Here is a 71,367-nt window from a genome sequence, read left to right on the forward strand (position 1 = left end):
ATAATCTTTTTCTTGTAATTGAGGGATGCAAATGTTATATGCGATGTGCACTAATTATAGTGGAATTCTATACTTAACGTAGCCCTAGAACCCTAATTTAAAGGGTGAATCGAAATAAAAATCTCGTGTCTCCAATTCCTTTTCTTGCCTTTACTTTCTACTTCCTTGTGATTGCGTGCTAACTCCTAGCAATGCGTTCCGTGATGAACCTCATCTCATTACAAGCATTCTCTTATCAGACCTATGCGGGCATAATACGTAATGGATGGTGGATGACTGAACAAGGTTGCGGGAACGCGATGCAAAGTGTGCGGTGGTGGGATGGTGGGTGGGTCCAAAACTCATCTGAACTTTGAAGGGCCTGCTGCTGATGAGTGACGATGGGCTCGCGGTCGTGGGGCCCGCAGCATTTCGGCAGCACTTGGGTCTTCCCTAGTCTTACTCGTCACTGTCACTGTCACTCGGGGAACAACGTCCCACGTGTACGCACGGTTGGACTCGTTGACGGCTGACGTGGCATCCTCAAACAAGGAAGCTCTCCCGATGCCGACAAAAGACGGGTGCGTCCTTGCCGCTTGTGCTGTTTTACTATAAACCAGGAAACAGTCATCGAAACCATAACCCAATCGCCAAGTTGTCGTCAACAGTCCGTGACGAAATCGATACCTTACTTCTTATGCATGGCGAAGGAAACCCATGTTCGTTAGAGGACGAGGAGTCAAGAAAGGACTCAACTTTATGATTCTCTCTCTCTCTCTGTCTGCCACAGTCAATTCGAAGATTCGGCTGTAAATGGCGGGATGAATGTCTCTAAAGGCAATCTGGGTGTCGTGGGAATCGACCCAAGAAATCAACATCGTACATCTAACGTTGGAGATCGCGTGCGATTTCATTCCGAAGTTGCCGGGGGGCCGCGCTTTTGGGGAATTGGGTTTGAATTGCGTTTAGATTCTTGGGGCGAGGATGGAGGAAGAGAAGTTAAAGGAGGAGGAAGAAGACGGGACGGGGTCACGTGACTTCGGGGTCGCCTCGCGGTCCTTCCGCGGCAAGTTCCTTCCTTGCAAAGCTATACCAAGCTGATATCAACTACAAGCACTCGCTTCGAACTCCTCCTCTATATATATGGAGACAAAAGAGCAATGCTGCTTGCTCTCATGCATTCTGATTTCCGAGTCTTTTCGCATTCCGTCGGCGAGCTTTTGCTTTGATCCCTGCCTTCTCCTTCTTCCCATCTCTTGAACTCAAGTGGGTTCCGCTGCAACTTTCTTGGTTCCTCTGATTCTGCATTCCCTGCTGATACTTCACGCTCGGGCGACGCGACCCTGAAGCAAAGCGTCGCCATTGTGCGCTCCTTCGCCGAGGTCAGTCGCGGATGGCTTCGGAATCTGGTGTCATGGACGTGCAGGCCGATGCGCAGCTCTCCGCCGATCCTCTTCCCTTCGCCAGATGGTCAGTTGCTTCTGCCTTGTCTTCTCTTGTTTTGACAATCCCAGTTGTCGCATGGTCATCATCCAATTGTACCGAGACTGTCCGTTTCTTGTTGCCCATTTTGGGGTTTGGTGATTTGGGTTGATGATGTTTTGGGCGTCGTTGATTGCCAAAAAAAAAAAAAAACAAACAGTTATCAGGTGGAGGCGTTAGAGAAGGCCATGAAGGAGAACACGATAGTGTACTTGGAGACAGGGTCGGGCAAGACTCTGATCGCCATCATGCTCCTCCGCTCCTACGCCTACCTCCTCCGCAAGCCCTCCCGTTTCATCGCCGTTTTCTTGGTCCCTCAAGTCGTCCTCGTGTCCCAGGTTTCTCCCCCCCCCCCCCCCCCCCTCTCTCTCTCTCTCTCCCACTCTTTTGAAGAAGCGTCCAACTGAAAATGTTTTCCTTCTTTTGTTTTTGGGTTTCTCTTTCTGCAACTCCTCCTCTCCTTGTATCATCGGTTATGTAAGCAAGCGAAGGCCATAAAGATGCACACAGACTTGAAGGTGCATACGTACTGTGGAGATATGAGAGTTGATTTCTGGGATGCCGCCATGTGGCAGCGACAACTTGATAGCTATGAGGTTTGATTTCTTTGTTCATCTTTGCTGCACTGTCCAACTGTTTCTCTAGTTGCTTCTCTTACATCGTTGCATCTTGTCAAGCTCTGTCTCTTTGCGTCATTGTGAATGTCATGTGGTTTCTTATTAGTTTTCTGTGGTGCATTCCTAATTAATTTGTTCTTAGCTATCATCTATAGCTATCCGTTGAAATTATACGTAGGTAATCCTGATAATTACCTTGATATATTTATATTTACTTCATCTCTTCTAAGGGAGAGCACTTTAATTTTGTAAGTATCAAGGGCGATCGTTGTAGTTTCGTCCTCCGTTGATCAGTGACTGGAGTCATCTTATTGAGTGGTGATCTTATGTCATGTTTATGCTCCCAGGTGCTTGTCATGACACCGGCTATCTTGCTCAACTGTTTGAGGCATAGCTTTTTCAAGCTTGACCTGATAAAGGTTCTCATCATGGATGAATGCCATCATGCAAGGGGTAAACATCCATATGCCTGCATTATGACGGTGAGTCGTGGATTTGTCTTCTTGAATTGAAATAAGATTCTATCTCCAACTATATCCACAATCTGTGTTCGAGAAATGGCTCCAATACGGTTGTTGTCTCATCATCAATTCACTTGTGTAATCTCACATGTCGTTAAACCTGTTGCCAATACATGTATCTTTCGAATTTTGGAGCGATTGCTGGTGAGTGGTTGGTTTTTTGCTTGTTGAATGAGATTTACACTTTCGTTTCTGTTGCATTGCACCTGCCTTTTCTGTTACCTAGAATGCAAAACATGCTTTCCCTCATAATGGAGGGATATGGATGCATCTACAGGAATTCTATCACCCTGGGTTACGTCGCAATAGGCAAGTCCCGAGGATATTTGGTATGACTGCTTCCCCAATTAAGTCCAAAGGTATGCAAGCTTCCGAATTTTAGTTTCGTGGCTTTGTAAACCAATCTATGCCAATGATACTTGACTAACTTTCCTAAAACCTAGGTGGGAACTCTGAAGTTCAATATTGGCAAAATATTAATGAACTTGAGACTGTCATGAACTCAAAGGTACCTCCTTGTGTTGTTGGATCCATGTGTCTCCATACGCTACACTGAATAAAATCAGATGGTGGTGCTTTCTTTCTCTAGTATGAAGTTACTTTTGTTGCTGCTGTTTGATTTTTTTATTTTTGCTTCAATTGCACTTTTAAAGGATTCGTATGGTGTCATTCTTTGCGTTGGACATGTCGATGCTTATGCAATGTTCATATACACGAGATTACTGCATGTCTTAAAATAATTTACGTTATGCACAGATTTGAGTTCCTGAAATTAATTGTGACTTTTACCTTTGGTTTTTGTATTTGAGATCTGATTTTGGTTTAATATCGAATACCTCAAATCTCTGAAACCAACTCCATATTGGTATTAATGGTCAAACCTATGTAGGACAAAATGAAAGTATTTTCGTTTTCCATTTTGGTGGGGAGTCAATAATTTAAAAGCTGCCCCTGGCACGACCCAAGAATTGTGATTAACACATCCACGGACGTCATTGTTTCTCTGGGCCTTGTGCTGGTTTGTACTAGTCACCCTAGTCTGTTTCCTTCTCGAAGTATGAGACGTTGCGCTGTTAATCCCTTTAGGCATTTGAATGTTTAGTGCTTCATGAATTTCTCTGTTGTCCTTGTTTGTTATACGATAAGCCATGTAGGTTCTGTTTTATCATTGAAATGGTGCAGCTGTGTCTTGACACTTTTCCTAATTTCTTCTCATGGTCATTTTTTCCTTCACTTGTTGTCTAAGGTCTACACCTGTGCCAGCGAATCTGTTCTTGCCGGATATATTCCATTTTCCACACCAAAGTTCAAGAGTTACGAACATAGGGAGATCCCTTTCGCTCTCTATCTCCATTTACTAGATCAACTGAAGGGTTTTGTGGAAAAGGTTGGTACCTTGTGTATGAACTTCACATGTGAAAATTAAGGACTATGACCACCTAAACTAAGTTAACAGGTCACAGATAATAGTGTCTTTTCTATCAAATATTAAATCTCAATTATGGGATCAACTTGGTCAGCAGATAGTGTTTATGCTTTGGAAAAATTGATAGTTTCGCTTCTCTAACGCGGTCTTCATTCAAATGAAGGGGCGAAAACAGAAATAGTGGAGAGTGAAAGATTTTGAGTATTGTGTTCTTTCGTCTCTTTCTTTATTACTGTTGCTGAAACTGTTGGATTGCTTAGTGTGGCTCTGGCTTTTAGCTTTCTTCTTTAGGTTTAAGATTTTGGTTTTTTAAACAAAAAAATTGTTTAATGTTTAACATCTCAGATCTTGTATAGATTATAAGCATTGATGTTTGAAGTCATAATCAGTAAAACACCAAGTTTTGTTTTAAATTGTCCTGAAAGCGTTATAGTTTTTTACTATCCCTGGGTTGTTAAAAAAAACACTTATTTGGGTTTATACAGTGCCTGAATCTTTTATCTGCACCTTGTTCTGATACTACACATGCTCATCATATTGAGCTACACTACGTGTCATGAAGATTTGCTCCCCTCCTTTGAATTTATGGTTCCCTGTTTACTTTGAGTGGCCTATCCTTGTCATAGAGCTTTATGATATTTTGTTTGTTGCTTTTCAGTATGAAGTGAAGCTAAAAAAGTTAGACATCGAGGAATTATCAGCTCAATCTACAGAGAAAAAAATTCGGAAGATCTTCTCAACGTTCATTTTCTGTTTGGATGATCTTGGGCTTTGGCTTGCGCTTAAGGTGCTATTCTCCTTTTTCTGTTTACTTCCGCTATCTTTCCATTAGACATTTTAATTAACTGAATATTCCAGTAATAGGCTGCCCGGTCAATATCATGTTGTGAAGTTAATGACTTATCTTGGGGGAACTTAGATGTGTTTGGTGAGACAATTGTGAAGGACTTTAGCCAAGATGTCCTCAATGCATTCTCGGCTTGCATTCCTTCAGGTAATTTGATGAATACTGCTTTGTAACTATCCAAAGTCTGATGCTCTGTTTGACATATTTCTCTCTCTCCATTTAAAGATCCAAACTGGTCGGTTGGTGATAATGTCCAAGGAGATGTGGATGCTGGGCTCATTACTTGTAAAGTTGGTTGTCTCATACATTCCTTACTTGAGTACAGGTAGGTATATGAATGCAAGATCTCTCTGTTTCAAGTTACATGTGAACCTGCATAACGGAATTATCCCTCTTTAATTCTTTGCAGGGATATTCATGCTATCAGATGTATAATCTTTGTAGAGAGGGTTATTACAGCTATTGTACTTCAGTCTTTGCTAAGTGAGGTGCTTCCGAAGTACTGTAACTGGAAGGCCAAATACATAGCAGGAAATAACTCTGGTTTGCTATCACAGACAAGGAAGCAGCAAAATGAAATTGTGGAGGAATTCCGTAATGGGAAGGTTCATTTTCTTGTTTCCCCTGTGTCACAGCTTTTGTTAACTCTTCTACACTGTAAACTGCTTAAGTATTTCCTTTGCCAGGTGAATGTCATTGTTGCAACGTCAATTCTTGAAGAGGGTCTAGATGTGCAGAGCTGTAACTTGGTCATTAGGTTTGACCCGTCCACCACAGTAAGCAGTTTTATTCAATCCCGAGGCCGTGCAAGAATGCAGAATTCGGACTATTTATTGATGGTGAAGAGGTGATATTTTTGCTCTTTTTTCATTGGCTGAACTGAGCTTATATAGTTTGGTGTCCCTCTTTATCTGTCACTGCTGAAAATTATATTGGATTCCAATAGGTTATTTTATCTTTTCCCATTGTCATTTGCATTTGTTAGTCTATTGTTTTTGTAACACCTTCTTTGTTATGATTTAGTGGGGATTCTTCGACGCATTCTCGTCTTGAAAAGTACCTCTCTAGCGGGGAGACAATGAGAAGGGAATCTCTACATCATGCTTCCCTTCCGTGTGAACCTCTTAATGGCAACTTGTATGATGAAGAACATTATCTGGTGGCAGGCACTGGAGCAATTGTTACTCTTTCTTCCAGTGTTGAATTGATATACTTTTATTGCTCTAGGCTTCCTTCTGATAGGTAAGTTACGTCGCATTTTTGTTTTTTCTGATGCTATATTTTTTTCAACCTTTGATTTCTGCAGCTAAATGCACGTCTCTCATGTTCTTCTATGTGCTTTATGGTGCTTTAAATTATACAGTTACTTCAAGCCTGCTCCTAGGTGTGTCATAAACGAGGAGATGAACACCTGCACTCTCTATCTACCAAAGAGTTGCCCCCTACAACCTGTTCGTGTCCAAGGCAATCTAAAGATGCTGAAGCAAATGGCATGTTTTGAAGCATGCAAACAACTTCACATGACTGGTGCTTTGACAGATAATCTTATCCCTGCTATTGTTGCGGAGGAAGCTAATGCCCCAGTAGTTGGTATTCCGTTATCTAGCTTCTAAAGTTCGGCATTTGCTTTTTCATACTTCTAATTTGTCTAGATGATCATGGCCTTAAGACCTAGAAATTTTTTCTTCCTAATTCTTTGGTCATAATTACATTTACTATACTTTTTTTGGCTTGTGTCTCTTGCTTGATAAAAGGCAACGAACCATATAAGGAAGACCAGCCCGCTTACTTCCCTCCTGAGCTGGTCAAACATCGTCCCAATGAGTCCAAGACACTGTATCATTGCTACGTGATTGAGTTGAGGCAGAACTTCAATTATGATGTAACAGTTCAGAATATTGTTCTTGCCACGAGGAGTAAACTGGAAGATGATATTTGTGGTATGTCTTTTGAGTTAGAAGTTCCCAGAGGATTCTTGTCGGTGAACGTGAGCTACGTGGAAGAGATTCATCTTGATGAGGAGCAGGTGAGCTGTTTTATTAGTCATTTAGTCGACGAGAATGATATTTTCGAACATTGTAACTGCCTGTGCTCTAGAAGGGTAGTTTGTAGTAAAATTTTTTGCTACCTAGTGGAGCTCTGAGCAAGTTCATTAAAATCTTGTGGTGGCTCTCAATTTGCCTCTTTCTTAAATAATGTCGCAGGTGCATCGCTGCAGGAAATTCCAGATAAATCTTCTTAGTGTCCTTTTATATTACAGCGAGACTAAACGGAGGGAAACATTAGATGGTTTAAATTTGGTGAAAGCTCCTGATGTTGATTATCTACTCCTACCACATGCTAGAGATTATTCAACACCAGGCATGATAGATTGGAGATCAGTCGTCTCTGAGTTATTTTCAAATGATGATCACATCTGCGGGAATGCCTCAAAGTGCCGTCCTCATCGTGTAACAACGAAAAAGGGCCCTGTATTTCGTTGTGTACTGGAGGGTTCCCTGATCTGTACACCTCATAATGATCAGATTTACTGCGTTACTGGATTTTTTGATGATATGAATGGAAATTCACCTTTAAGGATGAGAGATGGGTCAGTTACAACATATAAGAAGTACTACAAAGAAAGGTAAATAATTCTAATCGAAATTTTCATTAGACATTATACTTGAGCAGTTCTGTACCTTTCCACAGAGTGTCGTGGTCAGGTTCTCAGTATGTTATTATTGCAGGCATGGCATCGAGTTACGTTTTGAAGACGAGTTCCTTCTTAAGGGGAGGCACATATTTCACGTGCCAAATTGTCTTCAGCGGTGCAGGCAACAGAAGGAGAGAGGTTTTTATTTGCTCTTAATGTATTATTTTTGCTGGGATGAAAATTTTTTTATTTTTTTTTTCATCAGGAGGAAAATTAATAACTTTGTTGGTTTCTTCACCCGAAGTCTTATTTCACATAGTAAAACATGTCAAGAATGAGCTGAACCGTAAAGCTCTTAGTGAGTGTCCCCAATAATGGTTACTCTCTGCTTTATTTAAAGATGGTATTATAAAACTTTATGCTTCAATGTTAGACTAGATGATAGCCCTTCTGATAATCTCTGACACATTTTCATTTGTAAATGTGCAAACACAAATGCAAAAGGATGTTAAGATAGACCAACCTCTTTCATAGCTTAATGCATCGTTTACTCGTCTGTGAATGTTACATTTTGTTTATGCAGAACCCAGTAATGCTTCTGTGGAATTGCCTCCCGAGCTATGTTCTGTGATTTTGTCCCCAGTATCTGTAAATACATTGTATACCTTCACATTTGCTCCATCAGTTATGCACCAGCTTGAGGCTTTGCTTGTTGCTGCTAATCTGAAGAGGGTGCTTTCGGACAGTTGCCCTGAAATTGCCTCTATTCCTACTATGAAGGTCTTAGTTAATTTATATCGACACTTGATGCTCATAAATGTGTGACAAATATTTTTTTGTCCTTCGTTAATATTGGCCAAATTGTCTGCTTTTTATATGAGGTGACAATCATGCATCTGTGTGCAATCCTTTCATATGCATTGGTTAATTTTGGTTCTTGGGTTTGAAATTAGAAGGTCTCAGTGTAGCACTCGGTATGAAACTAGGAAAGGCCCTTTCTGTGGGTGATGGAATTCCCATCAGTCTGCTTTTATAGGTTAGATGGGGCATTTGATGCTGACACTTTGACTTCTGCTATGGGTGTCTCCTATGTCTTCTGATATTGTCAAATTGACTTTCGATAAAACGAATGTATAATGATAGGCAGGAGAGTGCTTATTCTCTGCAACGAAGGATGTAAGCCATAAGGCCTGCAGAGTTTCCTCACTCGGCCATATTCTTTTAAAAATAACTTGACCCCGCTTCTATCTTCCCTAAACTGCAGCGACACCCCTTGCATTTTCAATCTTGGAACAGCACATTCCATTAAAATGTGTCAGCCACATTCAAATAATAAAGTACATGGATGGGGGGCTTAAATAGGTTTCATAGTTTAGGCAAAACTAAAGGGATTTCGTATCAATTTACATCATTTTTTAAATTTTTTCTGGCCTTATTTTTTATTGATTGTAACCATGTTATTCCTTGACTCCTAAAATAGAGAGCTCGTGGGCTTTAGTTTTAATTAAATAATAAATGAGCTAATCTGATTAGAGCAGGAGGACCCCGAAATCTTGTAGTCTTGCTTGACTCTCAAAGGACTGGGTTTTCAGGTTAAACATAGTGGCAGTCTGTCTTTTAGTTGATGTCTTATGTGTTTTTGTTCTTTTAGATAGACAATGCATCTCTATGGGCCAAATATTCATTTACTGTTTTAGTTGTTTTTGTGTAATACTGGCGTCTTTCTGTTTGGCAAGTCAATCTTTATGAGAATAAGAAGGTAATATCATGATTAGTCATCTATAGCAGTTTAATCTGATCACATAAAGCAGCTGCTCGCCATGTATATCAAGAGAATGTTGGTTGACTGTCATTCTCTGTGTTGTAGGTCCTCGAAGCACTTACTACAAAGAGGTGCCAAGAGAGATACCATTTGGAATCTTTAGAAACTCTCGGAGACTCTTTCCTTAAGTATGCCGTTTGTCAACAATTATTCAAGACATACCAGAGTCATGATGAAGGCTTGTTAAGTGTCAAGAAAGAAAAACTGATTTCTAACAAGACACTTTGCAAGTTAGGGTGTGACCGCAAACTGCCGGTACTGTCTTCTGTATAATTTTGTCAGGTTCTTGTGATTATGGCTTCAAGAATTTGATGCATCTCATTTCTCTATGTGCTAAATTAATTTGTTTCTCTTTCATGTCTTTTCTCCAACATATTTCTTATTTTCCATATAAAGAAAGAAAAGCAGATTTGAATCAATTTATTTGGGTTGTATGAGTTGCTTGCTTTTCTGTTGACTGGGAGAAATATTCTAGGACCCCTAGACATTAGTTTGTAAGAGATCTTTATAGAGATAACTTCCTGGTATTATCATGACTGGTAGGATTCTGGAAAACTATTATTCAGGCCTTGTAGTCATTCTGCTTGTCCAAAGTAAGTTCGATGGTGCTATGATTTTATTATGGTGATCTTAGCTAATGAGCAATAGTATTTCTCAAGATACTGAGAGTGGAGTGTAAAAAATTACAAGAAATGCTTGATTTGGAAATAGGGAAAGAAAGAAATGACGATTTTTCTTTGCCCAAACTTTGTTTTGCTTCGTTTCCAGTGAGCTGGTTGAAAGCTCTAGAAACATACTTCTCTTCCAATGATTTTTCTCAAGATACCTTTCACGTCATTTTTTGGACAACAATTTATCTAGCTATTTCCCGTGCTAATTCTGCTCTGTTTAATATTTTTGAACATAGGGTTTTATTCGTAATGAACCCTTTGATCCTAAAACATGGATCAATCCTGGTGATATATCTGGAGGACTGTCCCTGTGTGAGGAGTTGCTCCCTAAAGCAAGAAAAATGTACACCCTGGGGACAAGAAAAATAGACGTAAAGACAGTTGCCGACGTTGTTGAGGCACTTCTAGGTGCATATGTCAGTGCTGGTGGTGAAAATTCTGGCTTGTTTTTTGTGCGTTGGCTGGGTATTGAAGTGGACTTTGGAATCAGACCGTACAGAAATTTTCTTGTAAATGCAGAGAAGCACATTAATATCAAGCATATAGAATCCCTTTTAAGCTACTCATTTCGTGACCCTTCTTTGCTGGTGGAGGCTCTGACTCATGGATCCTATATGTTTTCAGAGATCCCAACATGTTACCAGGTACTTTGAATGTTAACTTCTTTTTATCTATATATACTTGCACCTACCATTCGTTAAGGTAATGGGCTACTCACTTCTTGTGGGAATTCACAATTTTTAATCAGTGTATTTTTGGAAAATCTCTAGCATGCTCAAATAGTCTGGCAATGGTACGTGTTTTCCCTACTTGGATTCATATTGGTTCTGTACATTGGCATTAAGACTTTTAAGCAAAATGGCAGATGATGCAGCTACTTGTTCAATATTTTCAGTTAATTCATGTCAACATGAATTATCTTGAAAAAATCATTATTGTGAGATATGGGTGTGTTTTCTGGGAATTTTGCCCCTTCCATGGAGTCTTCTGCATATATTTGTCACATCTGCATTCATGATGCTCCTTTAGCTGTGAATTGCCTTGTATACAAGTTGTATTCAGTTCAGAGAGTTTGTACCGTGATTTATGGCCTCATCCTATCACTTGAATACCATTGCTGTCGATTGGTTCTCTCGGTCACCATTGCACATGTAAATATTCGTTGATATTGCTGATTAACTGGCATATTCGAAGATTTCTCATGTGGAAAGAAAGATTGTTTTGAATGCCCTTGGCAAAACCAATCATCCAGTGATCCTACATGCTTATTTATCTTCTGGCCTGAGTTCATTTTGAGCAGATCTTGACTGGTGAATATATCGAATAATATATTTGTTTTGTGCAGCGACTGGAATTCCTTGGAGACTCGGTTTTAGATTATCTGGTCACGATCCATTTATACAGAAAGCATCCTGGCTTGTCCCCGGGAATATTGACGGACTTGAGGTCTGCTTCTGTCAACAATGATTGCTACGCTCAGTCTGCAATGAAGGTTGGATTGCATAACCACATTCTCCATGCATCAACTGTGCTGCACAAGCACATTGCTGACACGGTCAACGACTTTGAAAAATTACCATCCGAGTTTACCTATGGATGGGAATCTGAAGCATTCTTCCCTAAGGTTAGTCTCGTCACTTGTGCTTCTATACCCGTGTGCACTTTTGTATCTCTCACTTACGTAGCGATTCCCGAGCTATGTGCTTTCTCTGAGATTGGTTTTCATGATTTCCCCCTCTTTATGATGGGGCATTGACACAATTTTCTGGAATGCGACAGGTTCTTGGAGATATAATAGAGTCCCTGGCAGGGGCAATCCTTGTGGATTCAGACTACGACAAGGAAAGAGTGTTCCAAAGTATTAGGCCTCTTTTAGAGCCATTGGTTTCGCCAGAGACGTTGAGGCCGCATCCTGTGAGAGAGCTGACCGAGCTTTGCCAGAAGGCGCATTTCATATTGAAAAAACCCGTTGTGTCTCGTGAGGATGGTGCGTCTTCCGTCACAATTGAGGTCGAAGCTGAAGGGGTAGTATACCATCACACGTCGAGAGCAGCTAATAAGAAGATGGCTACGAGGTTAGCTTCGAAGGAGGTCCTCAAGTCCTTGAAAGAAAACATCCGTGGATTATGAAGATCAATTCACAACATCTTGTGTCTGCAAATCAAAACATTAGACACAATGTTTTCTCGTATTCGAATCTTAGCCATTCAACCTCCAATTATTGTGGAGTGGCATTCTTGACTGCGTTTTTTAAGTTAATTGCCGTTGTCGCTATGGCTGTGGTCACGAGGGAGGGAGAGATCCGTTATGTTCAGGTACTGAATTTTGCCAATTCTGTGGTACATTGTGGTTAAGGCCGTGGTCGAACGCATAGTCAACTCTAAATAACAGAAAGTTTGGCCTAGTGCAGAAAATTTTTGCCGAAATGCGCCAGAATCAGCCAACTTGCGCCATGCTTGTATGAAATTACAGGATCGAAGATCGATTCACGAATGATTTGGAAATATTTTCTTAAAAAACGATCGCTTGTTTTGCTTACAACGCTTACAATATTTACAAAAATGAATTAACGGAAAATATTTTTATCATTCATATAATTTTTTATTGATGATGAAAATGTTTTTCGCTGGGAGAGCTTAATATTATCAAACTTGTTGGTGCCAGAGCTTCAGAGTGATGTCTGCGGGCTCCGACGCGAGTACGACAAGCTTGGGCCAAGAACAAGAGAGCAGTCCACGAGCCCGTTCTCTGCCTTCAAAGAAAGTCCTTGACGAATGCACGGGCAAATGCACCGGCAAAAGAGCCAGCAGAAACAATGGGACAGCATCACCGTCATCATCCAGACCCAGAATCTAGATAGATAGATAGATAAAAACCCAGAAGCAGAGACAGTGCCGAGTTTCGGTTTCGGTTGGGTTCGTGGGGTCGAAAGGACGGAGGGTCTGTCCCTGGTCCGACCCTTTTTGCGGGCTAAGGGCTTTCGACACTCTGCCAGTTTTTTCACCATCGTATCTTGCTCGGTCTCTTCCGGTCCGAGTCGACAATCAAAGACCCAGATATATTTTGGTATTGAAAATCTCTTATGTTCCATGATATGACCCTCATCTCCACTACAAGCATCCTCTCATCAGACCTATATACGGGCATTAATACGTAATGGATGGTGGATCGGTGAAGGTCCAGGTACGCGATGCAAACTGCGTGGTGGATGGTGGGTCCAAAACTCATCCGGAGGGCCTGCCGATAAGTAGTGACGATGGGCTCGTAGTCGTAGGCCCCGCAGCATTTCAGCAGCACGTCGGGTTGTTCATGCTGCTCATCACTTGGGATGATGTCAATGCGGATGCGAATGCACGTTGACTCGTTGACGACTGGCGTGGCATCCTTTAAGGAAGGAAATGTCCGATCCCGACGAAAGACGGGGGTGTTTTTGGCACTTCTGTTCTTAAATATGAACCAGGAAACAATCCCCAAAGCCCAATCGCGAAGTTATCATCGGAAGTCGTCACGGAATGGATACCTTCTATGCATAACGAAGGAACCCATGTTTGCTAAAGGACGATGAGTCAAGAAAGGACTCAAACTTTATAATTCTCTCTCTCTCTCTCTGTCTGCTATAATCAATTGGGAAGATTCGGCTGTAAATGGTGGAATGAATGTCCGTGAAGGCGCGGCGCCTTGCGGAAGAGGAACAGTCGCATATTGGGCAATCTGGGAGCCATGGGAAATGACCAAAAATCATCATCGTACATTAACGCTGTAGATCACGTGTGATTTCATCATCGTGCTGTTGGGGAATGGCTAGAATTCGTCAGATTCTCGAGGCGAGGGAGAGAAGTTAAAGGAAGAAGAAGAAGAAGAAGAGGAGACAGGGGCCGGGTGGCGTGACTTCGGGGCCGCCGGTTAGGTTGGTTTGGAGAAAAGATCACACTAAATTAAATTGTCGATTTTACATTCTTTAACTTAACAATCGTTATGAATTATTTAGTAGCATGATTTAAAAAAAATAATGAAAGAAATTTTCCTTCCCGTGCCGACGTGTCGTGCCTCGTTCACACGAGGCACGGGGCGGCACGGGATAAGCAATGCCCCGCCTCACGAAACAAGGACGGGGTAAGCAATGCCCCACCCGATGCCCATCCCTAGCTTCCATGATCACGTAAGGGTGAAAATGCCGCCGCGGAAATCATAGATGTTGTTAATATGTGCGTCCTAGACAGGCTACAGTGTTCTCTCCCCGCACGTGGGTTGGTTTATTTCTCCATGTATTGCATCCAACGAGAGGGTCAAGCAAAAATGTATCTGCTGCTATGTATGTATTAACTATCATTGCGCTGGCTAGCGCTTATCAAGACCATGGACTACTGACATCTTATTGATCTCGGTTTCTCGCCTGGATTAGCTCCTTTGATCCTAACTCCCTCGTTCAGGAAAGATTGGACGAAGCTACCATGACTCATTTGACAAGGCTTCATTCTGATCATCGCCATCTCCTTCTAGGGGTTGATCCATCGAATAGGGATGACCGTAAGAGGCCTTTTCGATTTGAGCCGATATGGACTAATCACGAGGAGTTCACTCTCTTGGTGCATGGTATTGGGAACTTAAATCACAGTAATCTCTTTTCTTCGATCGAGTTTTTTAAAGAGGAAGTTGAGAACCGGAACTAACGCCGGAGAAAGCACAGAGAAGTAGAAGGCAACACAAGTGAGAACTGAAATGGATAGGTCGCTCGCTACTCGTAGATAATTAACCTAAGATATAAGCAAAACTCGCCACCCAAGGGATAAGAGTAAAACAAGAATTCCTTCTTGTTATCAAGCTAAAAGCTCAAGTAGTTTCTATCAAAATATCTTTGCTTCTGTTATTCATCATAGCACGTCTATATAGAGCATGGAACAACCCTCCAAGCTTGAGTATTTACTAGGACTCTTTGGAAAGACAAGAAGACTCATAGGAAAGATAAACAACATTTACAACCATAAATAAATAAGGACTATAGAAACTTGAATGATATTAACTAGACCTTGAAAATAAGTGAGAATTAAATGTAACCGATTGGAGGTCTCCACGACTTTACCATTTCCAAAGTGGATAATTAATGGCCTTTGAAGGAATCGAACAGCCTTTGGTTCGTTGTGATCGAAGAGTTGACTTGGAATGAACAATATCGACAAGAGCCGACTTGGTACTGATAATATCGATAAGAGCTGACTTGGTACTGATAATATCAACAAGAACTCAACGTCTCAAAATGCTCCGGCATCAGACGCTTCTGCTACGCGTAAACTCGTCCCCGAGTTTTCTTAGTCTTCATCATCATGGTAGGGAGAGATCTGCAACATTGAACGTTGCAGAAACATCATACTCACTAGGAAGTTCAATTTTATAGGCAGTGTCACCAATCCTTTGCAACACCTTGAAAGGACCATTAGCCCTAGGCTTCAACTTCCCGTGTCGACCTTGAGGAAATCTTTCCTTTGTAAGATGTAGCCAGACCAAATCTCCTTCTTTAAATGTTGCAGGCTTTCAATGCTTGTTTGCTCTCGCTTGATACTTCGCATTGTGCTTTATTATCCGTTCCCGAATTTGCTCATGAAGTTTCTTTAGATAGTTGGCATGTTCCTCAGCACCCCCGCTAAAATGTTGAGAGATGGGAAGTGGAGCTAAGTCCATCAGACTAATAGGATTTTTGCCATACACAATCTCGAAAGGACTCTTCCCGGTTGTTTGGCTTGAAGACCGGTTGTAAGCAAATTCAACTTGAGCCAAAGTAAGGTCCCATTGACATAGGTTACTTCCAATTAAGCTTCTTAAAAGATTTCCCAAACTACGATTAACAACTTCAGTTTGCCCATCGGTTTGGGGATAATAAGAAGAGGTAAATTGAAGTGTGGTACCTAGCTTCTTCCAAAGTGTTCGCCAAAAATGACTAACAAATTTTGAGTCCCGATTAGAAGTCATCGTCTTCGGAATACCATGTAGCTTCACGATCTCTTGAAAGTAAATATTTGCCACATGAGTAGCATCCAAAGTCTTGTTACATGGTACATAATGCGCCATTTTTTAGAATTGATCAACGACCACCATGATTGAGTCTTTACCCCTTTGTGTTCAAGGTAAACCAACCACAAAATCTAGGCTCACATCTTCCCAAGGGGCTGTTGGTACTGGTAATGGAGTATACAAGCCAGTATTTTGCGAATGGCTTTTGGCAATGTGACAAGTTTGGCACCGCTCCTTGTCTCATAACATCTTTCTCCATTCGAGGCCAATAAAACTTTTCTTTGACAAGAGAGAGTGTCTTGTCTCTTCCGAAATGACCGGCTAAGCCGCCACCATGGGCTTCATTGATAATGGCTTCCCTTAGAGAACTTCTTGGTATGCACAAGCAATTATTTCTAAAAAGAAATCCATCTTGCAATAAAAATTTCTGAATTGGACCTCTCGAATAATCTTTCCAAATTTTCCCAAAGTCCGAGTCTTTTTCATAAAGTTCCTTGATCATGTCCAGGCCTATGACCTTCACTTTCATTGTGGATAGCAAGGAATGTCTACGGCTTAAGGCATCCGTCACTCGGTTGAGAGTTCCAGCTTTATGTTTAATAAGAAAAGTGAAAGCTTGAAGAAACTCTACCCACTTGGCGTGCCGATTGTTGAGCTTATGTTGAGTATTGACATACTTCAAGGCTTCATGATCCGAATAGAGAATAAACTCTTTAAATAATAGATAATGTTGCCAATGATCCAAAGCTCGAACAATAGCATAAAATTCCTTATCATAAATAGAGTAAGTCTTGTGGGAATTATTCAACTTTTCACTAAAGAATGCAATAGGTTTTCTTCCTTGGCTAAGAACCGCACCAATCCCTACATTGGAAGCATCACAATCAACTTCAAAGACTTTATTAAAATCTGGAAGTGCAAGAATAGGAGCCTCAGTCACCTTCTTTTTAAGGAGTTCGAAGCTTTGTTGCGCCTCTTTGGTCCACTTGAAACTTCCCCCTTTCAAGTATTCGGTGATAGGAGAAATAATGGTGCTGAAATGCTTGATAAAACGACGATAAAATGAAGCCAAACCATGGAAACTCCGAATGTCATGTATAGATATCGGAATAGGCCAGCTTATAATTGCTTCCACCTTGCTAGGATCCATCTTGATACCATCTTCAAAGACAATATAACCTAGAAAGACAAGGCTATTGGTAAAGAAGTGACACTTCTTCAAGTTGGCATATAACTTTTGCTCCCGAAGAACCTTGAAAACTTGGCGAAGATGCTCCAAGTGTTGTTCTTGAGTAGAACTATAAACAAGAATGTCATCAAAACAAACAACAACAAAGCTGCCGATAAATGGTTTGAAGACATGATTCATGAAGCGCATAAATGTACTAGGAGCATTAGAGAGACCGAAAGGCATAACCATCCATTCATAGAGGCCACCTCTTGTTTCGAAGGCAGTTTTCCACTCATCTCCGGTTCTCATTCGAATTTGATGATATCCACTTCGAAGATCGACCTTAGAAAAGATAGTAGGGCCATGAAGTTGATCGAGAAGATCATTGAGTCGAGGAATGGGAAAGCAGTATTTGATGGTAATCTTATTCACCGCTCTACTATCGACATACATATGCCCAGACCCATCCTTTTTTGGCTCGAGAAGAGCAGGGACAGCACATGGACTCATGCTTTCTCTCACCATTCCTTTAGCCAAGAGTTCATCTACTTGTCGTTGAATCTCTTCATGCTCCTTAGAACTCATTCGGTAAGCGGCTTTGTTTGGAATGATGGCTTTTGAAACAAAATTGATACAATGCCGAATGTCTCTGATAGGCGGAAGACCGGGTGGAATTTCTTTCGAAACAACATCCTTAAATTCTTGGAGAAGAGGTTCAACTTGAGAAGGAACAACAAAATGTTCTTCATTTTCTTCTAACACCACAAGAGCAAATGTCTCCAAGGAATCTTCTAAAGCCTTATCGAATTTAGATTTTGAGAGCAAATTATTTGCTTCCCCATTATATGGTTTAGGAGTACTCCCTGTTTTGGAAGGACCCAAGGTGATTTTGACTTCATTCTTTTTGAACATATAGGTATTTTTGAACCCATCATGCTTAGTTTTTCTATTGAATTGCCAATGCCTCCCAAGAAGTGAGTGGCAAGCATCCGTGGAAACAACATCGCACCATACTTCATCATTATATTTTTTTCCAATGGAGAATTGAATAAGGCATCATTTATCAACCCTTACCTCATTCCCTTTGCGAAGCCAAGAGAGCTTGTAAGGTTGTGGGTGTTTCTCCGTCTTGAGGTGCAATTTATCCACCATTATTGTAGCCACGACGTTCTCGCAGCTTCCACCATCGATAATAACATCACAAACCTTTCCATGAGAAGTACATGTGAAAAATGTTGTTGCGAAGCGACGTACCATCTTCACTAGGAATAACATTCAAGACCCGACGAAGAATTATAGACTCTCCTTGATCTCCATAGATAACTTCATCTTCCTTCTTCGATCCTTCATTGGAACTAGGGAAGTTTTCATGATTGTCTTCTTCATGCTCTTCTTATACTAGAGAGACAATCAGACGATTTGGACAATCAGAGGCAATATGTCCAAACCTTTGATACGTGAAACACCGAACAGAGTTAGGGCGCTTTGAACTTGATGCTCCTTTATTCTTAGGAGTGGACTTTGAAGCGGCTATTTTATTTTTAGTAGGAATACTTCCACTTTTGGAATAGCCCTCCTTGTCCCGATATCGAGAGCCACTACCACAAGCTTCTTTAATTTGCCGTTCCACCTTTAAAGCAAGTTGGCAAACATCATTATAAGTCCAGTAAGGTTGAAGTTGGACAACATTACCGATTTCTGAGCGAAGTGCACCAAGGTAGTGGGCAACAGTTTGCTCCTCGGGCTAAGAAATATCACAAATCATCATGAGGTGACCAAACTCCATTGTATATTCTTCCATGGACAGTTCCTTTTGTTTGAGGATGTGAAACTGGAGGAAGGTATCTTGCCGATAATTCGTTGGTAAGAACTTCTTCTTCAATTCTTTCCTCATCTTTTCCCAAGTTACGATTCGACTTCTTCCTTCACGAGCTTTTTGCTTCTTCAAGTGCTCCCACCAAATAGACGCATGTTTTTTTAGCTTGATGGCGACTAGCTTCACCTTCCAATCAGTTGGTATGTCTTTGTAATCAAAGACTCTTTCTACCACGTGTAGCCAATCCATGAATTCTTCCGGTTGCATCTTCTCTTCGAATTCAGGAATTTCAACCTTCACATATGAATCTTGTTGACTTTCATGGAACCTTCAATATTGACGTTGAGGAAGTCCCTCCTCACTCGAAGCATGACTTCGAGCACCAGCAAAAGGGTTAACATCCTCTTCATCAGAGAGGGCATCTTCTGAATCGTGACGCAAATCATCACGTTCCAGAAGTTTGAAGTGTTGCAAATGTTGCAAACACTCCTGCAGTTGCTGCACTTGTCTCCTTAAATCATCCACCTCCACGTCTCGTGGGTCCCTTTCTCGAGCTGTAGAAGACTCAACATTTGATCCACATCGATGACGACCAGCCATTGAACCGTGCTCTAATACCAATTTGACACCGGAGAAAACGTAGAGAAGTAGGAGGAAACACAAGTGAAATTGAAATGGATAGGTCGCTCGCCACTCGTAGGTAATTAACTGGGATAAGGACACCATGAGTACCTTAACTTTCGTACGGCGCTCACTTGAGAGCCGTAACTTTTTTTTTGGCTTACTTAAGTGCCACTTCCGGTAAAAAAAGATCACTTAAGTGTCACTTTCGACAAAAAAAGATCACTTGAGTGCCACTTCCGGCAAATCGTCCTAAGTGGCTTTTTTAATTAATTTTCCATCTGTCGTGGATTTTTTTAATGTTATTTTATTTTATTTTATTGATTTTTTTCGAATTTTTCTTTTTTTTTATATCTTTTTTATTTTTATTTTTCTTTCTTATTTTTCTTTTTTTTTTCAAGGTTGGTGAGGGTCGCCGGTGACTCTCGCAGGAGGCCTCGCCCTCGGCCAAACTGGGCGAGGGTCACCTCGCCATCGGCTGGTATGGCCGCGAAGGCCCTTGGCGAGGCCATTGCGGCCTCGCCGACTGCTGGTGAGGCGACGAATGCTCTCGCCAAATCTGGCGAGGCTGCCTCGCTCCTTTAGGCTCCTCTTCCTCCTCCTCCGTTCAAAGCCCTCCATTTTCTCTCCCCTCAGTAGGCTGAGGATGGTCATCGACCACCTCCCTTTGGCGCCAGGTTCCTGCAATATCACCACGAGTTTCTTCATCTTCATCTTTGTCTTCCTCCTCTTCTTCTTCTTCTTCTTCTTCTTCTTCTCTTAGTTCTTGTTCTTCTTATCCGGCAACAATGGCCAAGACTGGCTCCTGCCCAAACCCTTTAACTTATGTCGCCGCCAAGACCAAAAAGTCGACCCTCTTCTACCTCACCGTCACCTCCTTCCTCTGCACTCTCTCCTACCTTGGCGCCCTTTGGCGCCGCCCCGCCGACCTCATCTTGGCTCACACCCAGAAGCCCAAAGACATTGCGGCCTTGCCGGCAACGGGCGAGATGATGCCCGCAGCCGCAAAGGCTCTCGCCAGATCTGGCGAGGCTGTCTCACCCATGGCCGCCCAAATCTGGCAATGGCCTTTGCGGCCTTGCCCGCCGCCGATGGCCGATAGCACTTAAGTGATCTTTTTTTGCCGGAAATGACACTTAAATGAGCTAAAAAAAAGTTATGGCACTCAAGTGAGCGTCGTACGAAAGTTAAGATATTCCTGTTGTCCTTATCCCGTAATTAACGTAAGAGATAAGAGTAATACTCGCCACCCGTAGGAATCCACCTAAGGGATAAAAGTAAAACAAGAACTCCTTCTTGTTCTCAAGCTAAAAGCTCAATTAGTTTTTATCAAAATATCTCTGCTTCTGTTATTAATCATAGCACGTCTATATAGAGCATGGAACAACCCTCCAAGCTTGAGTATTTACTAATACTCTTTGGAAAGACAAGAAGACTCATAGGAAAGACAAACAACACTTACAACCATAAATAAATAAGGACTGTAGAAACTTGAACGACATTAACTAGACCTTGAAAATAAGCGAGAATTAAATGTAACCGATTGGAGGTCTCCATGACTTTACCATTTCCAAAGTGGATAATTAACGGCCTTTGAAGGAATCGAACACCCTTTGGTTCGTTGTGATCAAAGAGTTGACTTGGAATGAACAGTATCGACAAGAGCCGATTTGGTACCGATAATATCGACAAGAGCTGACTTGGTACCGATAATATCAACAAGAACTTGACGTCTCAAAATGCTCCAGCATCAGGAACATATGTAGATTTGGAGCTATTTTTCAAAGGATAAAATAGCTTTAAAGGAGACTTGACGGCATCCAAAAAGCTCGAGATTACCTACCTGGTTCTTACTTGAAAGGAAGTGTGGGAAATTGGATTATGAGGGACAAGGGGGAATTATCCAAAAAGTCCTAAACCTATTGCACTTTTGACAATTCAGTTCTAAACCTTTTAAATTTTTCAATTCAATCCTAAATCTTTTCACTTCTTGTCAATTGAATCCATCTGGCCAATTTTGGCCGGCCGGCGCTAACGTGGCCGTCGACTGGCGCCGACGTGGTCGCTAGCGGGTGCCGGCCATCCGGCCAACGTTGACATGGCAATTTTTAAATATATATTTATCTTTTTTTCCGCCCTTCTTCCCTCTGATCGGTTCGGCAACCGGCCAGAGACACAAGTCGGCGAGGTCTACCTTGCCGGCCTCTAGCGAAGCTCACCCCCACCTGCCACTGGCGAGGGCGAACCTTGCCCGCCGTTGCCCAGTCGACCTCGCCTAGCCAAGGCGAGGTCGACCTGCGACAGCACTGGCCAGCCTCACCTTGGCTGGGCGAGGTCGCCCAGATCGGGCGACCGGCCAGAGAGATGAAGGGCAAGAAAAAAAAAGAAAAAAAGATAAAAAATTTAGAAAAAAAAATTCAAAAATTCAAAAAAATATTTAAAAATTGCCATATCAGTGTTGGTCGGACAACCGGCGGCCACGTCAGCGTCAGCCGGCCAAAATTGGCCGTATGGACCCAATTGACAAGAAGTGAAAATGTTTAGGACTGAATTAGCAAGAAGTGAAAATGTTTAGGATTGAATTGACAAAAGTACAATAGGTTTAAGACTTTTTAGAAAATTTTCCCGAAGGCAAGGATATTGAGATTCATGTGCTCAATCTCTACAATGCAGATGTGAGGTCAATCCTTTGATTCCTGCTACTTGGGATAACGGGCTGTTTGATCAGGCATAGAGTGTTCTAAATGCATTTATCACTGGTGAGGAAATTAAAAGAGCCTTATAGGATCTCAAACCTAATTAAAGCGCCTTGTCCGGACAGACTTCATGCTCACTTCTTTCGATCCCAATGGGATGCAGTGGGTAGGTCTGTTTGTGATAATATGAGGACGATTTCTGAATCTCGCCGCATCCCTCCAGGTCTCGGTGATACTTTCCGAGGTGCTCGTTCCTAAATGCCAAGGTCCAGAGACCCCGAATAAATATTGTCCGATTAGCCCGTTGAATACAGTGTTCATAATCGTGTAAAAAAGTTCTGTGAAAGTACCTGAGTCCTTTCCTGGGTGATTCCCATCAGCCCTACTTAAGCAAACCAACCATGGGAGGCGGACGCGCTATAACAATGTCATTGTTAAGGAGCTTGTTCAAAAGATGGAAAATACTAAAGGGTGGAAGAGGTTCCCGCGCGATGAAAGTTGACCTAGAGAAGACCTATGATCGTCTCAAATGGAATTTCATTAGACGGGTTCGCGAGCTGTTCGGGTTTCCGGATTGGTAAGAAACTTCAGTCCAAGAGCTGGAAGGATCGACCGAAGATTTCTTGGAAAACCAACTTCCCCAACTCTCTCTCTCTCTGGCTGAGGCGAAACCAAAGCGTTCTTCATAACTTAAGGAAATTTCCAAAAGTAGGTGATGTTTTTTTGATGTAATGGGTTCGAAAGAAAAGCGGACGCGTCCAAGAAGAGCCCATACAAAGTGTTGTTTATAAAGAGGCCGCAATGATTTCTAGATTGCTGCTAGGAACTTTGGCTGCTCGAATGCTTGTGAAGCAGACACATGAGCTATTAAATTGTGTTCGTTTTATGAAAAAGAGCTTTCAAACTTTCATTGTTTGGTTAGCTGAAAGTGGATATTCAACCAAAAAGACTTTATGGCCAATCAATACAACCATACTTAAAATTGAGGAAAACGATTTCCCCATCCTAAAAAGAAGAAACTGTTTCCCCAGCTGTTTTTCCACACTCATGCTCACACGATGCTTCAATCTACTCCCTCTCTGTACTGGTGGGAAAAGAACAACAAAAAGTTATAAACCTACTGTATTGATACCAATTTAATCATAAACTTTTCAATTGGACCAATTTAGTCCTAAACCTTTTGCAATTGGTATCAATTCAGTTCATTCGACCAATTTATGTCGAAAATCGCTGATGTGGATGCTGGTCGTCCTACGTGGCATGACTGGCGCTGATGTGGACATTTCTAATAGTATTTTAATATTTTATAAATTTTTTTAAAAATAATTTTTTGAATTTTTTCTTTTATTTTCCCTTCTCTTTTCACTAGTGGCCAATCACCGGTCAATCAAAAAAGGAAAGGCAAAAAAATTCAAAAAAATTCAAAAATTCAAAAAATATTAAAATATTACGGAAAATGTCCACGTCAGCGTTGGCCGTTCTACATGACACGGTTGACATTCACGTCAGCGATTTCTAGTCAAAATTGGCCGGGTGGACTGAATTGGTCCAATTAAAAAGTTTAGAACTGAATTGATATCAATGTTTAAGACTTTTTAGGTACTTTTCCCCTGTACTGGTCTTTACTCTTCTTTGACACCTCCTCTTGGGACGCTTATTGTGGTATCATTTTTTGATTAATTTTTTGGAATGGAGAAGCATTCTCATGTGGTGTTTTATGACTATTGTGATATTAAGTTCATCAATTATTGCATTTTCTATTTTTTGGCATCTTTTTTCAGGGGAAAAGTGCCGAATAAGTCCTAAACCTTTTGGGGTAGTGCCAAATTAGTCATAAACCTATTTTTAGTGCCAATTGAGTCCTAAACCTTTTGATATAGTGCCAATTCAGTCCTTTTGGCCGGATTTTGCTGACGTGGACGTCGGCCGGCCGGCGACCGGTCACCGGAGCTGACGTGGACAAAATTTAATAATATTTTAATATTTTTTTGAATTTTTTTTTCTTCTTTTTTTTTTCTTCTCCCTCTTCCTCCAGTCGGTCGCCGGAGTGGCGACCGGCGGGAGGCCGGCACGGCCAGAGGGCGAGCCACGCCTGCCATCGGGCGATGCTCACCCTCGCCGGTGACTCGGGCGAAGGTGAGCCTCACCATGGCCGGGCGAGGCTCGACCTCGCCGGATTTGGCAAGGTTGAGCCTCGCCGGCGGCTGGGCGAGGCCCGACCTCGCCGGATCTGGCGAGGTTGACCCTCGCCCGGCCATGGTGAGGGCCGGGCAAACCTCGCCAGCTCAGCGCGAGCCTCGCCCTCGCCGGCGACGGCGAAGGCGAGCCTCGCCATGGTTGGGCGAGGCTCGACCTCGCCGGATCTGGCGAGGTCGGGCCTCGCCCAGCCGCCGGGGAGGCTCAACCTCGCCAGATCCGACGAGGTCGAGCCTCGCCCAGCCATGGCGAGGCTCGTCTTCGCCGTCGCCGGCGAGGGCGTGCCTCGCCAGTGGCCGGCGAGGTCGACCTCGCCGACCTCGGGAGGAAGAGGGAGAAGAAAAAAAAAAGAAGAAAAAAAGAAAAAAAATTCAAAAAAATATTAAAATATTATTAAATTTTGTCCACGTCAGCTCCGGTGACCGGTCGCCGGCCGGCCGACGTCCATGTCAGCAAAATCCGGCCAAAAGGACTGAATTGGCACTATATCAAAAGGTTTAGGACTCAATTGGCACCAAAAATAGGTTTAGGACTAAATTGGCACTTTCTCAAAAGGTTTAGGACTTATTCGGCACTTTCCCCCTTTTTTCAGGTTACCTTTTTTTTTTATAATACAAATAAACATAAAATTTATACATCACATATTAGTAATATTTTAGACAAGCGTTTTGATATCATCTTAATATGTTATAACAAGAACAAAACATATTTATAACGGAGAGAAGGATTTTTAAAAGTAAAATCTGAATATTTAAAAACTTTTTTCTGTCCCACTTTCAAGTAGGCCACTAAATTACTGAAACATTTTCCCTTTAAAATTATTTTTGCTGAAAACATTTTCCTCCAGCAAGAAATTTACAATGAACTGTGTTTGTTTCATGAAAAAAGTTATATTGAAGGAAATGGTTTTACCCGAATTTATTTTCAAAGGAAGTGATTAATATTCTTTTGTCTAGTTGTAAGGATGAAAATGAGGGTGAAGTAATTTTATATTGTTTGGATTTCAATAATAAGTTCTTGTTTGGATTTTTCATGTCAATATCACTCATCTTTAGCTGTTTTTCAAGCTGACGAATCACCTGGTGATAGCAATGTCTTATGGAGGCCTCTGTTTTATGAATGCAGGAGCATATTAGCAGGAACACATCTTTAGAGAAGCTAATACCCGTGCTCATATGTTGGTTTGATGGGGAAAGAAGATGGATCGATGTGTAGTTTTCGCTAAAAAATGCCGATGAAATACCTTATGAAATATGGGTAGATAAGTAAATCAACAAAGGGTACAAAGGGTTCTCCGATGATTCTTGGATAGGAAATGCGAACGCTGAAACAATTAGGAAGATAAAATGGAGCAGCTAGCGTACTCTCTACAAATTACAATTCGATTATTTAAACTACTACTGGCACTTAACACTGGTCGCAGAACAAATTAAACACACCCTAGGCGATTCCCACAATTCGACAATCTCTATATATAAACGTTATTGGTAAATAATCGACTCTACCACTTCGACGGCTGTGCCTCCACTACCTCACCGAGTGTGTCGTCTCCACTACTCTTCTGTACAATTGTTACTATCAATTGCTCACGAAACTTCTTGGCTCAACTACTCGACGGTTGCATTGGATTCCCCTTTTCACAAATATCTCGTCGACGGCTGTATCCCAAATCGTTACCTTCGCCATCTGGACGGTCACTTTACTTTGCCGACAGTTACGTCGATCATGGCCTTTTCTCACTCGAGTCGACCTTCAACTGTCGATATCCCGCTCTTGGACTCGGCTGTTTTCATCTCTGCAGTCCGTCGGCTAAAACCGGTTTTTATAATCGACCGACTGAATTTGCCGACTAAAGGGCTTGCAACTCTTCGCCAGTTTTTTCTCCGTCGTATCTTGCTCGGTCTCTTCCCGTCCGAATCGACTATCAAAGACCTAGATATGTTCCATGATGAACCTTCACCTCATCACAAGCACTCTCTTATCAGACCTATAAGTATACGGGCATGATGTTTAATGGATGGTGGATGACTGATGAACGGTGGAGATACGCAATGCAAACTGTGCGGTGGTGGGTGGGTCCAAAACTCATCTGAACTTTGAAGGGCCTGCTGCTGATGAGTGACGATGGGCTTTTCAGTCGTGGGGTCACACCGGCCCGCAGCATACCAGCAGCGCACGTGGTGGTCATTCTCATTTCTCGCTCGCTCGTCACCGTCACTTCGGGGAACGATGTCCCACGTGCACGCATTGTCGGACTCGTTGACGGCTGACGTGGCATCCTCAAACAAGGAAAGCGCTCTCCCGATCCCGACAAAAGACGGGTCCACTTTTTGCTCTTTTACTGTAAGCCAGGAAACAATCACCGAAACCGAAACCCAATCGCCAAGTTATCGTCAACAGTCCGTGACGAGATCGATACCTTACCTTCTTATGCATGGCGAAGGATACCCATGTTCGTTCAAGGACGAGGAGGAGTCAAGAAAGGACTCAACTTTATGATTCTCTTCTCCCCGTGTCTGCCACAATCAATTCGAAGATTCGGCTGTAAATGGCGGAATGAATGTCTCTAAAGGCAATCTGGGTGTCGTGGGAATCGACCCAAGAAATCCAACATCGTACATTTAACGTTGGAGATCGCGTGCGATTTCATTCCGAAGTTGCCGGGGGTGGTGGGGCCGCGCTTTTGGCGAATTGGGTTTGAATTTCGTTTAGATTCTTGGGGCGAGGAGGGAGGGAGAAGAAGGGAAGGGGGCGAGCCCGGTCACGTGACTTCGGGGTCGCCTCGCGGTCCTTCAGTGGCAAGTTCCTTCCTTGCAAAGCTATACCAAGCTGATATCAACCACAAGCACTCGCTTCGAACTTCCTCTCTGTATATATGAATGCGAAAGAGCAATGACGCTTGCTCCCACGCATTCTGATTTCCGGGTCTTTTCGTATTCCGTCGGCGAGTTTTTGCTTTGATCCCTGCCTTCTCCTTCTTCCCATCTCTTGAACTCAAGCGGGTTCCGCTGCAACTTTCTTGGTTCCTCTGATTTTGCATTCCCTGCTGATACTCCACGCTCGGGCGACGCGACCCCTGAAGCAAAGCGTCGCCATTGTGCGCTCCTTCGCCGAGGGCAGTCGCGGATGGCTTCGGAATCTGGGGTCATGGACGTGCAGGCCGATGGGCAGCTCTCCGCCGATCCTCTTCCCTTCGCCAGATGGTCAGTTGCTTTTGCCTTGTCTGCTCTTGTTTTGGCGATCCCAGTTGTCGCATGGTCGTCATCCAATTGTACCGTGACTGTCCGTTTCTTGTTGCCCATTTTGGGATTTGGTAATCTGGGCTGATGATGGTTTGGGCGTTGATGATTGCCAAAAAAAAAAAAACGACCAGTTATCAGGTGGAGGCGTTAGAGAAGGCCATGAAGGAGAACACGATAGCGTACTTGGAGACAGGGTCGGGCAAGACTCTGATCGCCATCATGCTTCTCCGCTCCTACGCCTACCTCCTCCGCAAGCCCTCCCGTTTTATCGCCGTTTTCTTGGTCCCTAAAGTCGTCCTCGTGTCCCAGGTTTCCTCTCTCTCTCTCTTTCCCACCGTTTTGAAGAAGCGAGCAACTGAGAATGTTGTCCTTTTTTTTGTTTCTGGGTTTCTCTTTCTGCAACTTCTCTCCTTGTATCATCGGTTATATAAGCAAGCGGAGGCCATAAAGATGCACACGGACTTGAAGGTGCAAACGTACTGGGGAGAAATGGGAGTTGATTTCTGGGATGCTGCCATGTGGCAGCGACAACTTGATAGCTATGAGGTTTGATGTCTTTGTTCATCTTTGCTGCACTGTCCAACTGTTTCTCTAGTTGCTTCTCTTACATCGTTGCATCTTGTCAAGCTCTGTCTCTTTGCGTCATTGTGAATGTCATGTGGTTTCTTATTAGTTTTCTTAGGTGCATTCCTAATTAATTTGTTCTTAGCTATCATCTATAGCTAATTCTTTGAAATTATACCTAGGTAATCCTGATAATTACCTTGATATATATATTTGCTTCATCTCTTCTAAGGGAGAGCACTTTAATTTTGTTAAGTATCAAGGGCGATCATTGTAGTTTCGTCCTCTGTTGATCAGTGACTGAATTCATCATATTGAATGGTGATCTTATTTCGTGTTTGTGCTCCCAGGTGCTTGTCATGACACCAGCTATCTTGCTCCACTGTTTGAGGCATAGCTTTTTCAAGCTTGACCTGATAAAGGTTCTCATCATGGATGAATGCCATCATGCAAGGGGTAAACATCCATATGCATGCATTATGACGGTGAGTCGTGGATTTGTCTTCTTGAATTGAAATAATATTCTATATGCAACTATATCTACAATCTGTGTTTGAGAAATGGCTCCAATACGGTTGTTGTCGCATTATCAATTCACTTGTGTAATCTCACATGTCGTTAAACCTGTTGCCAATACATGTATCTTTTGAATTTTGGAGCGATTGCTGGTTGGTGGTTGGTTTTTTGCTTGTTGAATGAGATTTACACTTTCGTTTCTGTTGCATTGCACCTGCCTTTTCTGTTACCTAGCATGCAAAACATGTTTTCGCTCATAGTGGAGGGATATGGATGCATCTACAGGAATTCTATCACCCTGGGTTACGTCGCAATATGCAAGTCCCGAGGATATTTGGTATGACTGCTTCACCAATTAAGTCCAAAGGTATGCAAGCTTCTGAATTTTAGTTTCGTGGCTTTGAAAACCAATCTATGCCAATGATACTTGACTAACTTTCCTAAAACCTAGGTGGGAACTCTGAAGTTCAATATTGGCAAAATATTAATGAACTTGAGACTGTCATGAACTCAAAGGTACCTCCTTGTGTTGTTGGATCCAGGTGTCTCCTTATGCTACACTGAATAAAATCAGATGGTGGTGCTTTCTTTCTCTAGTATGAAGTTACTTTTGCTGCTGCTGTTTGATTTTTCTATTTTTGCTTCAATTTCACTTTTAAAGGCTTGGTATGGTGTTATTCTTTGTGTTGGACATGTCCATGCTTATGCAATGTTCATATACATGAGATTACTGGATGCCTTAATATAATTTACACTATGCACAGATTTGAGTTCCTGAAATTAAGTTCGACTTTTACCTTTGGCTTTTGTAGTTGAGATCTGATGTTGGTTTAATATCGAATACCTCAAGTCTCTGAAACCAACTCCATATTGGTATTAATGGTCAAACCTATGTAGGACAAAATGAAAATATTTTCATTTTCCATTTTGGTGGGGAGTCAAATAATTTAAAAGCTGCCCCCTGCATGACCCAAGAACTGTGATTAACACATCCACGGACGTCATTGTTTCTCTGGGCCTTGTGCTGGTTTGTGCTAGTCACCCTAGTCTGTTTCCTTCTCGAAGTATGAGACGTTGCGCTGTTAATCCCTTTAGGCGTTTGAATGTTTAGTGCTTCATGAATTTCTCTGTTATCCTTGTTTGTTATACGATAAGCCATGTAGGTTCTGTTTCATCATTGAAATGGTGCAGCTGTGTCTTGACACTTTTCCTAATTTCTTCTCACGGTCATTTTTTGCTTCACTTGTTATCTAAGGTCTACACCTGTGCCAGCGAATCTGTTCTTGCCAGATATATTCCATTTTCCACACCAAAGTTCAAGAGTTACGAACATAGGGAGATCCCTTTCGCTCTCTATCACCATTTGCAAGATCAACTGAAGGGTTTTGTGGAAAAGGTTGGTGCCTTGGGTATGAACTTCTGCACAACATGTGAAAACTAAGGGCTATAACCACCTGAACTAAGTTAACAGGTCACAGATAATAGTGTCTTTTCTACCGAATATTAAATCTCAATTTTGGGATCAACGTGGTCAGCAGATAGTGTTTATGCTTTGGAAAAATTGATAGTTTCGTTTCTCTAACACAGTGTTCACTCAAATGAAGGGGCAAAAACAGAAATAGTGGAGAGTGAAAGATTTTGAGTATTGTGGTCTTTCATCTCTTTCTTTATTACTGTTGCTGAAACTGATGGATTGCTTGGTGTGGATCTGGCTTTTAGCTTTCTTCTTTAGGTTTAAGATTTTGGTTTTTGGAACAAAAAAATTGTTTAATGTCGAACACCTCAGATCTTGTATAGATATAAGCATTGATGTTTGAAGTCATAATCAGTAAAACACCAATTTTTGTTTTAAAGTGTCCTGAAAGCATTATATTTTTTTACTATCCCTGGGTTGTTAAAAAAAACACGTTTTTTGGGTTTATACAGTGCCTGAATCTTTTATCTGCACCTTGGTCTGATACTGCACATGCTCATCATATTGAGCTACACTACATGTCATGAAGATTTGCGCCCCTCCTTTGAATTTATGGTTCCCTGTTTACTTTGAGTGCCTATCCTTGTCTGAGAGCTTTATGACATTTTGTTTGTTGCTTTTCAGTATGAAGTGAAGCTAAAATGGTTAGACATTGAGGAATTATCAGCTCAATCTACAGGGAAAAAAATTCAGAAGATCTTCTCAACGTTCATTTTCTGTTTGGATGATCTTGGGCTTTGGCTTGCACTTAAGGTGCTATTCTCCTTTTTCTGTTTACTTCCGCTATCTTTCCATTCGACAGTATAGTTAACTGAATATTCCAGTAATAGGCTGCACAGTCAATATCATGTCGTGAAGTTAATGACTTATCTTGGGGGAACTTAGATGTGTTTGGTGAGACAATTGTGAAGGACTTTAGCCAAGATGTCCTCAATGCATTATCGGCTTGTATTCCTTCAGGTAATTTGATGAATACTGATTTGTAACTATCCAAAGTCTGATGCTCTGTTTGACATATTTCTCTCTCTTCTTTTAAAGATCCAAACTGGTCAGTTGGTGCTGATGTCCAAGGAGATGTGGATGCTGGGCTCATTACTTGTAAAGTTGTTTGTCTCATAGAATCCTTACTTGAGTACAGGTAGGTATATGAATGCAAGATCTCTCTGTTTCAAGTTACATGTGAACCTGCATAAAGAAATTATCCCTCTTTATTTCTTTTCAGGGATATTCATGATATCAGATGTATAATCTTTGTAGAGAGGGTTATTACAGCTATTGTACTTCAGTCTTTGCTAAGTGAGGTGCTTCCGAAGTACTGTAACTGGAAGACCAAATACATAGCAGGAAATAACTCTGGTTTGCTATCACAGACAAGGAAGCAACAAAATGAAATCGTGGAGGAATTCCGTAATGGGAAGGTTCGTTTTCTTGTTTCCCCTGTGTCGGAGATTTTGTTAACTCTTCTACACTGTAAACTGCTTAAGTGTTTCCTTTGCCAGGTGAATATCATTGTTGCAACGTCAATTCTTGAAGAGGGTCTAGATGTGCAGAGCTGTAACTTGGTCATTAGGTTTGACCCGTCCACCACAGTAAGCAGTTTTATTCAATCCCGAGGCCGTGCAAGAATGCAGAATTCGGACTATTTGCTGATGGTGAAGAGGTGATATTTTTGCTCTTTATCATTGGCTGAACTGAGCTTATACAGTTGGGTGTCCCTCTTTGTCTGTCACTGCAGAAAATTATATTGGATTCCAATAGATTATTTTATCTTTTCCCATTGTCATTTGCATTTGTTAGTCTATTCTTTTTGTAACACCTTCTTTGCTATGACTTAGTGGGGATTCTTCGACGCATTCTCGTCTTGAAAAGTACCTCTCTAGCGGGGAGACAATGAGAAGGGAATCTCTACGACATGCTTCCCTTCCGTGTGAACCTCTTAATGGCAACTTGTATGATGAAGAACATTATCAGGTGGCGAGCACTGGAGCAATTGTTACTCTTTCTTCCAGTGTTGAATTGATATACTTTTATTGCTCTAGGCTTCCTTCTGATAGGTAAGTTACGTCTCATTTTTGTTTTTTCTGATGCTATATTTTTCTCAACCTTTGATTTCTGCAGCTAAATGCACGTCTCTCATGTTCTTCCATGTGCTTTATGGTGCTTTTAAATTATACAGTTACTTCAAGCCTGCTCCGAGGTGTGACGTAAACGAGGAGATGAACACCTGCACTCTTTATCTACCAAAGAGTTGCCCCCTAGAACCTGTTCATGTCCAAGGCAATCTAAAGATGCTGAAGCAAATGGCATGTTTTGAAGCATGCAAACAGCTTCACAGGATTGGTGCTTTGACAGACAATCTTATCCCTGCTATTGTTGTGGAGGAAGCTAATGCCCCAGTAGTTGGTATTCTGTTATCTAGCTTCTAAAGTTCGGCATTTGCTTTTTCATACTTCTAATTTGTCTAGATGATCATGGCCTTATGACCTAGAAATTTTTTCTTCCTAATTCTTTGGTCATAATTACATTTACTATATATTTTTTTGGCTTGTGTCTCTTGCTTGATGAAAGGCAATGAACCATATAATGAAGACCAGCCCGCTTACTTCCCTCCTGAGCTGGTCAAACATCTTCCCAATAAGTCCAAGACACTGTATCATTGCTACGTGATTGAGTTGAGGCAGAACTTCAATTATGATGTAACAGTTCAGGATATTGTTCTTGCCACGAGGAGTAAATTGGAAGATGATATTTGTGGTATGTCTTTTAAATTAGAAGTTCCCAGAGGATCGTTGTCGGTGAACGTGAGGTACGTGGGAGAGATTCATCTTGATGAGAAGCAGGTGAGCTGTTTTATTAGTCTTTTATTCGACGAGAATGATATTTTTCAACATTGTAACTGCCTTTGTTCTAGAAGGGTAGTTTGTAGTAAAATTTTTTGCTACCTAGTGGAGGTCTGAGCAAGTTCACTAAAAATCTTGAGGTGGCTCTTAATTTACCTCTTTCTTAAATCATGTCACAGGTGCATATCTGCAGGAGATTCCAGATAACTCTTCTCAGTGTGCTTTTATATCACAGTATGACTAAACTGAGGGAAATATTAGATGGTTTAGCTTTGGTGAAAGCTCCTGATGTTGATTATCTACTCCTACCACATGCTGGTGCTCATCCAACACCAGGCACCATAGATTGGAGATCTGTCGTCTCTGTGTTATTTTCAAATGATAATCACATCTGCAGGAATTACTCAAAGTGTCGCCGTCATCGTGTAAGAATGAAAAATGGCCTTGTATCTCGTTGTATGCTGGAGGGTTCCCTGGTCTATACTCCTCATAATGGTCAGATTTACTGCGTTACCGGATTTTTTGATGATATGAATGCAAATTCACGTTTGAGGATGAGAGATGGGACAGTTACAACATATAAAAAGTACTACAAAGAAAGGTAATAATTCTAATTGAAAATTTGATTAGAAATAATACTTCGGCAGTTCTGTACTTTTGCCCTGAATACCCATGGTCAAGTTCTCAGCATGTTATTATTGCAGTTACGGCATCAAGTTATGTGTTGAAGAAGAGTTTCTTCTTAAGGGGAGGCACATATTTCACGTGCCAAATTGTCTTCAGCGGTGCAGGCAACAGAAGGAGAGAGGTTTTTATCTGCTCTCTTAGTGTATTATTTTTGCTTGCATGAAAATAATATAATTTCTATCATCACGAGGAAAAATGATAATGTGTTGGTTCTTCACCCAAAGTCTTATTTCACATTGTTAAATATGTCAAGAATGAGCTCAACCGTACAGCTCTTAGTGAATGTCCCCCATAATGGTTCCTCTCTGCTTTATTTAAAGATGCTACTATAAAACTTTATGCTTCAATACCAGACTAGATGATAGCCCTTCTGATCATCTCCGACACATTTTCATTTGTAAATGTGAAAACACAAATGCAAAAAGATGTTAAGATAGACCAATCTTTTTCATAGCTCAATGTATCATTAACTCGTCTGTGGATGTTACATTTTGTTAATGCAGAATCCAGTAATGCTTCTGTGGAATTGCCTCCCGAGCTATGTCACGTGATTTTGTCCCCAGTATCTGTAAATACACTGTATTCCTTCTCATTTGCTCCACCAGTTATGCACCACCTTGAAGCTTTGCTTGTTGCTGCTAATCTGAAGAGGGTGCTTTCCAACAGTTGCCCTGAAATTGTCTCTATTCCTACTATGAAGGTCTTAGTTCCTTTATATATCGACACTCGATGCTCATAAATGTGTGTGACAAATATTTTTTATCCTTTGTTAATCTTGGCCAAATTATCTGCTTTCTATATGAGGTGACAATCATGCATCTGAGTGCAATCCTTTCATATGCATTGGTTAATTTCGGTTCTTGGGTTTGAGATTCAGTTCTCAATATAACTCTTGGTATGACAATAGGAAAGGCCCTTTCTATGGATGATGGAATTCCCATCAGTCTGCTTTTGTAGGTCAGATGGGGCATTTGATGCTGACACTTTGACTTCTGCTATGGCTGTGTCCTATGTCTTCTGATATTGTCAAATTGACTTTAGATAAAAGGAATGTATAATGATAGGCAGGAGAGTGCTTATAATTTGAGTATTTGCTGCCTCTATTTTCTCTGCAACGAAGGATGTAAGCCATAAGGCCTGCAGAGTTTCCGCACTCGGCCATATTCTTTAAAAAATATCTTGACCCCCCTTCTATCTTCCCTAAACTGCAGCGACACCCCTTGCATTTTCAATCTTGGAACGGCACATCCCATTAAAATGTGTTGGCCCTGTTCAAATAATAAAGTACATGGATGGGCCTTAAATAGGTTTCACAGTTTAGGCAAAACTAAAGGGATTTCGTGGCAATTTTCACCATTTTTTAAAAAAATTTCTGGCCTTATTTTTTATTGATCGTAACCATGTTATTCCTTGACTCCTAAAATAGAGAGCTCGTGGGCTTTATTTTTAATCAAATAATAAACAAGCTAATCTGATTAGGGCAAGAGAACCCCGGAATAGTGTCGTAGTCTTGCTTGACTCTGAAAGGACTGGGTTTTCAGATTAAACCTAGCGGCAGTTTATCTATAAGTCTTTTAGTTGATGTCTTATGTGTTTTTGTTCTTTTAGGTAGACAATGCATCTCTATGGGCCAAATATTCATATACTTTTTTAGTTGCTTTTGCGTAATACTGGTGTCTTTCTATTTGGCAAGTCAATCTTTATGAGAATAAGAAGCTAATATCATGATTAGTCATCTAGAGAAGTTTAATCTGATCACATAAAGCAGCTGCTTGCCATGTATATCAAGAGAATGTTGGTTGACTGTCATTCTGTGTGTTGTAGGTCCTCGAAGCACTTACCACAAAGAGGTGCCAAGAGAGATACCATTTGGAATCTTTAGAAACTCTCGGAGACTCTTTCCTTAAGTATGCCGTTTGTCAACAATTATTCAAGACATACCAGAGTCATGATGAAGGCTTGTTAAGTGTCAAGAAAGATAAACTGATTTCTAATGAGACACTTTGCAAGTTAGGGTGTGACCGCAAACTGCCGGTATTGTCTTCTGTATAATTTTGTCAGGTTCTTGTGATTATGGCTTCAAGAATTCGATGCATCTCATTTCTCTATGTGCTAAATTAATTTGTTTCTCTTTCATCACTTTTCTCCAACATATTTCTCATTTTCCATATAAAGAAAAGCAGATTTGAATCAATGTATTTGGGTTGTAAGAGTTGCTTGCTTTTCTGTTGACTGGGAGAAATATTCTAGGACTGCTAGACATTGGTTTGTAAGAGAGCTTATAGAGATAACTTCCTGGTATTATCATGACTGGTATGATTCTGGAAAACTATTATTCGGGCCTTGTAGTCATTCTGCTTGTCCAAATTAAGTTCGATGGTTCTATGATTTTATTATGGTGATCTTAGCTTACAAACAATAGTATTTCTCAAGATACTGAGAGTGGAGTGTAAAAAATTACAAGAAATGCTTGATTTGGAAATAGGGAAAGAAAAAAATGACGATTTTTCTTTGCCTAAACTTTGTTTTGCTTCATTTCCAGTGAGCTGGTTGAAAGCCCTAGAAACATAGTTCTCTTCCAATGATTTTTCTCAACATACTTTTCATGTCATTTTTTGGACAACAATTTATCGAACTATTTCCCGTGCTAATTCTGCTCTGTTTAATATTTTTGAATGTAGGGTTTTATTCGTAACGAACCCTTTGATCCTAAAACATGGATCAATCCTGGTGATATATCTAGAGGACTGTCCCTGTGTGAGGAGTTGCTCCCTGAAGCAAGAAAAATGTACACTCTTGGGAGAAGAAAAATAAAAAAAAAGACAGTTGCCGATGTTGTTGAGGCACTTCTCGGTGCATATGTCAGTACTGGTGGTGAAAATGCTGGCTTGTTTTTTGTGCGTTGGCTGGGTATTGAAGTGGACTTTGGAATCAGCCCGTACAGAAATGTTCTTGTAAATCCTGAGAAGCACATTAATGTCAAGCATATAGAGTCCCTTCTAAGCTACTCATTTCGTGACCCTTCTTTGCTGGTGGAGGCTCTGACTCATGGATCCTATATGTTTTCAGAGATCCCAACATGTTACCAGGTACTTTGTATGTCAACTTGTTTTTATCCATATGTGCCTTGCACCTACCATTCGTTAAGACACTTCTTGTGGAATTCACAATTTATATTCAGTGTGTATTTTTGGAAAGTCTCGAGCATGCTCAAGTAGTCTGGCAATGGTAGTGCCGTGTTTACCCCACTTGGATTGATATTGGTTCTGTACATTGGCATTAAGACTTTTAAGCAAAATGGCAGATGATGCAGCTACTCGTTCAATTTCTGCATAAATTTGTCACATCTTTATTCATGATGCTTCTTTAGCTGTGAATTGCCTTGTATACAAGTTGTATTCTGTTCAGAGAGTTTGTACTGTGATTTATGGCCTCATCTTATCACTTGAATACCATTGCTGTTGATTGGTCTCTCTGTCACCATTGCACATGTAAATATTCGTTGATCTTGCTGATTAACTGGCGTAATTGAAGATTTCGCATGTGGAAAGAAAGTTTGCTCTGAGATCATCCAGTGATCCTAAATGCTTATTTATCTTCTGGTCTGTGCTTCATTTTGAGCAGATCTTGACTGGTGAATATATCGAATAATATATTCTTTTGTGCAGCGACTGGAATTCCTTGGAGACTCGGTTTTAGATTATCTGGTCACGATTCATTTATACAGAAAGCATCCTGGCTTGTCCCCAGGAATATTGACGGACTTGAGGTCTGCTTCTGTCAACAATGATTGCTACGCTCAGTCTGCAATAAAGGTTGGATTGCATAAGCACATTCTCCATGCATCAACTGTGCTGCAAAAGCACATTGCCGACACGGTCAACAACTTTGAAAAATTATCATCTGAGTTTACCTATGGATGGGAATCTGAAACATCCTTCCCTAAGGTTAGTCTTGTCACTTGTGCTTCTATACTCGTGTTCAGTTTTGTATCTTTCACTTACGTAGCAATTCCCAAGCCATGTGCTTTCTCTGAGATTGGTTTTCATGATTTCCTACTCTTTATGATGGGGCATTGACGCAAGTTTCTGGAATGCGACAGGTTCTTGGAGATATAATAGAGTCCCTGGCAGGGGCAATCCTTGTGGATTCGGACTACGACAAGGAAAGAGTGTTCCAAAGTATTAGGCCTCTTTTAGAGCCATTGGTTACGCCGGAGACGTTGAGGCCGAATCCTGTGAGAGAGCTGACCGAGCTTTGCCAGAAGGAGCATTTCATATTGAAAAAACCCGTTGTGTCTCGTGAGGATGGTGCGTCCTCCGTCACAATTGAGGTCGAAGCTAAAGGGGTAGCATACCATCACACGTCGAGAGCAGCTCATAAGAAGACGGCTAAGAGGTTAGCTTCGAAGGAGGTCCTCAAGTCCTTGAAAGAAAACATCCCTTGATTATGAAGATCGATTCACGACAGCTCGTGTCTACAAATCAAAACATTAGACACAATGTTTTCTTGTAGTCGAATCTTCGCCATTCAACCTCCAATTACTGTGGAGTGGCATTATTGACTCCGTTTTTTATGTTAATTGCCGTTGTGGCTATGGCTGCTGTGTTTTTTTTTTTTTTATCGGAGAGGGCAAATGTGGTCACGAGGGAGGGAGAGATCCGTTATGTTAGGCACTGAATTTTGTCAATTTAAGGGTACATTGTGGTTGTAGAGGCCGTGGTTGAATGCATGTTCAACTGTAAATAACAAAAACTAGGTCTGCTGCAGAAAAGTTTTGCCGAAATGCGCCAGAATCAGCCAACTTGCCCCATTCTTGGTGTAGGAAATTACAAGTTCGATCATGTCCGCATGAAGCGCACGCCTAGTATCTAAACGTGAAAATGATACAAATAATCCATGAACTTAAGCTCAATGTATAAAATGTTCCCTGAACTTTTAATTTGTTCGATATAATTTTTAAACTGTAACCCGGTATGCAATGTCTTTCTCGAACTTTCAATTTGTTTAACGTAATCTCTGAATTTTTTATATATGTTCAATCTAAACGCGGACTATATGAAAATGTTCAATATTTAAAGTTCAGGGATGATATTTTCAGGAACCAGATTGAACAAATTAAAAGTTCAGGTATCAAATTGTACATTGAGTAAAAGTTCAAAAATTATTTATATCGCTATCACTATCTAAATATTGTCAAATTGTTAGCACCAAAGCTTCAATGTGATGTTTGCGGGCTTCGACGCGAGTACAATAAGTTGGGCCCAGAAAAGAGAGAGAGTCCATGAGCTCGTTCTCTATCTTCAAAAAAGGGAAAATGATACAAATGGTGCATAAATTTTGATCAAATATGTAATGTGGTCATTGGATTTTAATTTGTTCAATGTGGTCATCAAACTTTAAGCCAATGTACAATGTCGTTCATAAACTTTCTATTTGTTTAATTTGACTTTTGAACTTTTGATACATATTCAATTTAGTCGTTGAACTATATGCAAATATGGAAGGATAACATTAAACATTTTGTTATAGTTTAGAGACTAACTTGAACGTGTAATCCTATATTGAACAAAATAAAAATTTAAAAATGATATTACACATTGAATTAAAGATTATGAATCATATTAAATAAATTAAAATTTTAGGCATCGCGGTTCACATTGAATCAAAATTCAAACACTACTTGTGTCATCCTCTCTCTTAACAATGTCCTTGACGAATGCACCGGCAAAAAGAGCCTGCATAAAGGCGGAACCTTTTCTGGCCAAGAAACGATGAATGATCATCACCGTCGTCATCATCAGCATCACCGTCGTCATCCAGACCCAGAATCCAGATATAGAAAGATAGATAGATAGATACACAAAAACCCAGAAGCAGAGACTGCTTCGAGTTTCGGTTTCCGTTGGGTTCGTGGGGGTCGAAGGAATGGAGGGTCTGTCTCTGGTCCGACCCTTTTGCTGCTCGAATGCGTCGGCCGTGTCTCCTGCGCGGGCACGACCCTTTCTTCGTCCTCCTCGCCTTCACCATCTTCCAATGCCTCGTCTCCTGCCGCCTCCTTCTCGCTCCCGTTCAGTCGGGTCGGTGGTGTGCTCGACCTCCAATGACCAGCTCAGTCAGAGCGTTGGAGCCGACTCAAGAGACTGGGCAATGCAAGGTCCTTTTCTTGCTTCTGGGGACCGAATTTTCTTGGTTTGTTTGGGTTGTTAATGGAGGTGACATTCTTTTTCGTTGGCTTCCTCTACCCTGGTATTTGCTTTTCAGATTTCTACTCCTTGAGAAGAGAGGTGGAAGCTGCATCAGCCCGTGTTGAGGATATCAGAGCGTCCGCGGGGCTCCAACAGTTGGAGAAAGAACTGGCGGGTTTGGAGCTTAAAGCATCTGATGCCTCCTTCTGGGACGACCGTGCTAAAGCTCAGCAAACCCTCTTGGCATTGACTGATGTCAAAGACAAGCTCAGGCTACTCTCTGACTTCAAAAATCAGGTTTTGGGCTCCCTACCAAATCTATCTTCTCCGCTGAATTGTTGTGTTGAGTACCATCTATCTCACAGCACCTAAATTGTTGAAAATCCAGCCCTTTTGCCATCTGCCACTGGGAATTTGAGCTTTTTTGTGTTTCTGCTGTCTTTTGTAGTGATGCTGTCAAGGGTCCATTAAAGGGAAAGTTTCTTATCGACTTGTGGTTATAGTTTCCCTCTGGTTTTGTAGACTACATTCTCACCGATGAGTTTGTGAAATTCGAAAATTTGAAATAGCTTATGGGTCAGGAGTTGATCATAGCAGAACTATGTGCATTTTCGGCATTTGTTGCCACACTTTGGGTTTTTTGTGGTACATGTTCGTGTGTAATACATATCCGTAGCCCAGTACAGTAAATAGGGGAGAAAAAACAATAGTCTTGCAATCCCTGTTGATGATTATCCTCATCATCATTGATAGAGGTGTCTGGTTAAATCTTCAATTGTTGATGGGGGGCTTGTGAAAATAAGCATCATTTTGTAGTTTTACCTTGCAGATGGATTGATGTGGTTGTACATGAAGCTATTTTCAGTAGATAATAGAGATTCAGCATATTTTGATGTCCCTTGGAGAATTTAAGCAGTATTATGGACCTTCTTAAGTTGTCTCTCTGTTTAGTAGATCTAGTGTAAATGTGCAAAAGGTCTAGAGTTGACCTCTTATGATCTATTATGCTTATATTGAAAAATCATTAGCATCGAAGTGAAATTTGAAAAGTAGACACATTTTGATGCAGATCGTTCTGAAAAGCTTCAATTAAATATGCTCTATAAATCGAGATATTTTCATTTGGAACACGTGCTCTCTAAAGTACGTGACTCCTGATCAGGTTGAAGAGGCAGAAACTATAGTCATGTTAACCGAGGAAATGGACTCTAAAGATACGGGACTTCTTGAAGAGGCTGCCGGTATTATCAAACAGCTGAACAAGGCATTGGATCTCTTTGAGTTAACTGAGCTCCTCTCTGGTCCCTACGACAAAGAAGGTGCTGTTGTTAATATAACAGCTGGTGCAGGTGGTACTGATGCACAGGTAATTAAACACGTATGCCATCTCTGCTGTTCTGCTTTTGTTGAGCATTGACCTTTGAGGGAGCATCGACTTATTTTTATTGGAGGACGTACATGGTAATTAAACACGTATGCCATCTCTGCTGTTCTGCTTTTGCCAAGCATTGACCTTTGAGGGAGCATCAACTTATTTTTATTGGAGGACGTACATGGTTTCCTATTGAGGCATTGAGAAACTCAACGACCTGGCAATGAGATTTAGAAAAGGCTTGCAATTGGAAATTCTAGCCTAACTCTTGAAATTGTAATAACAAGATCCTGTTAACTTAACTGGTGATGTCAATGCCTATGTGAATCTGGGAACTTTCAATAAGATAATTGAGAATTGGTGGCTGCAGGTCAATAAGGGACAGGCAGTTCCTTGGGAGACTAAGGGTGTTTTTGTTCTGTGGAGCACTTCTTGATGGAGGAACATGTTTTTCATTTTTAAGGAAAATAGTTGGTTTACAGTTGTTTGGTGGTGTATCTCAAGGAAAAAAGTTTTATGATGTTTAGATTTTTCTTTCAAAATCATTGTCTCCATTATATTGTTCCTGATAAAAGACACTAAGATGATATTGAGATGTTTATCTAAGATATTACTGTTATCGGAAGTATAAATTTTATGTTTTTTTTTTTCAATCTTTAGGAAGCACCTAAAAAAGGATGCAAAAAAAAAACAAAATTGAAAATGCGAATAATCAACAAACTTAACTCACATAAAACTTCACGTGAGAATGGTTCTCCTTTACAGAAAAGTAATCAAAACCTGATACCATAGTAAGCATCCAAACATAAGGTACCACAGAGAGAGAGAGAGAGCGTGCATGTGGAAAAGGACCTTAGGACAATTTCTCCTTTTTAGGTGGAGAAATTGTTTTCCTCAAATTTAAATATGGTTATTTTTCCTTGACTGTAAAGTTTTTTCTATTGATTATCCACTTTCAGCGAACCAAACATATGAAATTTTGGAAAATCATTTTGTGAAAAATCGTTTTCATAATATAAACACATACTAAGTAGCATTAAGGTTTAGAAAACTATGCCTTGGTGATGCAGTTAATTTTCAATCTATATTGAATATTTCTGAAGGCTTGCTACTGAGTAAATTTAGCCATCCTTTGAAGAAATGGTCTGAAGCCTTTTCTTCTATTGGCCTGGTGTTTACATGATTCTCTACCATCATCCACATCCCATAAGCCAAATTCTTAAATTTGATTTAGTTATGGACATTGAATATTTTAAAAGTGTAATATGTAGAAAATACCTCTGAGCCTAAACGAAATGATTAGATCTGATGGTTTGTCAAACGCAGTTCTCTTTTTGAAGTGGTTCCATAATGACCACAAGCCTCAAGTCATACATCTCTGCACTATGTCGATTGACACTTGAAGTGTCTTTCATTTTCTCTAAAAAATCTATTTTTAATAATTTTTGATAGCATTTAATTAATACAACTAAGAATGCTAATCTTCCTTTCATGTAAGTAATGTATGAATCTGTCTAGTATGTGAGCTGCAGTATTCTCTTTTCTTCTTTCTGTAAATTATTATGATCGACTTCAGTGCAGGATTGGGCTGACATGCTTCTCAGGATGTATGTGAGATGGGGAGAGAAACAGAGATATAAAACAAGAGTGGTTGAGAAATCCATGGGAGAGGAAGCTGGGATCAAGTCAGCAACACTTGAAGTGGAAGGGCGCTATGCATATGGATATTTATCTGGTGAAAAGGGGACTCACAGGATCGTCCGACAATCTCCATTCAATGCAAAAGGTCTTCGTCAGGTAATATTTGATTATTGTGATGATTCCACTATTTCTGAAGTTCGTGTTTTCAAGGAACCTATGAAAGTGCTCTCGATTAGTCGTGTTTCCTTCGAGAACAAGAGGAGATTTACTACCATGTTTTTCTATCTTGGAAAACCATGCAGACTAGCTTTTCTGGTGTTGAAGTCATGCCTCTTCTTCCTGAAGAATCTCTAAATGTTGAAATTCCGGAGGAAGATTTGGAAATTAGTTTTTCAAGAGCAGGAGGGAAAGGTGGCCAGAATGTGAACAAGGTAGAAACGGCAGTGCGGATCACTCACATTCCCACTGGGGTCACTGTTCGCTGTACAGGTATCTATCGTTTTGTCTGAAATTGTCAAACGCAACAGCGTCATTCATTCATTTCTAAGTTCTGCTTTTCATCATTGGCCAGCTGTTTTTGCCATAGGTTATCTCAAAAGTACTTTGTAGGATATATTGACTTTTTTCTAGGACTATGAATTGATTCTCTCTAGAACTTGGAAAAATAGATTATGTTCCATTTAACCTCTTATTGGATAGTACTTAACCGTTACCTGAGGTGCAAGGGAGCTCTTGGAAAATGTTTGTTTAAATTATCTCTTGACGGTTCTTAAGAGTGGTCAGGCGAACTCTTTGGACTTTTATTATCTCACTTATCTTGTGGCCACATGAAGTCTCAGCTTGTTCTATGTGTGAAATAGCAAACTGATATTTCAGTAACTGCAAACGCAGAGGAGAGATCCCAGCTATCAAACAAGATCAAAGCGCTCAGCCGATTGAAAGCGAAGCTACTTGTCATAGCAGAAGAACAGAGAGCATCTGAAATCAAGCAAATACGGGGGGATGCTGTCAAGGCCGAGTGGGGCCAGCAAATTCGAAACTACGTATTCCATCCCTACAAACTCGTCAAGGACGTGAGGACGGGGTACGAGACGTCGGATATCACATCTGTAATGGACGGTGAGTTAGATCCGTTCATTAAAACATACCTCAAATACAAGTACAGTATGTCGGTGTCGGCAAAATGAAGCTGGTCAGTAGGCTGTTTCAATATGCTGCTCGAGTTGGCCGGTTGGGTGCTTACCATTACATTTGTTAAAAGTGTAACGTAGCAAATGAAGATGGTCCATAGGGCGTTCTTGATATGAGATCCATTTTTTTGAAGAAGAGGCATTTTGTGTCATGGAACTTTCCCCGCTGAGAATGTATATATTATACGTAAGACGTTATTTGGGCGATACCTTCTTAGGATCCTTGGACTTTCTTATATCGATAATTCAACCCCGCCAGTAAGGCACAAGCACAAGCTTGAGTCCACATTACCTGCCTCACTTGCATTTTCAAGCATTGGTACATCAAATTTGGTTCTTAGCATGCATTAACAGCACCAACTTCCCTCGAGCCCGATGCCTTTGAGTATGTGGGTTTGGAGTGGTAAAGAAAACATTCATTGACAACAATTTTACTTAAGTCACCTTACCTGTCAAAGAAACAGACCATCTAAGCCCCGAAAGAAAAGGGAGAAAGATAACACAGGACCATATTCGAACGATTGTTGAAATTTGCTGTCAAACGGTCGCCCCTGGGGTTATCAAGGTGGATACCAAAAAAATCATGGTAACTGAGTTTGCATTGAAATTGACCTATTACAAATTGGTCGAAATGATTATTCATTTTCAGGTGCCTGCTTTCAAGTCAGCTCATACAAGCATCATTACTCTGTAAGCGTGCAACTCATGTCCCCTAGGGAGGAGAATACAGAAGCTCTTCCAGACGAATAGAAAAATACTCGAAATGTGTACAGTACCGTGACAAATTAACTGTGCCAGTTGATGGTTTCATGCTGCCTTTCCTTTCCCAAAAATCAAGCCCAAAGAATAGGTGTTGCCTTTTTGAGCAGCTGCTTCAACTCGATTCCCGCCAATCTAGAAATCAATGTCACCGAAAACCCCCGTATGAATTCAAGAAACAATGAATTGCAGTGACCAAAAACACCAGGACAGACCAGAATAGTCTTTTTGGCTAGTAAAACGGTATCCAGGAGAACATAGCATTTCAAAAGCACCAAGCAAAGACCAAACCTTCATATTTAGAACTGAATGTAACAATTCCTGTATCAGGGAATACATAGGAAGTACCTTGTCCATGAGAAAATAGCCGATTGTTGGCATGTACTGCACCAAATACATGACAGCAAGTACAGGCTGCAAAAAAGCCACTTACTCCATTAGATGTACAGACAGTTAGTTGAGAACGAGAACAGAGAGGCCTTGCATTATATACTTCTACTGGATGACACATTCAACAAGGAACTATCTGCATGAACATTATGTGCCCATCAAAAGAGCACCAATAGATTGTAACCAAAGTTTGTTAAACTATAAGCTACTCGCGATTCATCACCAAGCTCCTTCCTGTTTTGAGAGCACATCAAACTAAAAATTCTGATCCAGTTCATTAAGAGTGTTCTTCAAAAGGATTCCCTTCGATGATCCGACTTGGCCATTATTACACATGTTGGCCACAAGGAGCAATTAGATGCTATGGAAAATACAATAATTATGTTAAATTCTCAGTTAGATCACAGAACCTGCTCGTATAGAAGCACTCCTATTATTGAAGAGCACCTGCCTAACGGAACTGTCAAATTGAATGTGCATCGCCTTACAACTCTTCAAAGTGTTGTCACTCAGGAGCAACTATTTTTTTATAATAATATCAATAAATTTGTTGATAACTTGGATTTATCAAACGTTAAGTTGCAAAAAGTGCCTCTCTTGCAAGGAAAAACGAGAGAAGCATTGCTGGACGCTGACATTTTATAGGACTTCACTACTTCAATGCATAAAATTTTTTAAGTAACATCATTGGGTCGTATTCCAGTTCGAAGACAGATCATGCACGTTATTAATTTGAAAAGTGTTATGCCAGGAAATTTTTCAACTCCTGAAACAGGTTAGAGCATGACGTTGAAATTTAAGAAAACTTACAAAACAAACAAGATATATTACAAAAGTGGAGGTTAATCCAAAAAATCAAATAAAGAAAGATGAGAAAATCTCTTAAGTTCGAAAATGAAAAAAAGGGAACACCAACCTGGTATGATATCCAAGCTTCCTTTAAGCCATGAGAGGCTGCAATTATTGTCAATTCAGCACATCTTTCAGATGACACACGCTTCTGTAAGTACGAAGAGGTAGTAGAGGTAAGACAGAAAACAAATGATCCCACAGAAGCCACGAACATGACAAACAGAGAGAATATGTCATAGTAGGTTGATTTAACAACTACTAGGTGTTGACTGAACGGTGAAACTTGTAGCAATGCTGAGTGGCAGATTCTCTCTTGGCCTGCTCAAAGAGTGCAGAGAACCACTAGTTTTGCAACTGACAAGGAGGTTTATTCATAGCAATATAGAAAATAACCAGGAAACTGGAAATAATCTATTAAGGAAAGTTTCCTAAGTTAAGGTTATGGTTTTTGGAGTCATTAATTTCTTGTCCCTGTTCTCCTGGCCATAAAAGTCTCTAAAGAGCTGCTCACAGCATCACAAGAGAGCTTTCAGTTCTGCCAGCATTGAAATCATCATGTTCGGTTGGATTATGCAATGAATGCTAATTGAGTTCTTTGCTCTAGCCTTTTGTACTTCTTTGCAAAAGTATGGCCTCTGCATGGAAGTGTCTTTCTTCCATGGATGATACAGAATTTTCAACTGCACACAAGCAAAGCAGCTTCCCTGCTATGATAACTTGGCAATAAGAGCAACACCTGTTGCATGTAAATCAGCCTCTAGTTGATGACTTATAAGTTCATCACACGCTAGAATCGGGAGAGAAGTAAGGTATAAATCATTAGTGATTTGCCCATTAGAAATAGTTGCAGTTGACTAATGGGAGCAAGTAAACACTTGGCATCTTCTTTGGCCAAAAAAATTGAGAGCTGGATCAATAGCTAGCGTTCTATTCTGTAGGAAAAATCTAAGAACAGTGCCAAATCACCTCTGAGGAGCTCCTCTTCGTGGATGCTGTCGCTCCAGATCCATTTGATGTCTCTATTGGTCCAGGACAAACAACAGTCACCTTGATTCCTTTCCGGAAGAGCTGCAAGCAGGGAAAGAAATAGGCTTCTTTTGAAAGAATTACAACTGAAGGAAGAGCAAGCAACGTGTCCAGAAGATGCACGTAAAGAGAAAATCAATGTATGAGAATCCTAAACTTATAGAGGTATAAAACATCAAAGCACTGTTCTCAATTTTTTTAAAGAAACAATGAGGAAACTATCAGAGCCCTGTTGTGCCTCACATAGTTGCAAGCAGGAACTTTTCAGCACTTTTTTGACATTCGTAAGACTAGGACACTTGTAGAAGTAGAACCGTTTGTCTTAAAGACATCAAAGACTTCTCCAATTACAACGGTCACAATCTACTTCACCATCACAAGCTTTCTATAACTAGAAATTTTGTCTTCACCAAACCTTCTTAGATGCAACCATGAGAACAGGCACATGCTCTTCTGCCACAAGTTTTCTTGTAAGGATTTTTTCTTGTGTTATTCCAGATAGGCGCTGTTCAGGCTAAAGCATAAGATTCTCCCATTTGTCCTCACTACTGAGTACCAATGGCAAGTTCAAAGGATCCAAATCCAATTATCCAGTAAAAAAAAAGCTTAAGGATATCCTTATGGTAGGACAAGACCAGATGTTAAGATATTTTAACATCAAAGGAAGTGGTAATACAGACACTTGTGAAGTAGTCCTAGTTGACTGATAGCAAATATTAAGTGAACTCTTAGTTTCAATTTTGAAAGGATTAATGATCATAGCAAGGGCAGCGGTTGATATAAATTTGCAACTTTGAGGCACCCTTTCTCCAGAAGGATGCTTGAAAGGTACCATAATAGATAATCTCTTTGTTCCAAGTTTACATGGTAGATGCCTTCGTTAGTAAATCCAATTACTCATCAACTTAGCATCAACAAACTTATCAAGGTTACTTTTTGCACAGTTATCTCTATTTTCAGCTTGATAATTCAAGCATGCAATTCTCATAGTCAATCTTTTCACATAATTAATTCCTGTACTCCAAAACTGCTGACACAGCCATTATTTAGTTCATCGAACTGATGCATAATATAGCTCCAAAAAAAAAAAGTGACGCATAATTCCTGCTCGCAGGCTAGACGCATAAGTCCTGCTCGCAGGCTATCTCAGTGATAGCTCTTCCTCCAACTATGTAAGCCAGAAAGTGAAGATACTACCAAACAGACAGTCACAAATATAACCTTGAGAACAGAACAACCTGTATACCTCAGAACGCAAAGTATGGAAGTAACCATTTAAAGCAAACTTGGATGCAGAATACACAGCTTGACCAGGTGCAGGTGCTTTCCCAGCTGCACTACTCATCTGCAATAGTGCGAAAACAGAAGCTTTTTGACCAAAACATGACTAATAAAACTGGTTATTGGCAAAGGCAAGAAAAATGATTCAGTATTCAACTAGAGCCATTATAGCAGGGAAACACAGCAAAGCTAACATTTACAAGTTCCACATCTACTTAAATCTATATAGCCAAGGCCAAACCTCCATCTTACCTGTTGTATCTCAACGAAAAAGTGCCTCTTTCTCATATCTGATCTAGGCTTCAGAAAATTTCACAAGACTACAAATCGAGAATTACCCGAATTTTGACATGCAAGTTTCCAATTTCCAAAGGCACCTTTCCTTACCAAGGCTAGTAAATAACCAAACAAGTATTTGCACGTACCACAACAAACTGACCCCTGCCACGTCTGAGCATGAAAGGTGCCAAAAGCCGAGTCAAAGATATAGTCCCAAAGACATTAACATCGAATGTTGCCTAGTTGCATAAAAGAAGAGCATAATTGGTAAGTTAAGATAATTAACCTGCAATTCTAATTGTAACAGAAGGACCATCAGTGCATAAGAGGAGAGAAAAAGAGCTGTGTATAAGATTGAAATCTGCGATTGTCTTAGAAATTTAGTCACTGTTGGTTTCAGAGCTGATGCAAGATTCTTCCATACCTTAAAGCTTTCTTCCGTCACATCCAAAGCTGTTGTTTTCTGCCACAGTCAAAGAGATTGATTATGAAGGCCTAGCTAATCACAGTACACATTCACCCCCTCTTATGACACAAATGGTTTCAGGGATATAAGAATATCAAAACCAGATGATATGATGGGTGCAGACCGGGCTACCATCTTTGCGTATCCCATTCTAGATCAAAACGGAGACCACCAAAGAAAAACCCAGTGCATTGAACTAGAGATGTAGAAAGATTCCCCCACATGGTAATCCAAAAAGAAAGTTTATAGCCACTCTTCTATCCAATTATTGGAGGAAGACTGGTGTTAAATTATTTATTGTATATTTAAACAACTTAAAGCAAGAGCTAATTTTGCTGGTAAACTTTTCCTTACCTTTCCTTCTGGGTTCTTTTCTATTCTTTTCAATGAGCTTCTTTGCCTTATGATATTAATTTGAATAGCCATGCATTGTGATAATGGACCTCTTCAACCGTTGCAGTGATTATATTCTGTCATTTGACCTCATCTTCCAAACTTTTATTTTCCAGATAAACAACTTTACTGTACCTCCAGGCATCACACTCGATCTTTTAAAAGCATATTTTAACCATGCTGGTTTGCGTAACGAGCACCAAATGCAAAGGACCAACTTCTTAATCCTGCTAATTCCAGCATCCTCATTGTGCGTGTGTGATGTCAATTTTTCATTAGTATTTCGTTCGAAAAGTACTCTCAACTTACAGGGCGCTCAAAGGCCGCATTGTGGATCATAATGTCAACACCAGAGCCAGGGAAGAAAGATTCAGCCTTCTCCACAGCCCGCCGGAGAGAACCTTCTCCGGATGCCAAATCTAGCGGCAAGATTTGCACTTCATCAGGCGCGTGTTTACCTGCCAACACGCCATGCGCAAGTAGTGTCATCGTGAGCAATGCCGTCGGTAACTTGATCGCAGGACAAAACCGAAAATGACACTACCAGTGAGCTGAGCCTTGACGCGCTCCAATTCAGCTTCACTCCGAGCAGAGAGTATGAGCTTCGCCCCCAGATTCGCTAGTTGCTTCGCGAGAATCTCCCCTTCAAGAATCCAGCACGAAGAGAAGAATACTCAATAAGGTAAATAAAAACGGGTGGCACGACCCAACAACAGTAACGCCATGGGCGAGCTAAACGAAGCAAACAGGAAGACACGGACGCAGCGAGAGGCGAAACCATACCAATCCCACGACTAGCGCCAGTGATCCAGACAACCTGCGCGCGCACGAACGACGACCCACCTCAAAACGGATTAAGCCGAGCCCAACAAAAGGGGGGACAAAAAAAAAAGAGGCAGCGATGAGACAACAAGGGATCGCGGGTCGCTCACCTTATCTTCAATCTCGTCGCGCTTGACATGCCTCTTCGACATCAACGTGAAGTCTCCTGACCAAGGACAGAGAAACAAAGAAAGAAAGAAAGAAAGAAAGAAAGAAAGATCAGATTAAAGAAGGAGGTGAGCAGAAGAGAATGGGGAGGATGACGGGTGAAGAAGAGGACGACCATCGGCGGTGACGAACTTGAAGAGCAAAGCGGAGATGCCGAGGAAGAGCAGGAGCAGGAGTATCATCATCGTCTTCCTCGTCTCGGTCTTATTGTGCAACCCTGTCGGAGTCACAGTTAGAAGAACCTCGACCGACCGACCCTTCGTTTAGTTTCTGCAGTTCATGGCAACGATAGCGTCTACAATTGAATTGAGGGAAGATTCCAAAATGAAAGCTAATTTGGATATGGGAAAATTTTAAATAAATGTTCGGAATGCTATCATTTTTTGAAATAAGAGCTCATAGTAGATTTTATTTCAAATAAAAGTATGAAGTATCCTCATTTTCTCAAATGAACTTTATTTCAAATAAGGATATGAAGTGACCATATCAATCTTAAAAAAGGCCTGTCATTTTCGTCTTTTAATTTTTTTTTTGATTTTTTCCCTTTTTCTTTCTTTCTTATTTTCTATTTTTTCTTTCCATAATAAACATTAAAAATATTAGATTACAAAATAATTAAAAAAGAAAAAGAAAATACAAGCGAGAGGACTGGTCAACCCTCACGCCTGTGGTCGTTGCCCCATCATCGGTGGGGCGGCGGTGATGGTCGGCGCCTCGGGGAGGGTCAGCGCCTCCAGACTTAGGTGAGGGCTAAGCTATCATTGTCGCCCCATCATCACAGGCGAGAGGCCAGTCCTCTTGCTGGTATTTTTTTAAAATTTTTAATTTAATTTAACTAAATTTTATGTTAAAATTATGTTTAGACAAAAATTCCCTTGATCGGTCAGGAAATTTGGCTGGTCGAAAGGGTTAGGCTCGCTCTTATTTGAAACTGTTATAGCCATTTTGTGACATTCACGATTTTGGCTATGAGGAATGGTTATAGAACTGGTGTGTAGATTATGGGAGAAATCGGCCACGGACCAATTCAAGGATAGGTCATGTATCGATCAACTCGATCGGAAGGGAAACAAAGGGATCAGCCATGGTCTGATCAAAGGATCGGCCCTGGAATGATCAAGGGATCGGCAGTGAATCAATCCAATGACCATATAAGTGACCCAAGCTATTCGGCTTTGGATCGGCTTCTCGACCATAAGGGCTGGTCGTGGGACGGTCATGTACCACCACGGATCGATGGACGATCATGGATTGATTCCGCGCAGTCTTATTCTGATCGCGGGTGGTTTCGCACGGTCATATACCAACCGCGGATGACAATGGATCGATCCGTGTGACCGTGTGTCGGTCATAGAATGATCGATCCCACACAACTACATGACAACCGAGGGTTGGCCACGGACCAAGTATGCTTGGCCATGGATCGGACATGGACTGGCCATGGACCGCTTAGACGGGCCATGGACCGCTTAGACGGGTCACGGACCGGTTGTGGATCGGTCGCGGATTGATTCGGCGACCTTATCGAATAGGCCATGTGCCCAAGCCGTGAGCCAGGTCATGTGTTAGGCCACGAGCTGGCCATGTGCTGAACTTGGACTCTCCGGTAAAGTCAAAAGCTAGCTCAAGCACCGGCCATGTGCCGGTTGGCCTATGGACGTCGCGGATAGGCCACGAGCCAGGCCAGGCACGGGCCATGCGCCCGGTCTACCTGGCCACTCGCCTGGCTAGTGCCGGCCACTGTGCCCACGCCATGGGCCACCGACTTAGCCACTCAAAATAAATTTGGCCATGACCCACCACTTCCGATGGTGACTCGGCTATGAACCTCAATTGGATAGGCATGGTTGATTGTGGATGGACATGAGGACCTCATCCTCGACCAAGTTAGCACTTCCATTGGCCTAGTTCTCATGTTTGCCTTATTCCTTGGAAAATGGACAAAATGGAAGATTCTAAAACGGAGGCTTGTCTTGGAGAGCAAGCAAGAGATTGAAATAAATCCAAAGCTAATGATTACACCAAATCTAGACATTAAACGAGGAAGGGTGAGTCATATGCTTAGTTGTCTTCTACGTTGTCACGTCCCGGCCAAAACTGCAACTCGTGGGCTCACTTTGCGACGTCTCGTTTAATTTTATCTTATCGTTACGAACAAGCGGAAGTATAAACTCGAGAAAATCATAACAAGATCAAACAAACAACGGGGTTAAGACAAGCATCATGAGCAAACCTTATATTTACAAGATGCAATATATTACATGTCACGCCCCGAGATAAGGTCGTGGCACTTGTTCCCGGCTCGAACGTGCTTCGTGTAGGTTCCGAGGATATATCTCAACGTCCCGTTATTGTTTTCTTCATTTAGCACAAGCGGAAGCAATCAACAAACAATAACGAGAACACAAGTGAACCAAGCAACATATTATACAAACACATTATATTCACATGATAGTGGATTACTTATTTTACAAGCCCTTCTTATTTCGAGCCTTTCTTACTATGCATACATCCAGATCTCGTCCAATATCCACTCACATATTCCATATGGCCGGGTTACGCCTAGCTTCACTAACGTCCCTTCACAAAAACAAAAAGGTTAGTCGCCTTCCAAAGCTTAGTCATCTCCCTACGGTTCCTCCACTCCGGCCCCGGGTGGTCCATTATACCCCTCACTGGGTCCGACCACATCTCCGTCCATCAAAACGAACCATGCGACATAACGGTGGGGGACCACGTCGTTTGCATTCACTTAGACCCAAATAGTTGTGCTATATTTTCGATATGTGATATCAGCTTCTACGTCAACAATATCTACCACTCGAACATGCATTTCTACGGGTCGACCAAAATGAACGGGAGGTGGCGTTGCCATACCTACAAAGCTGAAAATAATAAAAATGAGTCGACACTTAGTAAGTTAAATTCACTATGCTCCGGCTAGGAAATAGCCACACATAGGACAAGAGAAATACACGTTACCGTTGGCTTGTCGATGGTAGATCAATAGCAATGCATCTTACCTTGCCTTTGTATTAAACATGGCATGTTCAACAAACGAGAAAACATCAAGCATGATTTTCAAAGTTGCATGTAAAGATCAACACAAGGGATTCATCATTTCATGACCGAAATCCATCGATCCTTCCGGCTTACCACTGGGCATCCGAGTATTCTCTCGGGCATCGCCTCGAAATCCATCGAATAGCGGCATCATCCCGAAATCCATCGAAGACGGCATCACCCCGAAATCTATCGGTAGCGACAACGTCTCGAAATTCATCGGTGATGCCAATAGTCCTTCGTGTGATCATGCAACAAGCAACACACATTTCCGGTTATCTTGATCTTATTAGCCCATGCAAACACGTGGTACTCGTGGAATTCATGCTTTCTTGGTCTCTTCAATAATGACCCTTGTCTTGACTCCCATAATGGCCTTAAATCTAGAGATTGCAAGATCTCATGCATTAATGGAGAAGATCACATGCATTAATGAAGACCTTATCTCATAAGATTCTCTTAATGATGACCCTCCAATTATTGGTTCCAACTTTGATTTGGTCAACTTTGGCTTCTTGCTCCCTAAGCTTGGCCAAAACATGCTGATGTGTCCTAAAGATCAAGTGGCTAATGGCACTTAAGCATATGCTCCAAAAATCACTAAGTATACTTAGCAAATTGCCTAAGTAAATGGGGAAATTCCGGGTTTCAAATAATCGATCATCCTATCCGGGTCGAGGTTCGGTGTAAAAATTCCTCAAAATATGATCAACACATCCAAGCCAAAGTCCAAGTCCAATGGTATAAGCTCGGGCCGTCGGGTTGCCCAGGTGCATGGCCTGTACAATCGGACCTAATCGAGTGCACAGTTGGGCACGTTACCAGGCCACACGGGGCACATGGCCGGGCGCATGGCCGAGTGCACGGGCGCGGTGCCGGGCTGCACGAGCGGTGCGTCGAGCACGATGTCGAGCCGCATAAGCAAGGGGCCGGTTCATGGACCAAACACATGCATTGGCTCATGAATGGGCACAATGCATGGCTCATGGCCAAGGTTATTGGGCACGGAACTAAGTTGGAGCCGGCTTTGACGGGCACATTGACTGGCACAAGGATCAGGCACAATGACCGGCACACGGATGGGCACAAAGCCAGTCCCTGGCCTCGCTGACGGGCACAATGGCCGGTCATGACCGGGCACAAGGCCTGCCCGGCGCGGCTGGCACACTGCTAGGCCCGCGATCAAGCCACTAGGCTCATGGCCTGGCACATGGCTCGGCCATGGCCAACCCGACTCAACGCAATGATCCGTGGCCGATTCGCGAACGGTCCACGTTCGAGCATCAACAACGCATGGTTGACCCTGGGTTGTCATGTGGCCTCGTGGAATCTGGCATCCCCGGGATTAACTCATGGTCATCCGTGACCGATGCATGGCCGTACAGTATCACCCGCGACCGATACATGCCGACACGACACTAATCCATAGTTATCCCGGACTGTCCCACTAACGGCCCTTATGGTCGAAGGGTCAATCCATAGTCGCATCACCCTTATCGACTTGCGTGATCAGGGAGTCATTCCACTGTCGATCCCTAGGCCAATTCATGGGAAATCTTTCGATCAGACCATGACGAACCCTCAGTACACTTGTTCCGACTATGTTATCCATTCCATTACCGACCCTCGGCTCGATTGCTCGCCCATTCTATCACTATTTACCTTTAGCTATCTTGGTCCCAAATTTGGGGATGTCACATTACAAGCCAAACATTTTTACATGCTCTATTTTTTTTACGAGCCGATTCACATACGTGTATCCGCTATAACATACACAGTCGGGTTACCCTATCACCGCTACCGTGGTTCCCTCCCAAAAGGTTCTCCTCAAAAAACTTCTTCCCAAACGGGCTTAGTCCCTCCCAAGTCGGATCCACTGCCTATGCTCTGTTTACGGCGTTTTCGGGTGCTGGTCCGTTGGCACCACCAAAAGGGCCATTGAACCCGTGGAGAGGTCCGAACAATCCACCTTCCGTCCACATATACCAAGCTTTGTACCTATGAAGGACGGGGCTGTTAAGTCCATCATCGACCATGACTTGAGAAATCACTTTTCAATAGGCTCTACCCTCCTCCGCATCTATGACGTCCATAACATCCACTATAAGCTCCACGGGGGTATCGAAACATACAGGCGAAGACGCCATCCTACAAGTTTGAGGAAAAGCATGGGGAATGAGTCAATGACTCAATAAGTAAAATCCACTAATGTCAAGTTAGGAGGAAACAATCGCCGTCGGACATCAATAGCAAAGATGTATCTCACCTTGCTTATGTGCTATTCATGGCATACGCATCAAACAAGAGAACATCAAGCATGGTACTTAAGTGATGCAAACACACGGGATTCATTTATTTTTAACCGAAATCCATCGGTTCATTCAAAATCCATCGAGCATCCGGAATTCACTAGGCATCCGAAATCCATCGAGCATCTATAATCCATCGACCAACGTCTCGAAATCTATCGTAGACGGCTTTAGCCCCTCGTGTGTTCATGCATCACAATCATCAAGCAAACCATGTTCTTATCTTTCTTTAATAGTTCATGCAAACAAGAGTGCCCGAAGGCGTGAGTGCAAGTGTGATTCATGGATAATAAGTTTAAATCATCTAATATGTCGGTCACGGTCCAGGGCTCGTGACTTGATCCGACATGCCAAGCATTGAACAAAATCGTACTTAGCTTGGATGCAATACGCCTCAATATCGAACCTTTATCAAGCAAGTCTTGATCCAAACGCCATAACATGCGTACAAGACATATGTTCTCTCTTTTGCGATCGAGTCGTGCTTTGACTCATGCCTATGTCTTGCAAAACAACAAAGCACACAAGCAACAACAAGCAAGTCCCTATCATGGCTCGGGTAATGACACAATTCAACAACGTATCGCAACATCCTATCTCGAGATTAGGGAATCTACTTACTGTACTAGATAAAAGCAAGATTTAGTAGGGATCAGGAAGGTGGCATGAGGAAGAGATGATGGTTGGCCAAGTAGGGTAGGTGTGAGAGAGAGAGGCGTGAGAGTTGGTGATGGTGTGCGGAAAAAGGGAGACTAAGTGGGGACACTTCTATTTATAGGGTGGCCTACCAATGCCTTTTATGAAGAAGAAGCCAAAGTCTAAGCTAATGATGAAGGGGTCTTGAAAGTCTTTGGCCATCATTAGTCTTCTTCTTTAAGTCTTCAATTAAGGCCACTCATTCTAAACTTGGTCTCCAAGTCTCTAATCTAGAGTCATGATAACTTATTAGGTCATTAAAGACCAAGATAACAATGATAGCTTCACTTGTCCTTGGATTCTTTCAACTGGGCGTGAATAACTCTCTTTCCTCTTGGCTTGGGCGTGAGTCTCTTGGTCTTGATCTTCAAGACATACAATTATTGGTGTCTTCCTCAAGACACCTCGATTATTGACTTTGTGTCCATTATTGGTGTCTTCTATGCCAAGTTCAATTATTGACAACTTACAAAGGAACTTGTCAATGTGTCTTCTAACCCATGAAATCCCTTTGGGCATGAATCATCCCTCTAGGCTCCATAATTATTGGTTCTTCAAGACAAGCTTCATTATTGGTCCATGGCTCTATTATTGGGGGTTGGTCTCCATCATTGGTTCTTGTAAGACAAGTTCCATTATTGATGCCTTCTTTGCCAAGTTCTATTATTGGCCAACTAGTCAAGTCAATTTGTCTTCTTGTTCCAAGAAGCTCTTGGGCATGAATCACATGTCCTATCTTAAGAACACTAATTCCAATTGCTTATCTTCTTTTGGGCACTAAATTTTCACTAAGGCTTAACTTAATAAGCAACTATGGCAATTAGGGGTTTCAAGTGCCATAAACAATCAACCATCCCATTTGGAATCGAGGTTCAGTGTAAAAATATGTCCAAGTATGATTAGACACAACCGAGCCAAAGACCGGGCCGAATGGCGCAAGGCTGAACTAGCCGGAATGTCCTGGTACATGGCCTGTTCGGTTAAGCCTGGTCGGGCATAAGGCCTGGCTAACCGCCTAGCTACACGGGTGTAGAGCTGGGCCGCACGGACGGACTACCGGCGCACGATTGGGCTACACGAGCAAGGAGCCAGGACATACACCATACGCAGGCATTGGCTCACAGCCGGGAACAATGCATGGCCCGTGGCCAAGTTTGGTTGGCACGAAACTAGGTTTGGGCCGGAACTGACGGACACAAGGTCTGGCACATGGGTCAGGCGCAATGACTGGCACACGACTGGGCACAAGGCCGGCTCGTGGCCTGACTGATGGGCACACGACTGGTCCATGGCTTGGCATAAGACCTGGCTTGCACGACCGGCACAAAGCCTGGTCTGCGACCAAGCCATAAGGCTCTTGGCTTGGCACATAGTCTACCCAACTCAACACAACGATCCATAGCCGACTCGCGACCGATCCATATTCGAGCATCAACGATCCATAGTCGACCCTCGGTTGTCATGTAGTCGTGTGGAATTGAGTACCACAGAATCAATCCATGGACGCCCGTGACCAGTGCATGGCTGTGCGGAATCACCCGCGACCGATACATACCTGGGCGGCATCGATCCATAGCCGTCCGGGATCGTTCCACTGTTGACCCTTGTAGTTGAGCTATCACGTCCCGGCCAAGATCGTGACCCGTGGCTCACTTTGCGGCGTCCCGTTTGTTATTGTCTTTCTTTACGAACAAGCGGAAGCATGAATTTGGGACAATCACAATCAGAACAAACAATGGGGTTACAACAAGTATCAGAAGCAAACCTTGTATTTACATGATAGCATATATATTTTACAAATCAAACTTTTTACATGCCCCTTCTTTTTACGGGTTGATTCACACACATATACCCGCTATAACAAACATGGTTGGGTTATGCCTAGCCCCGCTACCGTGGTGTTCTTCCAAAGGGTCCTCCACAAAAATTTTCTTCGCAAAAACTCGCTCGGTCATCCCCAAGTCCGATCCGCCGCTTAGGCTCCATTTGCGGCATTCCTAGGTACCGGTCCTTGTCATCACTGAAAGGGCCATGAAACCCGCGAAGGGGTCCGAACAGTCCACCGTCCGAACAATCCACCGTCCTCAGTCCACTCATACCAGGCTTCGTACTGGTGCGGAACGGGATTCTCGAGACCTTCGTCGACCATAATTTGGGAGATGACCTTACGATAGGCTCTCTTTCTGGCTGCATCAATTACATCGATCACATCGACTATCATTTCTACGGGAGTTCTGAAGCAGACGGGAGGAGCTGCCATCCTACAAGTCTGAGGGAAAACAACGGGAAATGAGTCATAGACTCAATAAGTAAATCCTCTAATTTCAAGTTAGGAGGAAACAATTGTTGTCGGACACGAGTCCAACCTTCCCGCCCCGGTGTCGATGGAAAATCAATAGCAAAGATGCATTTACCTTGCCTATGAGTTATACATGGCACACGAATCAAACAAGAGAGCATTAAGCATGGTATGTAAGTGATACATGTAAAAACAAACACATAGGATCAATTCATTCTTATCCGAAATCAATCGGGTATTCAGAATTCACCAGGCATTTGAAATCTATCGGGTAACATCTTAAAATCCATCGTAGACGGCTTTAGTCCCACGGGTGTCCATGCGTCACAAGCATCAAGCAAACTGTGTTCTTATCTTTCTTTATATCTCATGCAAACAAGAGTGCCCGAAGGCGTGAATGCAATTGTGATTCGTGGACAATAAGCTTAAATCACCTAGTATATCGGCCACGATCCAGGGCCCATGACTTGACCCGACACGCCAAGCATTGAATAAAACCGTGCTTAGCTCGGATTCAATACGCCTCAATATCAAACCTTTGCCAAGAAAATCTTGATCCAAACGCCGTAACATGCGTACAAGACATACGTTCCCTCTTTCGCGATCAAGTTGTGTCTTGACTCATGCACAAAATATGCAAGTCACATATAAATAGGCAAGCATCAAACAAGACCCAAACATGGATCGGGTAAGAACACTAGCCAACAACGTATCGTGGCATCCTATCCTGAGATTAGGAAATCTACTTACACTACTTGACAAAAGCAAGTTCTAGTGGGGGACCAAGATGGTGGCGTGAGAGAGAGGTGATTGGCGTGAGAAGGAGTTGGTCGGATAAGTGGGGTAGGCGTGAAAAAGAGAGAGAGACGTGAGCAAGAAGGCCGAATGGTGGGGTAGGGGAGGCATGAGAGTTGGTGATGGTGTGAGGAAAAAGGGAGACTAAGTGGGGACATGGTCTATTTTTAGTGTGGTCTACTAATGCTCTTTATGAAGAAAGAGCCAAAAGTTAAGCTAATGATGAAGATGGTCTTGAAAGTCTTTGGCCATTATTAATCTTCTTATTCAAGCCTTGAACTGGGGCCATTCATTGCCAAACTTGGTCTCCAAGTATCTAACCTAGGGTCATTATACCCTACTAAGTCATCATGGCTAAAGTTCTCATAATGGTCTCTCTTTACTTTGGCTTCTTCCTCTTAAGCGTGAATCGTTCTCTCGTCTTGGCTTGGGCGTGTCTCCTTGGTCTTGGTCTTCAAGACACACAATTATAGGTGTCTTCTACAAGACACTACATTATTGGCCCTATCTCTATTATTGGTGTCTTCTTGAACAAGCTCTATTATTGACAACTTACAAATGAAGTTGTCCATTTGTCTTCTAGTCCCTAAAATCCTCCTTGGGCGTGAATCACTCTCTAGGTTCCACAATTATTGGCTCATGCAAGACAAACTCTATTATTGGCCCATGCTTTTATTATTGGTGGCTAGGTTTCATTATTGGCCAGCTTGTCCAAGAAATTGTCAACAATGCAACTAATAAGTCAAGTCAATTTGTCTTCTTGTTTCAAGAAGCATTATAGGCGTTAACCATGTGGCCTTATTAAGAAATATTCAATAATTGTGGTCCTTGCTAGTTCTAATGGCACATCTTCCTTTGAACACCCAATTTTCACTAAAACTTGACTTAATAAGGAACTAAGGTAATTTAGGGGTTTTCAAGTGCCATAAACGATCGACCATCCTCTTTGGAACTGAGGTTCGATGTAAAAATATGTCCGAGTATGATTGGACACAATCTAGCCAAAGACCGGGCTGAACAGTAAAAGGCCCAAACAGCTGGAATGTCCTGGCACATGGCCTGTTCAGTCGGGTTTGATCGGGCGCAGGGCTTGGTACATGGCCGGGCCACACAAGCACAAAGCTGGGTACACTGCCGAGCCATACGAGCGCCGAGACTGTCACGCCCCGTACCCACGAGCGCGATAACATCCCACCTCGGTCGTTAAGTTGCGACGTCCCAAGACTTGTCGCTGACCCAAATATTATAACTTACAAATGAATGCATGCGGAAGCGAATTTAAATCTCCCAATCAACAAATGAATAAACGGGATAATAAGGAAAACACATGATACACAAAACAACGAAACCACTTTATAAACACAACGTTAACCCAAGGAAGATACATAGATACAAGCCTAAAGAGGTAGTCGGGTTAACCTAGCTTCACTATCAAAAGAGGGGAGGTCAAAAAGATGGGATATCCAAATCCATCATCAAAACTGGCCATAACTGGGAGGAGGTTCCGGGTCGAACTCCACTTCGTCCGCTTCAGACTCCATGTCATCCGGACCAGTATCCGAATCAGTAACAGCCCCATCCAGAGGTTCGAGGTCCATTGAATCCCAAATCTCTTCCTTGATACCGCCAGCAGGAGGTCCATCATAACCGCGGATTGGACCAAACAACGCGTCCCCTTCTCGTATATACTAAGCTACAAACTCATGAGCCTTCCACAAGGTTAAACCCTCGTCAACCCAGACTGTGGATGAGTGCTTCTGGTAAGTCTTATCCGGCCCAACCGGATATTCCGCAACTATCATGTCTATATCCATAGGCACGCCAAAATGAGTGGGAGGGCGATTCATACTCGGGGGTCTAAAAATATTCAACAAATAACAATGAGATAAACTCAACAAGTTAACGACCTAAGTCTCGATTAGGAAGTCAACTCATCTCGGATGCACCTAAGACATGCAATGATACATAGGTGGCAAGCAACTCAATGCAGCACACACAAACATGCCATCACACAATCATAGGTAACCCTACTTTGCCTTGGCACACGCCCTGCACGTTATAAACCACTATATACCATAATAATGCAATAAGCATATAATATAACCAGAACACATAGCAACTTTCTCGTGCACAATGCACTCATGCGTGTTCCAATTATCACGGCCACTCAGGGCACGCCCATCTTCGCACGGGGGTCTCCGGTTCAACCGAGTATTTATCAGTCTATTGATCTATCACGGCCGATTAAGACACGCCCGTCCTTGTACAGAAGTCTTCCGGCTTAACCGTGTATTTATCATGACCATTCAAGGCACGCCCGTCCTTGTACGGGGGTCTTCTGGCTTAACCGGGTATTTCCATTACTGCCACTCAGGGCACGCCTGTACTCCAAACGGGAGTCTTCCGGCTCCACCGGGTAATTATCACGGCCATTCAAGGCACGCCCGTACTCGCACGGGGGTAACGGTTTCTCAGTATATGATCATGCAAGCATTTCAACACTCAAGCTAATTTCATTTTTCCTCATTCAATCCATACATACATGGTTGTGCTCTAATAACAAAATACTGCAACTTTCATGCCGAAAATGCTGTAATAAATTCATACGTGATCACATACATACAATTAAACTGTCAAACTTTGCATGCTTCCCTTTTTAAACATCATTGCCCTATTTAACTTATAAAACTTGATATATAAACCTGACACCTCGGGATTTACTATTTATATGTCCACGAAAACCTTCTAAAAATTAAATAACAAGGTTTCACATAGGGCAATTATTATTCAGGGCAAGACAGACAATAAACAGCATGAAACAGACATAATTCGATATTTAATTTAAGTAGAAAATAATCATATAAAATGCACTTATCGCCCTAATGGCGATAACTTATCAACCAATTAGTGATAGCTTATCACTCAAAACCAATAGCTTATCGTCCCTCCGACGATAGCTTATCACCCTTTTTACAATAGCTTATCATCATTTCCTCGATAGCCTATCGCATAATTGGCGATAGCTTATCACTAAAACTTCGATAGCTTATCGCATTTTCTTGATTACCTATTGAGTCCACTTATCACCTATCGTGATAACTTATCACTACCGCTTATCACTTATCGCGATAGCTTGTCAACTAATCCCTAATTAATTAGCACTAAGTATAATCAACTTAATCGAAACTCATCATAATCAAGTTTAACGTACTAATCAAGGGATTAGGGCGACAACTCAACCGGAAATGATTCCGACAACACGAGCGCGACGGCGATGGCGAGGGCTACGAGATGACGACGGACGGCTGGACAATAGCTAGATAGCAATCAACAGCTCTAGTGAGGGCTGGTTTGGCTCACGCTGGTGCTCGGATGGACGTTGAGGACGGCTCAAAGCGGCGCACGGCGGCATGGTGTGGCTTGGGGGTGGTAAGGGAGGTGACCGGCGGCCAAAACAACAGCCAAAGGGGCGGTGATGGTGCTTAGAAATGGTGGTGGCGTGAGAGAGAGAGAGAGAGAGAGAGAGAGAGAGAGAGAGGGAGAGAGAGAGAGAGAGAGAGAGAGAGAGAGAGAGAGAAATGAGAGATATTTCTTATGCAAGGCTTCTTAATCAAGCCAAATTCAAGTCAAAATTCATCATTTCCCCACATAAATGCCAATACTTTGCTCCCCTTTGTCACTTCTCAATAAATGCTAGGAAGGCATTTTGGTAATTTCATAAAGTATAGTATAAAATACTATATGCGTATATGAGATAGAATTTTATACGGGCTCGTATAAATCAAGTTCGGGCTCAAAAGGATAAAGATTGGGCTAAAATTGCTAATGGGCTTGAAAATTGGCTAAGTGGGCTTAGTGGGGCTCACTTGGCTTGCTTGGGCCCAATTGGGCCGAAGCACAATGGGTGTGAGGCCCATTGGGCCTTTGCTCGGCCCACTTCTTTGTGCGCTCCAATTCTCAGCCCGTTAACTCCTTTCCGAGCATTTCGAGCAAATCGATAACCAGAGAATTAACGAGGCGACGTCCAATAGGTTAGTTTTGAAATCCTTGAAAGTTCGATCCCCAATTTTGGATTCTAATTCATGGTCAAAATCGATTAATCGCAACTTTAGTATATCTCAAACTAACGGGCAGCTTTTAGGAGTTATGTGTATTCGACCCATGGTTGACTTGATATCAATCCACGTTTAAGCTTTCTCGAGCCATGGATGATCTCGGTTGTCATGTAATTGCGAGGGGTCAATCGCTAGTTCCGAAGTACATGATCAATATGGATTGGTTTAGGGTCATTTGCAATCCATACAATGGTCAGACGGAATCACCCGCGATCCGATTGTATACTATTGGCGAAACATTCTATAACCGTTCCTTGATCGTCTATAATGGCTCAAAATTGTCCCTCGTCAATCCTTATGGTCGAATTGTCAATCCATGATGAAGTTCTCAAATCGTGCGTACTTAATTCCTTAATAGCATCTCCCTAATAGTTAGTCTCTCATGAGTAATCAATTCAGAGCGAGATTTAACTAACAGTGCATCGATGAATATAATCATTTCATTACATTTTGAATAGGGTCGAAACTTGAGGATGTCACTGGGCCGGCTGCACGGGCTCAGGGCCGTTTGCACGGGCACGGTACCGGGCCGCACGGATGGTGTGCCAAGAGCATGGCCGAACTGCACGAGCAAGGAGGTGGTACATAGGCCGAACATAGGCGTTAGCACACGGACGGGCACAATGCACGGCCCGTGGCCAAGTCTAATTGGTACATAACTAGGTCTGGGCCGGATCTGATGGGCACAAAGCCTGGCCCAAGGGGCAGGCACAATGACTAATACACGGCCGAGCTCAAAGCCGGTCCGTGGCCTAACAAATGGGCACACAATTGGTCTATGGCTGGGCACAAGGCCTGGCTTGCACGGCCGACACAAAGCCTGGTCTGCGATCAATCCACAAGGCTCTTGGCTTGGCACATGGCTCGTCCATGGCCTACCCAACTCAACGCAATGATCCATGGCTGATTCGCGACCTATCCATGTTCGAGCATCAACGATCCATGGTTGACCCTCGGTTGTCATGTAGCCGCGTGGAACCGAATACCACGGAATCGATCCATGGTCGCCCGCGACTGGTGCATGGCCGAACGAAATCACCCGCGACCGACTCATGCCCGTGTGGCATTGATTTATGGCCGTCCGAGATTGTTCCATTGCCGACCCTTATGGTCGAATGGTCGAATCACTCTAATCAACTTACGTGATTAGAGAGTCATTTCTGTCACGACCCGAACCAAGACCGTGACGCTCGGTCTAAATTTGTGATCATCCTTGCTCCGGGGTTATTGATGCGATGTCCCAGGCACATCGCCGTCCCGTTCTTCATATCTCTAAATGCGAACAAGCGGAAGCTTTTCACTTGACACCCAACAACAAGAATAACAAAACACCGAAATGGGATAGGAAACATATTTTACAAGCACACCATTAATTTACATGATACGTGCATATTTTACAAGCCCTTCCACTAAGAACCTTGTTCATTTACATTCGGATTGCATCCTAAATACTATCCGCGCGGTCTGGGTAGTCCTAGCTCCTCTACCGCGACTCCTTCCTAATAAAACAAAAGTCAGGCTTCCTCGTGCTCGGTCAGCTACCTACGGTCCGCCTGTAATCCTGTGGGGTGCATCGTCATTAGCGGCCCCGGGCGATCTGCCAAAGTCAGAAAGGGTCCAAGCAAATCTCCTTCAAACCAAATGAACCAAGCTACATAACGGTGGAGGACTAAGTTGTTGGCGTTCTCTTACACCCAAACCGTGGAAGTGCATTTACGATACGTGACTTCAGACTCTACATCAACTATGTCAATTACGGACACATGCATTTCTATCGGAAGTCCATGGTGAACTGGGGATGGCGTAGCCAATGGCTACGAGCATCGGTCCAGGGTTGACCCTGGACCGACCCTGGACTGGCCCAACCCTGTCGGTCCTGGTTCGGTTCCCAGGGAGACTGAGTCGGTCCTTGGTCCTGGGATCCCTGGACCAGCACTGTGCGGGTTGGTCCTCGGTCCAGGTAATTTAGGGTCGGTCCAACCCGGACTATATATATTATATATAATATATCTAAAATATATAATATATAATATATATTATTTATAATATTTTTTTTATGTAAAGAACCCAAGTGAAATTGTGAAATGGCATGAAAAACTGACCAAAAAAGAAAAGGCGGGAAACAGCTCTTACGCGTCCAAAACGACGTTACTCACGGCGTCATCCTCCGGTACTTGACAACTTCTTCTCTTTAGTCTTCCTTGTTCAGTCTCCCTTCAGTCTTTTTCATGCCTCTCACGCGTCCAAAACAGCGTTACTCACGGCGTCCTCAGTCCTCCTCTGGTACTGACAACTTCTTCTCTTTAGTCTTCCTTGTATAGTCTCTCTTTAGTCTTCAGACTCTTCACTTTGCCAAAATCGAAGAAAAAAACTTCCCACTCGCCCCGTTCGGTGCTCGTCTCTGGCCGCTCGAAGCTCGCGCCACTCGCCGTGCTTGCCGCTTGTGCCCCGTTCGGCGCTCGCCTCTGGCCGTTCGAAGCTCGAGCTGCTTGCCGCTCGTCGCTTGAGCCGCTCGCCGCTCGCCGCTCTCACCTCGGTCGCTGCTCGCCTCACTCGCCGCTCGTCGCTTGCCTCTCTTCGCCCTGCTTTCCGAACACATGTATGTTCTTGATTTATGTTGGATTATTATTTTTCCACTTTTACTTCACGTATCCGGAGCTGGGTTTGTGGGCCTACTCTGGTGCACTCTTCTCACCTTAACTAGAACGAAGAGCTGATCAACGGACAATGTGAAGCTTTTTTTTGAGCTAGAACATGCCTACTTTGACCCCCAGTGAGTTTCTTGGTTCAAAATTTTCTCATTTCTTTCAAAATCTCACTCTTTTCCCGGCTCGCGACCAAACCTCCAACACTTCTCAGGTTTTTACGTTTGCTCACCAAGAGGGTACCCTTGGGGGGGGGGGGATTTTGGGTGCCTTCCCGAATTCCATTTGGGACGCGCGATCTATAGTTGGAAAGATCGTCAGTGTACTTCCACTCTCTAGTTGAAGGTTTTGGCTATTTTTCGCTAGAAATTTGTGAAAAATTCATTTTCTCTCAAAGGGTGAGTCTGGAGTTTATGGGTTGAAGCTGGTTTTTTTTGAGTTGATTATTGGGGTCATCGAGAACTCTCTCAAGTGCATCTTGTCTCCAAAGTTGTATGCTTCAAAAGAATGTGTTTTATTGTGCTTGTCTATTGAATTAATCTAGATTTTGGTCGGTTCTTTTCCACACACCAAGGCTGCCAACTGAGCTGCTTCACCAGCTTTCTGACTTTGTCTGATTTTCAAACTTGTATAGTTGCTAAATTGGCTGATTTAGTTGAGATTTCCGTTCCCCTTCACCAACTTATCCATGGCCAAATTTTGTCTGTTTGTACATCTAATGGTTTCCTTCCACCTTAGCCAGAGATTAGGCTGATTGGGCAGTTGAATAGGATATGGTGGGGCAATGAAGTTGCTAAGCAGCTTCGAATTGTGGCCAACCTCATGACGTTCTTTATAACAGGATAGAAATTCTACAAAAGAGATACACCCAAATTTGACGAGAGGCGAATGTGATTGGCTCTAAATTGACATGACTTACCTATTTTATGATGCATTTGTCATCGCGATTAGAATTGCATAGGATGCACTTGTGAATTTTTACCATTTTGTCCTTATTCTATTGTTTGCTGCATATAGTTTGATGAATAGCTATTTGATGTTGCCACCTCAAAAACGAAACCGTAGCTGATATTTGTTGTTTTGTCAGTGAGTGCAGTGCTGAAGCTTACACGCCGGTACTTAAATATTCAGGTGAACTTGATAAATTTAGATAACATGTCATTTGAAGTGGGGGGATGTCATGAGATCAATCCCATGATGGAATCACCGGGCCATGGATGTAAAGAAGACTTAAAAGAGTCAACCAAGGTATCCACTAATCATCCACCTCTTTGTAAGAAGTGAAAAACAGATAAATCCAAATCCATTGCGTGGGATAATTTTTCGAGAGTCATAGATGAGAAGACCCCAAAAACATGTTTGGTTAAGTGCATTCATTGTGGGAAGGAGTACTCATACACTGTTAATAATGGTACTTCAACAATGTTGAAGCACTTGAAAAGGTGCAACAAGTATACTCCCAATATAGATAAGAGGCAAAAATTGTTTGCACCACGTGATGCAAATGTGCTTGGCAAGGTAAGGGGAGATACCGATGTTGGTATTGATAGTGGGAATGTCTTAACGACATGGAAATTTGATCAAGACCGATCTAGGTACATGCTTGCTCGGATGATCATCGTCGATGAACAACCATTTTCTATAGTTGAGCGTGTTGGGTTTCATGATTTTGTTACTGAGATACAACCTCTCTTCACACATTTGTCACGATTTACAGTGGCTAGGGATTGCATGAAGTTGTATATGAGTGAAAGAAGTTGTTTGAAGACTTTCTTTGGTAAGCTTAGGTCAAGGATTGCACTGACGATCGATACATGGACTTCCATTCAAAATCTGAACTATTTATGTCTTACTGCACATTTTATTGATGAAGACTGGAAATTGCATAAAAGGATCATCAATTTTGTGGTGATACATTGTCACAAGGGTAGGGAGATTGCGAAAATAGTTGAAAAATGCATATATGAATGGGGAATAGAAAAAAAACGTGTCTACAATCACAGTGAATAATGCTAGTGCGAATGATGTTGCCATTAATTATTTGAAAGATAAATTTTCAAGAGATGGGTCATTGGTCTTAGCTGGTGAGGCTTTACACATGAGGTGCACTGCTCATATATTGAACTTCATTGTAAAAGATGGCTTGTTTGAGGTACGTTATTCTATTGCACGTATCCGAAACATTGTTAGATATGTGAGGAGTTCTCCCATGATAGCTAAAGCATTCCAATCTTACATTGAGACTGAAAGAATCACTTACAAGGGTTCGGTTTGTCTAGATGTTGCCACTAGATAGAACTCCATTTATCTCATGTTAGACACGGCCATAAAGTTCAGAAAAGCTTTTGAAATGATGACAGAAGATAATTTGTCTTTCGAAACTGAGCTTAACAATGATTCTCCTAAAAATGAAGATTGGGAAAATGCCATTGTTCTTTCCAAATTTCTGAAACAGTTTTATGATGCTACCAATTAAATGTCAGGGAGTTTATATACTACTTCGAATGATTATTTTGAGAGGATAGCTTTTTTGTATAAATATTTGAAAGATACGAGTAATGCTTTGGATCCTAAGCTTAGAGCTATGGGTATGAAGATGAAGGAGAAGTTTGATAAATACTATGGGAGTTTGGATAAAGTAAACATGATGGTTTTGGTTGCGGTGGCATTAGATCCCACAAAAAAGTTGCATTATGTGAAGTATTGTTATGAGCAAATTTATGATGATGAAGCAAAAATTGATGAGATGTATGATAAGGTGAAGTACATGTTGGAGCGTTTGTATGCATTTTATAAGCAATCTTTTCTTGGTCATGGTCATCGATATTTGGGTAGTCAAAGTATGACTGTTGGTAGTAGCAGTGCTTCCAATACCGATAGAAATGATGGGAGCGATGAGGTTAACATCAAAGTTTGGCGGAAAAACTTTTTCCATCAAAAGAAAAAGGGGCGTGATGACAACAAATCGGAGCTTGAACGGTATCTTGAAGAGGAATCTGAAGATATTCTTGATCTTGACATTTTGATGTGGTGGAAGAGTACTGGTTCGAAATATAAAATCTTATCTTTGATAGCTCGGGATGTTTTGTCTATTCCTGTTACTACCGTTGCTTCAAAGTCAACTTTTAGTACTTCGGGCCATGTGCTTGATGGTTTTCGAAGTTCTTTGACTCCTAGAGTGGTGGAAGCTTTAATTTGTACTCAAGACTGGTTGAGAGCTGCTTGCATGCCTATTAATATTGAAGAGTGCATTGAAAATGCTGAAAAGTTTGAATTGGGTAAGCTTAAATTATGCATATTTCTTTTTACTTGTTAATTCTTTTGTATATCTAATGAACGAATTCTTTTTTTTATATGGATTGTCTTACCGAGGAGATTACCATCAATAAATAGAGCTTGCACATTGAAGTTGAATGGATATAATGGTGAGATGTTCTATCAATAGCACTAATAGTAATTTCAATTTAAAACTTTTGTCAAGTATTAATTATGTGAGTCGTTTGTTTTGTTTCTAGGTGTTCAGAAGTTGAAGTGAATTAACAAGATGTGAAGTTGTGTATTCATGGTTTATATTAAGTGTTTTGAATTTCTTATGGTTTAATTGTATTTCACTAGTAAGTTTCAGCTACACTTTGCTTTTCAGTTTGTGTCAAATGGTAGAAGTTTTTGAAGAGTAGTATTGCAGTTGCTACGATGATTTGCTAGTCAAGTGGTGTGAAGCTCATTTTTTGGTTGATTGGACTCTCCTTGATCGGATGTAGGAAAACGTTTTTGCATATGGTGTTACGAGTATTATTGACAGATGATTACATGGACTTCCCATCTTGTCCCATATTTCTATGAGCGGTCTTAATCGTTTTTATGTTTTCTTGCTTTTAGCATGTGTGAAATTTCTATTGTTGCCTTATCTTAAATTTGTTAAATAGGTACTGGTATTTATAGTTTGGTTGTACAACGCCGCATTGTCGATGGATATGTAATTTGAAATAGTAGGTTTGCCTTTTCAAGGAGTACAAAAAATGAAACAAAAAAATTATCGGTTGGTCCCAGGTTGACCCTGGAACCGGACCGAACCCATTGGGTCGGTCCGGTCCTCGGTCCCAGGCTCAATTGGGTCGGTCCTCGGTCCAAAAAATTGAGGACCAACACTGTGCGGGTTGGTCCTAGGGTTAGGGAGTGGACCGGCCCAACTCGGACCATGCTCACCCCTAGTAGCCATACCTACAAATTTAAAAATAATAAAGAGTGAGTCACAATTCAGTAAGTAAATTCACTAAACTTCGGTTAAGGGGAACCCTCGCCATTGAATAAAAGATCAACCATTACTGTTTCACTTGTCGATGGTAGATCAATAGCAAGAGTGCACTTTACCTTGCCTATGTACTAATCATATCACGCGCATCAACCAAGAGAACATCAAGTATGGTATTTCAAAGTTGCATACAAAGATCAGCACATGGGATTCATTGTTTCTTAACGGAAATCCATCGGTTCTTTTGGAATTCACCGGGCATCCGAAATCAATCCGGCATCTGGAATCCACCAGGCATCCGAAATTCATCGGGCATCCGAAATCCATCGGGCAACGTCTCGAAATCCATCAGTGACGGCTTTGAGTCCCTCGTGTGATCATGCAACAAGTATCAAGCAATCCGGTTTCTTATCTTGTTGATGTTATTCCATGCATTCAAGGCTCGAAGGCGTGCTGTGCTTGTGTACTTTATGACCTATAAGGCAAATACCTAACATGCCGAGCGCGGTCTAGGGCTCGTGGCTCAGTTCACCATGC

The 71,367-nt window shown here is 42.0% G+C and overlaps 3 protein-coding genes across 6 annotated transcripts; 2 read left to right on the forward strand and 1 right to left on the reverse strand.

The window, feature by feature from the left end:
* Positions 1-593: 593 nt before the first annotated feature.
* On the forward strand, positions 594-38,542 carry LOC115690183 (endoribonuclease Dicer homolog 2). 4 transcript variants are annotated; one of them, XM_056304097.1, is made up of 22 exons: positions 594-1,449; positions 1,622-1,799; positions 28,181-28,294; positions 28,663-28,797; positions 29,114-29,195; positions 29,280-29,344; positions 30,084-30,224; positions 30,927-31,055; positions 31,133-31,262; positions 31,341-31,440; positions 31,525-31,720; positions 31,802-31,962; positions 32,138-32,356; positions 32,479-32,705; positions 32,871-33,142; positions 33,322-33,743; positions 33,847-33,950; positions 34,333-34,529; positions 35,654-35,863; positions 36,511-36,918; positions 37,498-37,776; positions 37,932-38,542. In XM_056304097.1, the coding sequence occupies exons 1-22, from the start codon at positions 1,373-1,375 to the stop codon at positions 38,274-38,276; spliced, it is 4,191 nt and encodes a 1,396-aa protein (XP_056160072.1). In that variant the 5' UTR covers positions 594-1,372; the 3' UTR covers positions 38,277-38,542. The 4 variants fall into 4 exon arrangements, with proteins under 4 accessions (XP_056160072.1, XP_030472303.2, XP_056160073.1 ...); XM_030616443.2 differs by lacking the exons at positions 28,181-28,294; positions 28,663-28,797; positions 29,114-29,195; ... (15 more) ...; positions 37,498-37,776; positions 37,932-38,542 and adding exons at positions 1,944-2,057; positions 2,426-2,560; positions 2,877-2,958; ... (15 more) ...; positions 11,346-11,624; positions 11,780-12,274 and having other exon boundaries at positions 602-1,449; XM_030616444.2 differs by lacking the exons at positions 594-1,449; positions 1,622-1,799 and adding exons at positions 27,264-27,709; positions 27,880-28,057.
* A 1,087-nt stretch (positions 38,543-39,629) lies between these two features.
* On the forward strand, positions 39,630-44,440 carry LOC115690184 (peptide chain release factor PrfB1, chloroplastic). The gene is made up of 6 exons (XM_030616445.2): positions 39,630-39,986; positions 40,094-40,314; positions 41,180-41,383; positions 42,971-43,186; positions 43,333-43,519; positions 43,922-44,440. The coding sequence occupies exons 1-6, from the start codon at positions 39,758-39,760 to the stop codon at positions 44,215-44,217; spliced, it is 1,353 nt and encodes a 450-aa protein (XP_030472305.2). The 5' UTR covers positions 39,630-39,757; the 3' UTR covers positions 44,218-44,440.
* Positions 44,441-44,801: 361 nt separating this feature from the next.
* On the reverse strand, positions 44,802-50,964 carry LOC115690185 (uncharacterized). The gene is made up of 12 exons (XM_030616446.2): positions 50,772-50,964; positions 50,599-50,654; positions 50,450-50,483; positions 50,211-50,309; positions 49,976-50,124; positions 49,232-49,270; positions 48,954-49,046; positions 48,494-48,592; positions 47,188-47,289; positions 46,286-46,369; positions 45,328-45,393; positions 44,802-45,114 (listed from the first exon to the last, which is right to left on the reverse strand). Exons 1-12 carry the CDS (start codon positions 50,839-50,841, stop codon positions 45,028-45,030), a joined length of 978 nt encoding a protein of 325 aa, XP_030472306.2. The 5' UTR covers positions 50,842-50,964; the 3' UTR covers positions 44,802-45,027.
* Positions 50,965-71,367: the final 20,403 nt, after the last annotated feature.

Source organism: Syzygium oleosum, unplaced genomic scaffold (assembly GCF_021117445.2).
Source record: "Syzygium oleosum isolate NSW1041296 unplaced genomic scaffold, Sole_v2.1 Sole_v2.30, whole genome shotgun sequence".
NCBI classification, from domain to species: domain Eukaryota; kingdom Viridiplantae; phylum Streptophyta; class Magnoliopsida; order Myrtales; family Myrtaceae; genus Syzygium; species Syzygium oleosum.

Coding starts and splice junctions, on each gene's coding strand:
- LOC115690184 (XM_030616445.2), top strand. CDS start 39,758: ATGGAGGGTCTGTCTCTGGTCCGACCCTTTTGCTGCTCGAATGCGTCG. Junction 40,315..41,179: donor TCTCTGACTTCAAAAATCAG/GTTTTGGGCTCC, acceptor ACTCCTGATCAG/GTTGAAGAGGCAGAAACTAT. Junction 43,520..43,921: donor GGTCACTGTTCGCTGTACAG/GTATCTATCGTT, acceptor CTGCAAACGCAG/AGGAGAGATCCCAGCTATCA.
- LOC115690185 (XM_030616446.2), bottom strand. CDS start 50,841: ATGATGATACTCCTGCTCCTGCTCTTCCTCGGCATCTCCGCTTTGCTC. Junction 49,271..49,975: donor ATGCGGCCTTTGAGCGCCCT/GTAAGTTGAGAG, acceptor TGACTGTGGCAG/AAAACAACAGCTTTGGATGT. Junction 48,593..48,953: donor GCAGGGGTCAGTTTGTTGTG/GTACGTGCAAAT, acceptor GCACTATTGCAG/ATGAGTAGTGCAGCTGGGAA.
- LOC115690183 (XM_030616443.2), top strand. CDS start 1,373: ATGGCTTCGGAATCTGGTGTCATGGACGTGCAGGCCGATGCGCAGCTC. Junction 2,561..2,876: donor CATATGCCTGCATTATGACG/GTGAGTCGTGGA, acceptor ATGCATCTACAG/GAATTCTATCACCCTGGGTT. Junction 2,959..3,042: donor TTCCCCAATTAAGTCCAAAG/GTATGCAAGCTT, acceptor CCTAAAACCTAG/GTGGGAACTCTGAAGTTCAA.